Here is a 72,089-nt window from a genome sequence, read left to right on the forward strand (position 1 = left end):
TCACAGTAACCCCGGGTCCAGAGGATGCACTCTACTACCAGCTTTGCTTTCTTGGTGGTATGACTCTCTGCTCAATTCTCTCTTTTATATCTCAAAGGAGATCGACTCAAGACACAACCTCATCTTATAGATTGAGTCCAGCCTCACTATAGTAACTGCCTCTAATCCTGCCTCATTAATATCATAGAGGTAGGATTTACAACACATTGGAGAATCACATCAGATGACAAAATGATGGACAATCGCATAATACAGGGAACCATGGTGTAGCCACGTTGACACATATTTTGGGGGAGCATCACAATCAACATCCATGGAAGCAGCAGTCCAGAAATCAAACGATCAAATGATGCATTGCATTGGGCAAATCTGCTGCAAAAGATCTCTTTAAAGTGCTAAAAAGCAAAGACATCAATCTGAGGGCTAAGGTGTACCTGACCCAAGCCATGGTATTTCAATATATTATCTTACATAACCATCATAAGTACATACTCCATTGTTTGCATTTTGTTGGTAATGTTTTCACATTCTTTTTTGGAATCCCTTTTTTTTGTGTCTGGTCTTCAGCAATGCTTTCTAAGGCATCTAGAATCTTAGCGTAGGATTTCAGACTTGCAGTTGTTGCTACAATATGTGCATTCCAACAAGTATTAGAAAGACGTTTTAATACTCAGCCATTGTCTAAATATGTTTTAAAAACTGTCCATTGGTAAGTAGAGGAGGCAAAAAATATGTAGAGTAACTGAACAGTAGAAAAAACTCAACTATATCTGGACAACAATCTACTGAGCTATGTCCTACAAGATTAAGTGAATGAATAGAATGTGGCTAGAAAATGGCATATTCATTACGTTCTAAAACCTTCTGTTGCATGTCTTTATAATACCCTGACATACTGGCAGAATTGTCATAGGACTGGCCTCTGCACTTAGAAAAACTGATTTTGTAAACTTTGCATACATAGTGAAGTACTTGATTTGCCACTCCTTCACTGGTATGAATTTTTAAGCTAGTAATTGTAACAAATCACTCAATAGGTTTTTCCATCTCTTGTAGATATGTATCTTAAAACAATACTTAGCTGCTCTATATGAGAAAGATCATGAGTGGAATCTACTGATAAACTGAAGGATTGAGCTATACTTATTTTGCTGAAAATAGTTGATCAAACTTTATCACTTTTTACATTTATTAATTTCTCACACATTTTTGTAGACATACGATGGGTTGCTTTCCTGTGTTATTATATTTTGAGATCTGACCTACTAAAAGTGCATCAAACTGAACAACAAGTTCAAGTAAACCCCCAAAATTTCCATTTTGTTGTAACCCAAACACTTCATTTCTTCTTCAAAACGGTAGTCCGAATTCAGCGATTGTTAGAATGACAACAATAATGCATTGCAAAATGAGTTTCCAGTATTGACAATCTTCGTTAATTTATGTTTCTAGTCCATGAGTTAAGCCAAAGCCATGTCTTCAGTTTAAATACGACAACATACAACTTCTGTGCATTGAACTGTTTTCATGTTTATCGATCATATTTGAGTTGTGCCAGTTGCTAAATCCACTCTTAGCAAATCAGGAATTAAATGATTTAGGACTGAATAGTTTGCAAACAAAACAATATGCAGAACCCACTGATGGAGAAGACGGTAGCCACTCCCTCTCATAATTTCCACTACTAGCTTTGCACCCTAGAAATATCTTCTGGCTACAGATATTTGTTTACCACCCAGAAAATTTTGGCATGAATTTTCAAATGGACCACTGTGATGCTGACAATCACTTGGCCTTCTTTCAATCTGATAATTTACATCATTACAAGAAAAGTTATTCCCCAAAGTAGGATCTGTGTTTCTGTTATTTTCGTGGTCTGCAGATGCAACAATTTCAGATGCTAAGATCGTTTCACTTTCTACACCATTATTAATTTTTTACTACCTCAAGGAATGCATGCAGAATTTGGAACAAATTCTGTTACAGTTGTATTGCTATTTGTAATTTCAGAACCATTGGTGCAAGTACAATGATCTGCACCCACTAAACTCAAGTGTTCAAGGAAAGAACTCTCTTCTCCTTCATTATGTTTTAAAAAGGGAGTTAATTCTGGAATTGTCTTTAGGGATTCACAAATTATTTTCTTTTCATCTTCTCAGGTTTTCATTTTTTGCACTCTAGTTAGATGTTGCCATTTCATTTTACATGGTATATCCATATTATGGCGTTTAAAAAAAATTTCTGTTCTGCCACTATTGTTGTTAGGTGCTTTCGAGTAGGTTCTGACTCACAGGAACCCTAAGTACAACAGAACGAAACACTGCCCAGTCCTGTGCCATCCTCACAATAATTGTATACTTGAGCCCATTGTTACAGCCACTGTGTCAGTCCACGCTGTTGAGGGCCTTCCACTTTTTTGCTGACCCTCTACTTTACCAAGCAAGATATGCTTCTCCAGGGACTGATCCCTCCTGATAACATGTCCATAGCCAATACATTTAAATAATGGAAAATAAAGAAAATTTATGAAACCAGTAAAATTTATAAAATAAAATTTACATTCGAATTTGAAAGTTAACACAAAAATTTATGTTTGAAAATGAGTAAGTAAAAAAAGGAATTTTATTTGGACCATGTAATTTCTTCTTCAGTTGTGAGGTAATTAAAAGGAATAGTGTTTACAATGTAGTGAGAAATAATTTTATTAGTTTATCCTATGATGTTTGTCGCCAGGCCCTTCATAGAACACCACGGGTTTCATTTTGAAATACTTAAAAATTTGTGCACTCTCTTTCTGGTCTTTGATGCCATGTCTTCAAAGTTAATTGGACTATTGCCAATATCCGTCAGCAGTGAGAGCAATCTCAAAGACCTTGACACAAATTCAAGGGTATACTCAATATTACGACACATTTTGGCTCGCTTTGCACAGGACCAGACGAGCCACGTCGTGACTCACGGTGAATGTGAGGCTATTTATACCTGACTGATCTGAAATGAAAAGGAAAATATAATTACTATCGTATGCAAGATTTATAAAATGTGTATTTTTTTCTTTGCAAAATTCTTCAACACCCATAATGGATATAGCAATAGCAGCATCTCTCAACTGGAAAGTTTGTTTTGCAAAGTCATAATGATATCAGTTTCTTAAAATAAAGACAGAATATGGGTTTTTGTGTGAGGAACTGATTTGATTTGTAAACTTTCACTCAAAGCACATAAAAATTATTAAAAAAAAAAAAGGTAGAAATAGAACTACCATACGATCCAGCAATCCCACTCCTTGGAATATATCCTAGAGAAATAAGGGCCTTTAAATGAACAGATATATGCAAACCCATGATTATTGCAGCACTGTTTACAATAGCAAAAACATGGAAGCAACTGAGTTGCCCATCAACAGGTGAATGGATAAATAAATTATGGAACATTCACACAATGGAATACTATGCATTGATAAAGAACAGCAAGGAATCTGTGAAACATTTCATCACATGGAGGAAACCGGAAGGCATTATGCTGAGTGAAATTAGTCAGTTGCAAAAGGACAAATATTGTATAAGACCACTATTATAAAAACTTGAGAAACTGTTTGAGCCGAGAAGAAAACATTCTTTTGTTGTTACGAGAGGGGGGAGGGAAAGAGGGTGGGAGAGGGGCATTCACTAACTAGATAGTAGATAGGAACTACTTTAGGTGAAGGGAAAGACAGCACACAATACAGGCGAGGGCAGCACAACTGGACGAAACCAAAAGCAAAGAAGTCTCCTGAATAAACTGAATGCGTCGAAGGCCAGTGTAGCAGGGGCAGGGGTCTGGGGACCATGGTTTCAGGGGACATCTAAGTCAATGGGCATAATAAAACCTATTAAGAAAACATTCTGCATCCCACTTTGAAGGGTGGCATCTGGGGTCTTAAACGCTAGTGAGCAGCCATCTAAGATGCATCAATTGGTCTCAACCCACCTGGATCAAAGGGGAATGAAGAACACCAAGGACACAAAGTAATTACAAGCCCAAGAGACAGAAAGGGTCACATGAACCAGAGACTACATCATCCTGAGACCAGAACTAGATGGTGCCTGGCTACAACCGATGACTGCACTGACAGGGAACACAACAGGGAACCCCTGAGGGAGCAGGAAAGCAGTGGGATGCAGACCCCAAATTCTTATAAGACCAGACTTAATGATATGGTTGAGACTAGAAGATCCCCGGTGGTCATGGCCCCCAGGCCTTCTGTTGGCCCAGGACAGGCACCATTCCTGAAGCCAACTCTTCAGACATGGATTGTACTGGACAGCGGGTTGGAGAGGGATGCTGGTGATGAGTGAGCTTCTTGGATCAGGTGGATACTTGAGACTATGTTAGCATCTCCTACCTGGAAGGGAGATGAGAGGGTGGAGGGGGTTAGAAGCTAGTGAAATGGACATGCAACGAGACAGTGGAGGGAGAGAGTGGGCTATCTCATTAGGGAGAGTAATATGAAGTGTGTAGCAAGGTGTATATGGGTTTTTGTGTGAGAGACTGACTTGATTTGTAAACTTTCCCTTAAAGCACAATAGAAATTATAAAAAAAGGAAAGTCCAGGGGAGCATCTACCACGGCCTCCACCAGATTGAGTCCAGTAAAGCTAGATGGACCCGGCAACCACCACTGACTGCTCTGACGGGGATCACAGTACAGGGGTCCAGGCAGAAATGAAGAAAAATGTAGAACAAAATTCTAATTTGAAAAAAAATCACCAGACTTGCTGGCCTGACAGACTGGAGAAACCCTGAGAGTATGGCTCTCAGACACCCTTTTGGCTCAATAATGAAGTCACTCCTAAGGCTCACCCTTCAGCCAAACATTATACAGAGCCATAAAACAAAATGAGACTGAAGAGGAGCACCAGCCCTGGGGCAGGAAATGGAAGTCAGGAGGGGACAGGAAAGCTGGTAATAGGGGACCCAAGGTTGAGAAGGGAGAGTGTTGACAAGTCATGGGCGTGTTAACCAATGTCATAAAAGAATATGTGCGCTAAATGTTTAAGGAGAAGCTAGTTTGTTCTGTAAGCCTTCATCTGAAGTTTGATAAAAAGAAAATCGCAGCCTTGGAAACACTATGGGGCAGTTCTACCCTGTCCTACACGGTAGCTATGAGTCAGAAAGGACTAGATGGCTGTGGGTTTGGTTTTTTTGTTTGTTTGTTTCTGGCATCTTTCTGGGAAAAAATGTGGGCAGGTAGTGGGGGCAGCCAATGGGAGAGTGAAGCAAGAAAAACAAGGAAGCAAACGCTTCCCATTACAAAAAAGAAAAAGGTTTTGGCCCTTCAATAATCCCGTTGTTCCATTATAACACTAGGTAACAGTTCAGATTTTAATTATGTGCTTGCTTTCCCAAAGGGGACGTAGTTGTTATCTATAATTACACAAGGCTTTTTTTTTCTTATCTTTTATCAGAGGAGGCTGAGTGGTACAAATGATTTGCCATCAGCTGCTAACTTAAAGGAAACTTGGTGGCTCAGTGGGTAAGTGCTACAGCTTCTAACCAAAAGGTTGGTAATTCGAATCCACCAGGCACTCCTTGGAAACTCTATGGGGCAGTTCTACTCTGTCCTATAGGGTTACGATGAGTCAGAATCGACTCAATGGCAACAGGTTTGATTTTTTATTTTTTGGCTAACTTAAAGAGTGGCTATTTGAACTCACCCACAGGTTCTGTGGAAGAAAGGCCTGTGATCTACTTTGGTAAATATTACAGCCAAGAGAAGGCTGTGGAGTAGTTCTACTCTGTAATATATAGGGTCTCCATGAGTCGGGGGATGACTCGACGGCAGCCCACAATGACATCTACATATCTTTTATCTTCGTTCCTTGAATGCTCCTGTTGTTGCTAGCTGCCGTGGAGTTGGCCCCCGACTCACAGGGATCCCAAACACGGCAAAACAAAGCGCTGGCTGGTCCTGTACCAGCCCCATGATGGGTTGCAAATGGAGCTATTGTGATCCACAGGGTTTTCACTGGCTGATTTTTGCATGCAGATTGCCAGGCCTTTCTTCCTAGTCCATCTGGTCTGGAAGCTCCTCAGAAAACTATTCAGCATGACAGCAACACTCAAGCCTCCACTGACAGTCAGGTGGTGTCAGCCTTCCTTGGACACGCAAAGCAAAAGTCGGAACTTGATTTTTGTTAAGTTCTTGTTTTCGATGACAAGGGCAATCAGTGGGGGTCTTTCACAAATAAATGGATGTGACTGTGATACGGCTCCGAGTATCATGCGGCTAGAAACCCTGGTGGCATGGTGGTTAAGTGCTACGGCTGCTAACCAAAGGGTCCACAGTTCTAGCCTCCTGGACTATGACAGCATAAATTTCTCTTCATTAGAGACATTCACTTGTGGTATTTCTGTTGTAGCAGCACTAGATAACTGAGATAGCTGCTAACCAGAAGATTGGTGGTTCAAGTCTACCCAAAGGCACCTAGGAAGAAAGTCTAGTCAATCTACGTCTGAAAGATCAGCTATTGAAAACCATATGGAATGTGGTTCTACTCTGAAACACATGGGGTCACAATGAGTTGGAAATGACTTCGCAGCAACTAGCCCACACACACATACACACACACACACACACACACACCTGTGGGCATCAATTCCGACTTGTAGACCCTATAGGACAGAGTAGAACTGTGTCATAGGGTTTCCAAGTAGCGGCTGATGGATTTGAAGGACCGACCTTTTGGTTAGCAGCCGAGTTCTTAACCACTGGGCCAGTACTTCACAAATTTAGTCTTCTCTGTGTATGCTATGCCTCCCGTTCAGACATAGCATAGTATTCAGACTGAGCACTCTCTGTCCCAGCTTCTAGTCTTGGCTTACTTGTTCTTCTTCTGACGGCATTTCATTCATTGTTCACTGACTTCATGAAACAATGTTTTTCACTGGCCAAATCTTATCATAGCTCTAATGGGCCAGGATACAGGCTTCTCCTGATTCACACAGCTGCAGGGCCTGGCAAACCCAAGGTCGAAAGGCCAGAGAGCAGGGCTCTGGATCACAGGCTGCAGAGGGTGAGGAATGCCAAGATCAGCTGGCAAGACAGCAGGTAAGTTGCTAGCTCAAGTCACAAGAGCCAGAGATCAGACCAACAGGAGGCAGCTGAGGGATTCAGAGTGAGCGAAAACTTTGAGCCTTGCCAGGAAGTCTACCTAGACTGGATGCAGGCCACATTCCCAAGGAAACTCCCTTTCCACTAATCAGCTGCTCACCGCAGATCCCACCATGGAGGTGATCATGTTATATCGAATCTCATCATGGAGGTGATCACATCATCGTACGACTGCCCAACTACGTCATAACTGCCAAACCACTGAAAGTCATGGCCCAGCTAAGGTGACACACAACTTTAACCATCACACTAATAGAGTTGGTAATTACCATCTCTAAAACACTTTTCTGTACTACTTACCCTCATACAGCATCCTTGAATACGCGAACCACCGATAGTTCAATTAAAAATTAATCTACTAAATGACAGAAATTCTTAGATTATCTTTGATATCAAAGCTCATCATGGAGGTGATGACATCATCACTGTTGTTGTTCTGTTATTAGGTGTGGTCGAGTCAGTTCCAACTCACAGCAGCCCTATGCACAACAGAACCAAACACACTGCCTGGTCCTGCACCATCATTAAAATTGTTATTATACTTGAGCCCATTGTTGCAGCCACTGTGTCAATCTACCTCATTGAGGGTCTTCCTCTTTTTTACTGACCCTGTACTTTGCCAAGCGTGATGTCCTTCTTCAGGGATTGATCCCTCCTGATAACAAGTCCAAAGTATGTAAGACGCAGTCTCGCCATCCTTGCTTCTAAGGCGCATTCTGGTTGTACTTCTTACAAGACAGATTTGTTTGTTCTATTGGCAGTCCATGGTATATCCAATATTCTTCTCCAACACCACAGTTCATAGGCTTCAATTCTTCTTTGGTCTTCCTTATTGATTGTCCGGCTTTCACATGCATATGAAATGATCGAAAATACCATGGCTTAGGTCAAACCCACCTTAGTCTTCAAGGTGACATCTTTGCTTTTCAACACTTTAAAGAGGTCTTTTGCTGCAGATTTCCCCAATGCAATGTGTCTTTTGATTTCCTGAGTGTTGTTTCCATGGGTGCTGATTGTGGATCCAAGTAAAATGAAATCCTTGACAACTTCAATCTTTTCTCCGTTTATCATGATGTTGCTTCCTGGTCCACTTGTGAGGATTTTTGTTTTCTTTATGTTGAGGTGCAATGCATACTGAAGGCTGTGGTCTTTGATCTTCATTAGTAAGTGCTTCAAGTCCTCTTCACTTTTAGCAAGGAAGGTTGTATCATCTGCGTATCACAGGTTATAAATGAGTCTTCCTCCAAACCTGATGCCCCGATCTTCTTCATATAGTCCAGCTTCTCGTATTATTTTCTCAGCATACAGATTAAATAGGTATGGTGAAAGAATGCAACCCTGGCACACACCTTTCCTGACTTTAAAATACTCAGTATCCCCTTGTTCTGTCCGAACAACTGCCTCTTCATCTATGTACAGGTTCCTCATGAGCACAATTAACTGTTCTGGAATTTCAATTCTTCGCAATGTTATCCATAATTTGTTCTGATTCTCACAGTTGGATGCCTTTGAATAGTCAATGAAACACAGGAAAACATCCTTCTGGTATTCTCTTCTTTCACCCACGACCCATCTGACAACAGCAGTGATATCCCTGGTTCCACATCCTCTTCTGAATCTGGCCTGAAATTTGGGTAGTAACCTGTCGATATACTGCTGCAGCCACTTTTGGATGATCTTCAGCAAAATTTGTTTGCATGTGATATTAATGATATTGTTCCATAATTTCCACATTTGGTTGGATCATTTTTCTTGGGAATAGGCATAAATATGGATCTCTTCCAGTCAGTTGGCCAGGAAGCTGTCTTCCATATTTCTTGGCATAGACAAGTGAGCACTTCCAGTGCTGCATCTGTTTGTTGAAACGTCTCAATTGATATTCCATCAATTCCTAGTGCCTTCTTTTTTGCCAATGCCTTCAGAGCACTTGGACTTCTTCCTTCAGTACCATTGGTTCCTGATCATATGCTACCTTTTGAAATCATTGAACATCAACTAATTCTTTTTGGTATAATGACTCTATGTATTTCATCCATGTTCTTTTGATGCTTCCTGCGTCATTTAACATTTTCCCCATAGAACCCTTCACTATTGCAACTCGAGGTTTGAATTTTTTCTTCAGTTCTTTCAGCTTGAGAAACGCCAAGTGTGTTCTTCCCTTTTGGTTTTCCATCTCCAGCTCTCCGCACATGTCATTACAATATTTTACTTTGTCTTTTCAAGAGACCCTTTGAAATCGTCTGTTCAGTTCTTTTACTTAATCAATTCTTCCTTTTGCTTTAGCCGATGTTGGAGAGCAAGTTTCATAGTCTCCTCTGACATCCGTCTTGGTCTTTTCTTTCTTTCCTGTCTTTTCAATGACCTCTTGCTTTCTTCATGTCTGATGTCTTTGATGTCATTCCAAACTCATCTGGTCTTCAGTCACTAGTGTTCAGTGAGTCAAATCTATTCTTCAGATAAACTCTAAATTCAGGTGGGATGTGTTCAAGGTCATATTTTGACTCTCGTGTACTTGCTCTGATTTTCTTCAGTTTCAGCTTGAACTTGCACATGAGCAATTGATGGTCTGTTCCATAGTTGGCCCCTGGCCTTGTTCTGACTGACGATATTGAGCTTTTTCATCGCCTCTTTCCACAGATGTAGTCAATTTTATTTGTGTGCATTCCATCTGGCAAGGCCCATGTGTATAAAGAAGGTATTTGCAATCAAGACGTAATTGGTCTTGCAAATTCTAACCCCTATGCTTATAAATGAAATCCCATCTAAGGATAGAGTTTTCTTTGTTATGTGAATAAGGTCATATCAGTGTAGGGTGTGTCTTAAACGAATCACTTCTGAGACATAAAAAGAGCAGATGTGGTACACAAACAAGCAAGCACAGATGAGGAAAGACAGATGTCACGTGGAGATCCCCCAAGGAACCAGGTATAGAAGCTGAAAGAGACAAGGACCTTCCCCAGCACCAGCAGAGAGACAGCCTTCTCCTAGAGGCCGTGCCCTGAATTCAGGCTTCTAGCCTCCCCAACTGTGAGAACACAAATTTCTGTTTGTTAAAGCCTCCCACTTGTGGTATTTTTGTTACAACAGCACACGGAGACTAAGACAAGGGTGAACAGGGAAATAATCCAGCTGCTACAACAATGCGGGGCGAAGCTGTCGTAGACATAAGGGCAGGGAGCATCTGTGGAAGCTTGCAAAGGACGCGCACGCTGGACACAGGCAAGGGAGAAACATCCACACAAGCTCAGGGTGAATGTCAGTTATATGAAGGAAAAAGGGGAGAAGGAGAGCTGTCTCAGGGAGAAGGTGAGAATGTTTGTGTGCTGGGGAACCTCACATGCAAACCCTGAGAAGCAGGATCTTAGGGTACAAGGGGAAGCCCTGGTGGCACAGTGGTTAAGCTGCCAACCAAAAGGTCAGTGGTTCAAATCCACCAGCCACTCCTTGGAAACCCCATGGGGAAGTTCTACTCTGTCCTACAGGGTCACTGTGAGTCAGAATCGACTCAGAATGGGTTTTTTTTTATGGCTGAAAACATGATGTTGAGGGAAGTGAGATGAGCCCCAATGAGGACAAGCTCGTTACAGCCAGACAAGGGATGGTGGATGGGGAACACCAACAGATGTGTCTAAGGGTGTAAACTTTGACTCCTGGAAAAGCAGCTAGAAATACAGCTGTCCAGAGGTAGTCACTGCATGCTCTCTGGGCGAGAGGTGGGGGTGTCTCAGAGTCCCTGAGTTCCTACTGAGATTGTGATGTCGCTAACTGAGCTGAGTAAGCTGTCTTGATGCTCTCCGTGTATCTAGCTGAACATTAGGTGAAAGCTTCATTAGGTGGCGATAATATGATTTTGTTGTTAGTTGCTGCTGAGCTGCCTCCGACTCATGGTGACCCCACATATGACAGAATGAAATGCTGCCCATTCCTGTGCCACCTTCATCATCACTGGTATGTTGGAGTCCAACGTGAAGGCTACTGTGTTACCCCATCTCATGGAGGGGCTCCCTCTTTTTGGCTGACCCTGTACTTTACGAACCAGGATGTTCTTTTCCAGCGACTGGACTTTCCTGATGACGTGTCCAAAGTAAGTGAGCCAAAGTCTCTCCATCTCACTTCCAAGGAGCAGGCTGGTTGGATTTCTTTCTAAGACTGATTTGTTCGTTCATATGGCAGTCCACGGTATGTTCAATATTCTTCATCAACATGACACACAAATGCACCGATTCTTCTTCTGACTTTTTTTTCATTGCCCAGTGTTCGCACACATATGAGGCCATTGAAAAGACCATGGCTTGGGTCAGGCACACCTTAGTCATCAAAGTGACATCTTTGCTTTTTTAAAACTTTAAGACTAGGCAAAACAAATCAGCAGCCCTTGCCAGACCCAAGCTTTAGGCCACACTGAACCTCATTTCTGCAATAAGGAGGCCAGGAGACAAACCAAGAAACCTGTCGCTGTCAAGATGATTCCCATAACAACCCTGTAGGACAGAGTAGAACTGCCCCATAGAGGTTCCAAGACTGTAATAGTTACAGAAGTGGACTGCCACATCTTTCTCCTGCCCAGTGGCTGGTGGTTTCAAACAGCCGAACTTTTAGTTAGCAGCCAAGCATTTAACCACTGTGCCACCAGAGCTCCCTCCAAGTGAAGGGCAGCAAGTTATAATTGTTAACAATGAGAAGGCAGTTACCATGTGCCAGGACTGGTTTGTGTTAGTCAGGCTAGGACAGAGATGGTGCAGTAACAAACAAGCCATCACAACTCAGAAGGGTAGCATGTTGTTATGGATAGAATATGTGTCAACTTGTCTAGGCCGTGATTCCCCAGTATTGTGTGGTTGTCTACCATTTTCTCATCTAATGTGATTTTCCTATGTGTTGTAAATACAACCTCCATGATGTTAATGAGGTGGGGTAGGTGGCAATTATGTTAATGAGGCGGGACTCAATTGCAAGGTTGGATTGTGTCTTGAGACAATCTCTTTTGAGATATAAAAGAGAGAAGTTAGCAGAGAGACATGTAGACCGCATACCACCAAGAAACAAGAGCATGGAGAATAGCACGTCCTTTGGGCCCAGCGTCCCAGTGCTGAGAAGCTCCTAGAGCTGAGGAAGATTGATGACAAAGACCTTTCCCCAGAGCTAACAGAGAGAGAAAGCCTTCCCTTGAAGCTGGTGCCCTGAATTTGGACTTGTAGCCTCTTAGACTGTTAGAAAATAAACTTCTGTTCATTGAAGCCACCTGCTTTTTACAGCGGCACTAAGTGACTAAGACACATGGTAAGTCTGTTCACTTGAACCATCCTCATACTGCAGCCTACAACACGGCGGAGCTCCATTTACTAGTAAATCTTTCCATCTAAGTTGCGATAGCCACCCAAGATAAATTGCATTTCAAGATCTGCATCTTTGGCTTGCATTTAACGCACAATACATGTTGTTATCACTGGGTACCATGGAGTCAATTCCGACTCATAGTGGCCCCGTGTGACAAAATAAGAATTACCCCACAGTGTTTTCCAGGCTATAATCTTCTACAGAAACAGATCGACAAGTCTTTTCTCCAGCAGAGCTGCTGGGGAAGGTCACACTGCTAACCTTTCAGTTAGCAGTCGAGTGCTTAACCGTTGCACCACCAGGTTCCTGCAGAGTGCATAGTACGTCGTTAAAATAAAACATTTTACTCCGAGGGCATTGTCTGAACCTGCGCTGCTGAAGTGAGTCCTAGATAACTACATAATGGACAAACCCAAACATTCAAAAGGAAAGACACTCCCTGATCACACAGTTTTGCCGCCATATGTTTACTTCAGCTATTAGTGCAATTCCTTTGTCTTGGAAATTAATTTATTTGCATTTATTTTTAAATGAGTGTTTCATCCTTCTCTGCAGCTAAGAGTATCTAGATGTTCCAAGTAGCAGGCCAGCCCTGGTGTAACAGCTTTATTTATTCAGGGAGGCTGGTCAACCTGTCCAGTTGTACACGCAAAATACAGGGTATCAGCCTGGAGGAGGCTCAAGAACTAATTTAACCTCAAACTTAATTCTTTTAATAATGTATCAGTCACAGACCCTTAAAGCACCCTCATCAAATGAAAATATACAGCTTTGGCTCAGATTTAATTAATTTACACAGCATTCATTTTACCTTAATGGACGCCCATGGAGGCGGAGTGAGTACTGATGAATATACATAAATTGCACTCCAATTTTCTCTATCACTAAAAAATAAAGCCGTAGGAATGAAAAAAGAAATCACACACTCATTAAATATATGTGGTGTTTTCTTCCTACAATGCAGCAGGGCTTGGGAAGGGGACTGTGGGAAGCAAGAAAAAGGGAGAAGAAAAGAATGTAATATTGCTAAACACCTACGTTTTGGAAATTGGAGTTTGGAAAGAAAGGTGTTGTCTACACAGCTCTGTCTGTTTTTGAATACTTTGTTATGGATTGGATTATGTCCCCCCCCAAAAATATGAAAGCTTGGCTCCTGGACATGTGGATATGATTCTGTTTGGAAATAGCTTATTCCTTTCTTATGTTAATGAGGTCATCCAAGAAGATTGGCCAACTAGCTTGCTAAATTTAGACGCATCATCAAGAGAGATCAATGGCTGAAGGACAGCATTGTGTTTGGTGAAGTAGAGGGCCAGCAAGGGTAAGGGAGACCCTTGGTGAGATGGATTGTCACAACAGAACAAGGATGGACTTGCAAATGCCAGTGATCATGAGGATGACTCAGGACCAGGCAGCATGTTGTTCTGCTGTACATAAGATCTCACTGAGTTGGAGTCAACTCAAGGGCTGCTATCTTTATCTCCTACCTACCTAAATATCCATCCATCCGTCCATCTGTCCATCCGCCCATCCGTCCATCTGTCCATCCACTATCCACCTATCATCCATCCATCATCCATCCATCTATCCTTTCATCTGCCTGTCCATCCATCTATCCATCCATATATCTGTCTAAAATCTGTCTGATCTGTAGTGTTTCCAATGGTTGTGACCTTTCAGAAGCAGATCACCAGGCTTGTCATCTGATGCACCTTGGGTGAGTTTAAATCGCCAGCCTTCCAGCTAGTAGTGGGGTTTAACGATTTGTGCCACCAAGGGACTCCTAATAAGAATACTGGACACGTTCAATCTTAAATATTCGTCTTAAAAGAAATCCTGTAAAACCTTGACCTTTAGCTCCCAGGGGTTAATTTCAAGTGTTTCAAAAATTTATACAAGAAATATCCCCAAGAATAAACAACGAGGCTGTGATTTTGCTAAGTTCTGTATATGCATCCAGGAATAAAGGACCACGGTCCCCCACCACTTCAGTTTGAATGACATCTTCCTCACAAATTCTAATAACCCTTATTTCTAACAGAATTAGCTTTGTAAACCAATTTGTCACCCTGGGCACAAAATATCACCCCTCATTTATAAAAGGATTCTTCCTTGAGGGGACAGTGGTGGTTCGGTGGTAGAATTCCCACCTTCCATGCAGGAGACCTGGGTTTGATTCCCAGACAGTGAACCTCAGGGTAGCCATCACAGGATTTCAAATACCAGTAGGGTCACTTGTGATGGACAGGTTTCAGTGAAGCTTTCAGACTAAGACAGAGTAGGAAGAAAGGCCTGGTGATCTACTGAAAATCAGCCAATGAAAATCCCGTGGATCACAATGATCTGATCCCATTGTACATACAGTGGCCATGAGTCAAGGGCCAACTCAAAGGCAGATAATAACAACAATATTTGAGGAGTCCCAGCTACATTTATGGAGCTTTGGTGGCACACTTATTAAGAGCTACGGCTGCTAACCAAAAGATTGGCAGTTCGAATCCACCAGCTGCTCCTTGGAAACCCTATGGGGCAGTTCTACTTTGTTCTACAAGGTCGCTATGAGTCGGAATCCACTCAACGGCACCTCACAACAAAAAGAAGCTGCTTTTAAAAGATCCTTGTCTTATCTTGAGTCCTTTTCAGATTCATTTCCAACTTTCCGTCCTTTCTCATGTTAGATCTGCTAGAAAATGTGCCTACCTCAGCATTTTCAGATCACTTCTGCACAGTTGTTTTTACTAAGCAGTGTTCTTTGTATGTATTTTTTATACGTTTTTCATAAATATTTAGGCTCCATGTTAGCTCTAAGCATTCTTGACATATCACCACCAAATTTGAAGCCGTCAGATATTCAGTAAATGTTGATGGACATTATATACTTTGGGTGCAGTCTTGATGTTCAGTTTGGGAGAAAGTAAACATCACCTCCCAAATGCATTCTTTTTCTCCAATTTAAGGTCTTAGCAACTGACATGATTAGTGTAGAATAAGTAATTAAGATTGATTGAGTTAGTTAATAGTCATGAAAGCACCAATGTTTTCTGTTAGAAAATTAAGCAATTTAGTTTGCTTTTGATCATCACTGATGACTATAGAAGTGCATATCTCCAAGGGGAAGGGTTCTAAATATTCATCAATGTGCTGAATCATTTAAGCTGGAATTTGGTTTACTGATAAGTGATGCTTAAATAATACAGAAATAAACATGTAGCATTATTAGGAAAATTGAAAGAATGTTTCTGTTGGAGTTACTACATCAAAAGAAAATGTTTTAACTAAAGAAAATGACCAGTCACTGTCTAAATTCCTGAGGCATGTCTAAAAATCCTGCGACAATGAAAACACCGAGTGGTTATTAGGTTTGAGCTGCAGTGGAGTCTGGCATAGAGTCAGGGAAAGAAAACAATACAATTTAAACACTATCGCAAAGCCCTTGCTTGGAATCTATCCTAAGGAAATCATCAGATTTAGAGAAAGATTTATATATGAGCATCTTCATTATAGTTTTATTTATAATAGTGATACTCTGAAACAAGTCCAAGTACCCAACAGCATAAAACAAGTTGAATAAGTTCTAGAGTCATATCCAGCCACTGAAATTCATGCCTATGGTTCACCACTTTGCCACGTACAAGAGGGAGGCCTTGGCCCTAGGCTGGCTCTGTTAGAGCTCCACGACCTCAGGTATTTTCCCCGACCTTTGACCCGTGCCCTCGTGAGTGTGTGATCTCTACTTATAGTTCTCCTCTGACCACTGTGAATCCGCCACCTGAGGATACGTGAGCGTGGAAATCAACATCTATCACTGGTTGCAATGTCACAGGTCACTAGGTGTCTAGGCTCAGGCTGACCTTGGCTGTCTTCTGCCCAGGCCAGGAGCCTAATCCTTCAAAGGCAATGAGGACACTTGGTCACTGGCCGACATCCTTTCTTTCATCCACACAGTGGTCTCGATGAGGGTAAAGAGGCCAGGTAGGTCAGGTGAAGGCTGAGTGTGGGGCTTAAGGTTTTTTTCCTAATCAGCATGGAGACAGCCACCGGAAGGGTGGGCGTAACTTCTGACGGGACGGGTTACAAACACTGAGCCAATAGGAGAGGTCCAGCCTAACCCGCCAGTTCCGCAGAGCCCTCCATTTTACCCATGGATACACAACGGCCCCTTCTGTCTTTGGCCACAAAATCGAGGGCACCCAGGGAATATCTTCACAGTAGGTAACCGTTGATGTGGACAGCTTCGACACACTGGGATAGCAGGGAAGTATCTCTGTTCCACTTATGTTAGAATATCAGTGTTCAAGGCACCCTTCCTCAGCATCTATGGCCCCTCTCTGTATGTGGTCATTCAGAGAAATCTATTCATTCTACCTCTGAGACACATCACAAGTACGAGGGGCCTGAGAGAGAGCCTGGAGATGAAACGGAGGAGGCTTCTGGCTGTACCACTTTCCCATGGGCAGACAATAGCAGGTAGTCTCTCTGGAATGTCTTAGCTCTTGTTGATTGACATGAGGAATAAAGTAGGGTGGACCCTGGCCAGTTGTAGCTTGTGGGCAGATGCAAGCTCTCAGGCGAGGAATAATTCCTCTGCTGCTTTGTATGGTGAAACCGCCCCCCGCAACGGGAAGGGCAGAGAACATTGACCCACACCTGCCAGGGGCCTTTCCTGGGACGAAAGATCCCAACCTAGTCTCAACGTCGTCACCCTCTCAGCACACACCTTTCCTGCACACATAATCCTGCCTTTTCCGTCAGTGCCTCATCCTACTAGGAAAAAAACATTCCGGTCAAAAAGACAATGCCAGAGAAATCGAGGAGACACTGCCATTTTCCAAATTTTTGCTTTCTACCCATCCCCGCCTCCGGTCAAAAGCTGCGTATGTGGCCGGGCTCCGAAGGCAAGGCCGAAATCCTGGCAGCCTGGGCCCCAGCAGTCCAATGGTTTATGGATGTGGGGACACGGATGACCTGTTTGCCACATATAGAAAATGAACATTCAATATAGAACACATAGTATGGAATAGAGAATACAGGAAATATTGAATATAGAAGAATATAGAATATTGAACATGGAATATATACTGTAGAATAAAAAACATAGATTAGGAAATAAAGTATAAATGACGCAGAACATAAAATATATTTTATAGAATATAGAAGACAATAGAATACAGATTGTAAAGTACAGAATTCACAATATAGAGGAAAACAGGATATAGAAGAATATAGAATATAGGACAAATGTAGAATATGGAATACAGAAATATATAGTATATAAAAAGATGGAATATGGAAGAACATAGACTATAGAATAGAGAATATAGATGAATTTAAAATATAGAATGTAGAATATATAATATGTAATACAAAATATGCAATATAGAATATAGAACAATATTGTATGAAGAAAAATATAGAATATAGAACATCAAATATAGAATACAGAGTATGGAATATAGAATATACAAAAATACAGAATGTAGAAAAACATCCAAGAACACAGATCATAGAATACAGAGACTTTAAAATATAGAGTATGATACATAGAACACTGAGTATACAATACAGAATATAAAAGAACTTTGAAAATAGAAGGATATAGTGTATAGAGGATTTGGAATAAAGAAGAGTATAGAATATATGTTATAGAAGAACATAGCATAAAGAATACAGAATATAGAAGAAAATAGAATATAAATTCAGAATATAGAATACAGAAGAATATAAAATGTACAATGTAGAATAGCAATTATAGAATGCAAACTATAGAATGAAGAATATAGGGGAATATAAATTACAGAATATAGACTATAAATTATACAATATACATGATTATTGAAAATACAATGTAGAATGTAAAATGTAGAATATAGGAGAAAATGGAATACAGAATATACAAGAATATGGAATGTTGAATATAGTATCAAGAATATGGAATATAGAATACACAAAAATATAGTATATGTAAAATATAGAAAATAGAAGATTGAATATAGAACACAGAATATAGAAAAATCTAGAATACAGAATCTAGAAGAATACAGAATTTAGAATACAGAATGTAGAATATGGAAGATTTTAGAATATAGAACATAGAATATACAGTATAGAATACAGAATATGGAATATACAACCTAGACTATAGAAAAATATAGAAATAGAATATAAAAGAATATAGAACATAGAAGAATATAGAATGTAGAATAGAGAATACAGAATAGACTATACAAGAGAATATTAGATTATAGAAGAATATAGAGATTAGAAGGCAGAATGTACAATAAAAATATAGAAGATAGAAGAATTCAGAAAAATTTAGAACATAAAATGTAGAATATAGAAGAAAATAGAATATAAAATTTGGAATGGAGAACATGGAATATGGAATAGAGTATATTTAAAATATAGAATGCAGACTGTAGAATATTGAATTTAGAATGTACAATATAGAATATAGCAGATAGAAGAATGTAGATTATAAGTGAAGAATATAGAATAAGAATGTAGAAGAGTATAGAATGCAGAACATAGAAGAATACAGAATGCAGAATGTAGAATATAGAATAAGGAATATAGAATGTAGAATACAGAAGAATATAGTATATAAAAATATAGAATATAGAACACTGAATATGGAATATAAAATATAGAATACAGAGCATGAAACAGAGAAATAGAAAAAACATAGAATAGAGATAAATATAGATTATAGAATAGAGTATGTACAAAGTAGAATTCAGAATATAAAATATAGAACATAGAATATAAAGGAATATAGATTATAGAATATAGAAGATTCTGGAATATAGAATGTAGAATTAAATATAGAATATGCAAGATGGAATATAAGAGAATATAGAATGCAGAATATAGTATACAGAATATGCAATATGGAATATAGAATACAGAAAATTATAAAATATATAGACTATAGAAAAAAATTGAATATAGAATACAGACAATGGAATATAGAAAAATATAGAATATAAAACAGAATAAAAATATACATAATGTATAGAATAAACATTACAGAATATAGAAGATTACGGAATGTAGAACGTAGAATGTAAAATACAGAATATACAATATAGAAGAATATATGATACAGACTATGGAAGAATATAGAATACAGAAAATTATATAGAAAAGTATAGAATACAGAAAAAGAACACTGAATATGCAACACGGAGTATGGAATATAGAATATAGAAGAATATAGAATGTAGAATACAAAATATAGAATATGAAATAAAGCATAAAGAACACAGAATATAGAAGAATATAGATTAAAGAATATAGAAGATAATGGAATATAGAATATAAAATGCAGAATATACAATATAGAAAAATATAGAGTACAGAATATAGACGAATACAGAAGGAAGAATGAAGAATATGGAATATAGAATACAGAAAAATATAGTATGTAGAAAAATATAGAACATAGAAGAATATGGAAGAATATAGAACATAGAATATGGAAGAATTTAAAATATACAATGCAGAGAGTAGAATATGGAATATGAAATGTGCAATATAGAACAGAGGAATATTGTATGTAGAAAAATACAGAATATAGAACATCAAATAGAGTATGGAATATAGAATATAGAAAAATATAGAATACAGAAGAACATAGATTATAGAATGTAAAGAATTTCAAATATAGAATATGGAACATAGAATACTGAAGATAGAATACAGAATATAAAAGAACTTTGAAAATAGAAGAATATAGTGTATAGAGGATTTGGAATAAATAAGGATATAGAATATACATTATAGAAGAATATAGCATAGATAACAGAATATAGAAGAACATAGAATATATGTTTAGAATATAGAATACAGAAGAATATAAAATGTACAATGTGGAATACAGATTACAGAATGCAAAGTATAGAATGAAGAATATAGGAGAATATAGATTATAGAATATAAAAGATTGTAAATTATACAATACAGAAGTTTATGGAATATAGAATGTACAGTGTAAAATATAGAATGTAGGAGAATATGGAATACGGAATATAGAAGAACATAGAATGTTGACTATAGTATCAAGAATATGGAATACAGAATACACAAAAACATAGTATATGTAAAAATATAGAAAATGGAAGATTGAATATAGAACATAGAATATAGAAGAATATAGAATACAGAATGTAGACTATAGAAGATTTTATAATATAGAATGTAGAATATACAATATGGGATATAGAATACAGAAGAATATAGTATAGACAAAAATACAGAATATACAACATAGAACATCGAATATAGAATACAGAGTATGGAATATAGGATATAGGAAAATATAGAAGAACATAGAATTTAGAATGTGGAATATGGAATATAGAAGAATTTGGAATATAGAATATGGAATATACAATACAGGGTATTAATAGAGAATATAGAAAAGTATAGAATACAGATAAATATAGAATATAGAATAGAGTATGTACAAAGTACAATAAAAAAAAAATACAATACAGAATATAAAATATAGAATAAAGAACATAGAATATAGAAGAATATACATTACAGAATATAGAAGATTCTGGAATATAGAATAAAAAAAATTTTTTTAATAGAAGATGGAATATAAGAGAATATAGACTGTAGAATATAGTTTACAGAATATACAATATGGAATATAGAATACTGAAAATTATAAAAAAATATAGACTATAGGAAAAAACATTGAATATAGAATACAGACAATGGAATATAGAAAAATATAGAATTTAGAATATAGAATGTAGAATACAGGATATAAAATATAGAATAAAAAATACATAATATAGAGAATATACATTCTAGAATATAGAAGATTATGGAATATAGAATGTAGAATGTAAAATACAGAATATACAATATAGAACAACATATGGTACAGACTATAGAAGAATATAGAATGTAGAATATAGAATACAGAAAATTATACAGAAAAATATAGAATATAGAAAAAGAACATTGAATATAGAACACACAGTATGGAATATAGAATATAGAAAAAATAGAATATAGAAGAATATACAATGTAGAATACAAAATATAGAATATGAAATAAAGCATAAAGAACACAGAATATAGAAGAATATAGATTATAGAATATAGAATATAGAATATAGAATGTAAAATACAGAATCTACAATATAGAAGAATATAGAATTCAGAATATAGAATAATATAGAATTTAGAAGGAAAAATGTAGAATATGGAATGTAGAATACAGAAAATTATAGTATATAGAAAAATATAGAATATGGAAGAACATAAAGAATTTAGAATGTAGAATACAGAACATAGAATATGGAAGAATTTAAAATATACAATGTAGAATATAGAATATGGAATATAGAAGAATATTGTATGTAGAAAAATATAGAATATAGAATACAGAGTATGGGATATAGAATATACAAAAATATAGTATATAGAAGAACATAGATTATAGAATATAGAGAATTTAAAATATAGAATATGGAACACAGAACACTGAAGATAGAATACAGAATACAAAAGAACTTTGAAAATAGAAGAATATAGTGTATTCTATATTTTACATTCTACATTCCATAATTTTCTATATTTTATAATCTGTATTCTATAGTCTTTATTCTATATTTTATATTCTGTTTTCTGTATTCTACTTTCTGTATTCTAAATTCTGTATTACATGTTCTTGTATAATCTATATTCTGTATTGTATAGTCTTCTACTGTGTATATTCTTCTATAATGTATATTCTATATTCTTCTGTATTCTATATTCTAATTCTTCTATATTCTCTATTCTTCCATATTGTGTATTCTACATTCTACTATATTCTTTTTCTTGTATTTTCTATAGCCTTCTCTATTCTATATTCTTCTATATTCTAAATTTATATTCAATACTCTTCTATATTCTGTATTCTATATTCTTCCGTAATGTATATTCTATAATCTATATTCTTGTTTATATTCTTCTGTATTCCATATTCTTGTATATCCTATATTCTACTATTTTCTATATTCTTTTACATTCTGTATTCTATCTTCTGTGTTCTGTGTTCTATGTTCAGTTTTCTTCTATGTACTGTTTCCTTCTATATTCCATATTCTGTATTCTGAATTTTTCTATATTCTATATTCCAGATTCTAAATTCTATGTTCTTCTATATTCTATATTTTCCTATATCCTATATACCATACTCTCTATTCTCTATTCGATGTTCTATATTTCTCCATACTATATTCTTCTGTATTCTATATTCCATATTGTATAGTCTACATTTTAAAATCTTCTATATTCTACATTCTATATTAAACATTTGAAATTTTTCTATATTCTCTATTTTTTTATATTCAATCTTCTATTTTCTACATATTTACATATACTATATTTTTGTGTATTCTATATTTCATATTCTTTATACTGTATTCAACATTCTATATTCTTGCCTGCGGGACCCTGTTCAGGCCTATTCTTGCCTACAGGGCTCCTCTATTCTGGCCTATTCTTGCCTGTGGGACTCTCTGTTCGGGCCTGTTCTCCCCTGCAGGCCTCTCTCTTAGGGCCTATTCTTGCTTGCGGGGCTCCTCTATTTGGGCCTATTCTTGCATTCGGGAATCTCCGTTCGGGCCTATCCTGGCCTGCGGGACTCTCCCTCCCGGCCTATTCTCGCCTGCGGGACCTTCTGTTAGGGCCCATTCGTGCCTGTGGGACACTCTGTTCGGTCCTATTCTTGCCTGTGGGATCATTCGTTCAGGCCTATTCTTGCCTGCAGGACTCTCCGTTAGGGCCTGTTTTTGCCTGCGAGACTCTCCCTTCCGGCGTATTCTTGCCTGCGGGACTCTCCGTTCCGGCGTATTCTTGCCTGCGGAACCTCCGTTCGGGCCTAATCTTGCCTGCGGGAGCATCCTTTCTCCTCCTCTTGCCTGCGGGGCTCTTCTATTCGGGCCTGCTGTGCCTGCGGAGCTCCGATATTCGTGTGTGTTCTTGTGTGGCGGGTCCCCTATGCGGGCCTGTTCTTGTGTACGGGGCTCCTCTATTCGGGCCTATTCTTGCCTTCCGGATTCTGTTGGGGCCTATTCTTGGCTACAGGGCTCCTCTATTCTGGCCTCTCCTTGCCTGTGGGATTCTCCATTCGGGCCTGTTCTCCCCTGCAGTACTCTGCCTTAGGGCCTATTCTTGCCTGCGGGGCTCCTCTATTCGGGCCTATTCTTGCCTTCCGGATTCTGTTGGGGCCTATTCTTGGCTACAGAAATCTCCGTTCTGGCGTATTCTTGCCTGCAGCACTCTCCGTTTGGGCCTATTCTTTCCTGCGGGACTCTCCGTTCAGGTCTATTTTTGCCTTCGGGACCCTGTTCAGGCCTATTCTTGCCTACAGGGCTCCTCTATTCTGGCCTGTGGGAATCTCTGTTCGGGCCTTTTCTCGGCTGCGGGACTCTCCTTTCGGGCCTGTTCTCGCCTGCGGGACTCTCCGTTCGGGCCTGTTCTCGACTCCAGGCTTCTCTATTCGGGCGTATTCTTGCCTGTGGAACTCTGTTCGGGCCTATTCTTGCCTGCGGGGCTCCTCTCTTCAGGCCTATTCTTGCCCGCGGGACTGTGTAAGGGCCTTTTCTTGCCTGCCGGGCTCCAATTCGGGCCTATTCTTGCCTGCGTGAGTCCCAGTTTGGGACTATTCTTGCCTGCGGGACTCTCCTTTCAGGCTTCCTCTTGTCTGCAGGGCTCCTCTATTCGGGCCTCTTAGTGCCTGTGGAGCTCCGTTATTCAGGCCTTTTTCTGCGTGCGGGGCTCCGCTATTTGGGCCTGTTCTTGCCTGTGGGGCTTCTCTATTAGGGGATATTCTTGCCTGCGGGACTCTCCGTTAGGGCCTATTCTTGCCTGCGGGACTCTCCATTTGGGCGCATACTTGCCTGCAGAACTCTCCATTCGGGCCTATTCTTCCCTGCAGGACTCTCTGTTCGGGCCTGTTCATGCCTGCGGGGCTCTCCTTTCCAGACTATTGTTGCCTGAGGGACTCTCCTTTCAGGCTTCGCCTTACCTGCAGGGCTTCGCCATACCTGCGGGGCTCTGCTATTCGGGCCTGTTCGTGCATGCGGGCTACCCTACAGGACTATACGATACAGAATATAGATTATAGAAGAACATAGAATACAGAATTTGGAATATAGAAAATAGAATGTAGAATACAGAATATAAAATATAAAATGAAGAGTATTGGTTATGGATTATAGAATATAGAAAATTATGAAATGTAGAATGTAAAATATAGAAGAATATAGAATGCATACTATAGAAGAATACAGAATGTAGAATATAGGATATAGAATATAGAATATGGAACATAGGATATACCATACAGAAAAACAGTATATAGAAAGATAAACAATATAGAACATAGAACTTTAAATATACAATATAAAATACAGAGAATGGAATATAGAACCTAGATTATGGAAGAATATAGAAATAGAATATAAAAGAATTTAGAATGTAGAGTATAAAATATAGAATATAGAAGAATTTAGAACGTAGAATATAGAATATGGACTATAGAATATAGAGGAATATAGTATACAGAAGAACATAGAAGATACAATACAGAACATAGAAGAAAAAAGAATATAGAAAAATATAGAGTATAGAAGAATAAGGAATATGGAAAATAGGAGAATGTAAAATATAATTATAGAAGAATGTAGAATATTGAAAAATATAGAATACAGAATATAGGAAAACATAGAGCATAAATTTAGAAGATAGAGGATATAGAATGCAGAATATAGAAGAATAAAGAATATAGATGACAGACTACAGAATATAGACGATAGAATGTAGAAGAAAATAGAATATTGACAAACGGAATATAGGGTATAGGATATACAGTATTGAAGAATAGAGAATAAAGTAGAAAAATACAGATGACAAAATATAGAAGAATATAGAATGTAGAATAGAGAATACAAGAGAATAGATTACAGAAGAATATAGAGATTAGAAGGTAGAATATACATAAAAAATATAGAATTCAGAAAAAAATTAGAATACAAAATGTAGAATATAGAATATGGAAGAAAATGGAATGGAGAATGGAGAACATAGAATATGGGATAGGGAATAGAGAAGAATAAAGCATATTGAAAAATTTAGAATATAGAATGTAGACTAGAATATTGAATATAGAATTTAGGATGTACAATATGGAATATAGCAGGTATAAGAAATTTTTTTAAGAATATAGATTACAATAGAAGAATATAGAATGTAGAAGAGTATAGAATACAGAACATAGAAGAATATAAAATGCAGAATGTAGAATATAGCATATGGAATATAGAATGCAGAATACAGAAGAATATAAGATACAAAAAATATAGAATATAGAACATCGAATATGGAATCTAGAATACAGAGTATGGAATAGAGAATATAGAATAGACTTAAATATAGAATGTAGAATAGAGTACGTACAAAGTAGAATAACATAGAATACAGAAGAATATAGAATATAGAATGTTCTCGAATATAGAATTAAATATAGAATATAGAAGATGGAATATAAGAAAATATAGAATGTAGAATATGATTTACAGAATATGCAATATGGAATATAGAATATAGAAAATTATAAAAAATATAGAAAACAACATTGAATATAGACAATGGAATATAGAAAAATATAGAATTTAGAATACGGAATGTAGAATACAGAATATAGAATATAAAATATAGAAAAAAATACATAATATGGAGAATATACATTATACAATATAGAAGATTATGGAATATAGAATGTAGAATGTAAAATACACAATTTACAATATAGAAAAATATGATACAGACTATAGAAGAATATAGAGTAAAGCATGAAGAATATAGAATACAGAAAATTGTATAGAAAAATATAGAAAAAGAACATTGAATATAGAACACAGTATGGAATATGTAATATAGAAAATATAGAGTATAGAAAAATATAGAATGTAGAATACAGAATATAAAACAAAGGGTAAAGAACACAGACTATAGAAGAATATAGATTATAGAAGATAATAGAATATAGAATTTAAAATACAGAATATACAATATAGAATATAGAATACAGAACATAGTAGAATATAGAATATAGAAGGAAGAATATGGAATAGAGAATACAGAAAAATGTAGTATATAGAAAAATATAGACTAGAAGTATATGGAAGAATATAGAATTTAGAATGTAGAATATAGAACACAGCATAGAATATGGAAGAATTTAAAATATACAATGCAGAATGTAGAATATGGAATATGAAATATAGAATATAGAAGAATAGTGTATGTGGCAAAACAATATAGAACATCAAATATAGAATACAGAGTATGGAATATAGAATATACAAAAATATAGAATATAGAAGAACATAGATTGCAGAATATAATTTAAAATATAGAATATGGAACATAGAACACTGAAGATAGAATACAGAATATAAAAGAACTTTGTAAACAGAACAATATAGTGTATAGAGGATTTGGAATAAAGAAGAATATAGAATATACATTATAGAAGAATATAGCATAAAGAATACAGGATATAAAAGAAAATAGAATATAAATTTAGAATATAGAATGCAGAAGAATATAAAATGTACAATGTAGAATACAGATTATACAATGCAAAGTATACAATGAAGAATACAGGAAAGTATAGAATATAGAAGATTATAAATCATACAATATAGAAAATAATGGAATATAGAATGTACAATGTAAAATATAGAATATAGAAGAACATAGAATACGGAATATAGAAGAATATAGAATATACAAGGGTAGGGAAAATACAAGAAAAAGAATATAGTAGAATGTAGAATACAGAATATTGAAGAATACAGAATATGGAATAGAGAATATAGAAGAATTAGGATATAGAATACAGAAGAATACAGAATATACATTATAGAAGAATGTACACAGTAGAAGACTATAACGAAAGAATATAGATTACTGAAGAACATAGAATACAGAATATAGAATGTAGACTACAGAATATAAAATATAGAATAAAGACTATAGAATATAGAATACAGATTGTAGAATACAGAGAATTATGGAATGTAGAATGTAAAATTTAAAAGAATACAGAATTTAAAAGAATACAGAATGTAGAATATGGAACATAGAATATACCACGCAGAAAAATATAGTATATATAAAAATAAAGAATATAGAACATAGAACTTTGAATATACAATATAGAATACAGAGTATGGAATATAGAACCTAGAATATGTAAAAATATAGAAAGAGAATATAAAAGAATATAGAACATTGGAGAATATAGAATTTAGAATGTAGAATATAAAATACAGAATATAGAATATAGAAGAATTTAGAACGTAGAACATAGAATATAGAGGAATATAGTATATAGAAGAACATAGGACATAGAAAATACAATGCAGAATATAAAAGAACATAGAGTATAGAAGAATATGGAATATGGACAATAGAAGAATGTAGAGTATAATTATAGAAGAATATAGAAAACTGAAAAACAGAATATGGAATATAGGAAAATATAGAGCAAAAATTTAGAATATAGAAGATATAGGCTATAGAATGCAGAATATAGAAGAATACAGAATATAGATGACAGACTACAGAAGATAGAAGATAGAACGTAGAAGAAAATAGAATATGGACAAATATGGAATATAAGGTATCGGATATACACTGTTGAAGAATATAGAAGAAAGAAAGTAGAAGAATATAGATTACAGACTATAGAAGAATATAGAATGTAGAATAGAGAATACAAGAGAATATTAGATTACAGAAGAATATAGAATATAGAGATTAGAAGGTAGAATAAACACTAAAAAATATAGAATATAGAAGAATACAGAATTCAGAAAAATTTAGAATAGAACATGTAGAATATAGAAGAAAATGGAATATAGAATGTAGAATAGAGAACATAGCATGTGGAATAGAGTATAGAGAAGAATAAAGAATATTACAAAATTTAGAATATAGAATGTAGACTGTAGAATATTTAATATACAATTTAGAATGTACAATATAGAATATAGCAGAAGAATATAGATTATAAGAGAATATAGAATGTAGAATAAGAATGTAGAAGAGTATAGAATACAGAACATAGAAGACTAGAATATAGAATGCAGAATGTAGAATATAGAATATGGAGTATAGAATATAGAATACAGAAGAATATAGTATATAAAATATTGAATATAGAACATAGAATATAGAACACAGAATATAGAATGTGTGATATAGAATACAGGGTATGGAATAGAGAATATAGAAAAATATAAAATAGAGATAAATATAGAATAGAGTATGTACAAAGTAGAATACAAAATATAGAATATAAAATATAGAATAAAGAACATAGAATATAGAAGAATATAGATTATAGAATATTGAAGATTCTGGAATACAGAATGTAGAATTAAATATAGAAGATAGACTATAAGAGAATATAGAATGTAGAATAGAGTATACAGAATATGCAATATGGAATATAGAATACAGAAAATTATTAAAAAATATAGACTATAGAGAAAAATGAATATAGAATACAATCAATGGAATATAGAAAATACAGAATTTAGAAAATAGAATGTAGAATACAGAATATAAAATATAGAATAAAAATACATAATATAGAGAATATACATTATACAATATAGAAGATTATGGAATATAGAATGTAGAATGCAAAATACAGAATATACAATATAGAACAATATATGATACAGACTATAGAAGAATATAGAATGTAGAATATAGAATACAGAAAATTATAGAATATAGAAAAAGAACATTGAATACAGAACACAGGATGGAATATAGAATATAGAAAATATAGAATATAGAAGAATATAGAATGTAGAATACAAAATATAGAATATAAATAAAGCATAAAGAACACAGAATATAGAAGAATATAGATTATAGAAGTTAATGGAATAAGAATATAGAGTGTAAAACAAAATATACACTATAGAAGAATATAGAATACAGTATATAGAAGAATGTAGACTATAGAAGGAAGAATGTAGACTATGGAATATAGAATACAGAAAAATACAGTATATAGAATATAGAAGAATATGGAAGAACATAGAATAAAGAATTTAGAATGTAGAATACAGAATATAGAGCATAGAATATGGAAGAATTTAAAATATACAATGTAGAATATGGAATATGAAATATAGAATATAGAAGAATATTGTATGTAGAAAAATATAGAATGTAGAACATCAAATATAGAATGCAGAGTATGGAATATAGAATATACAAAAATATAGAATATAGAAGAACATAGATTATAGAAAATAGAGAATTTGAAACATAGAATATGGAAAATAGAATACTGAAGATAGAATACAGAATATAAAAGAACTTTGAAAATAGAATATAGTGTATTCTTCTATATTTTACATTCTACATTCCATAATTTTCTATATTTTATGATCTGTATTCTATAGTCTTTATTCTACATTTTATATTGTGTATTCTACATTCTACTTTCTATATTCTAAATTCTGTATTATATGCTCTTGTATAATCTATATTCTGTATTGTATAGTCTACTGTGTATATTCTTCTATAATGTATATTGTATATTCTTCTGTATTCTATATTCTAATTCTAAACATCCCCACATAACCCTGCTCACCTGGAACCATTGATGAGAGTTTCCAGACAACTCATCTGGGGACCAACAACCCAGATACCCCAAACCCAACCACCCTGCAATCAGCAGAGCACACACACAGCACCCAACCCCAAAACTAGGAAGATCACCCACTGCACCCACAGCCAGGGTCCAGCTGGACAGACAAACACACCACCTCAACAGAAACACCACCTGTATCCTCAACAGCCCCACGAGAGACCCACACTCACACATGCAGTCATTCCTCCACCAACCCTGAGAAAGGTAGTGAGAGCATCAAAATGGCAAAATTAGAGACCGGAGCAAAACACAGGCCCAGCCTACTTGGATATATCAAAACAAAACAAAATTTCAGGGTTCAACAAACACACAGTAAATAAATAGATATAATAATTTCTTGATGCTTCGGAAACAACAGACAATATCAAATCACAAAAAGAAGCAGGACAAGATGGAGTCAGCAAGTGACTGAAATAACAAAAAAACTGCCGGGGGTAAGAAACAGCCTGTGAAAACACAGGCAAAACCAAGAAAAATATAGACAAAATCAAGGAAGGCACTGACAAAATGAAAGAAAGCAACAAACAAACAAAAAACCCACTGTTGTCAAGTTGTTTACAACTCATAAAAGAAGCGATAAAGAATTCAGGAAAACAATATAAAAACGAAACAACTAGAAACCATACAAAAACATCAACTAGAAAGCCAAAAGATTAAAAATAAAATTTCAGAAACAGACAACTCAAAAGAAAGATATAGGACCAGAATTGAAGCAATGGAAGACAGATTAGTGAAATTAAAGAAAAGTCCCTTGATACCAATTTGTTTGAGGAAAAATCAGAAAAAAGAATGAAGAAATCCTAATAATCATGTGGGACACTATCAAGAGGAAAAACTTGCATATGATAAGAGATCCAATGGATGGGGCAGGGGTGCAATGCAAAACACAGAGACAATTGTCAAATAATCCTGGCAGGAAACTTCGCTATCTATCATTATGAAAGATAAGAAGATACCCATCCAAGAAGCGCAATGAACCCCATACAGGATACAGCCCAGAGAAAGTCACCAAGACTTATAAACAAATGTGCAAAAAAAAAAAGGACCAAAGACAAACAAAGAATCCTGAGATCAGCTAAGGAAAAATAAAGTCACCTATCTGCAAAGGGGAACCAATAAAACTAATCTCCAACTATGTAGCTAAAACCACGTAGGCAAGAAGACAGTGGGAAGACCTATATAAAAGGTCGAAAGTAAAAAAAAAAACCAAAAAAACTCAGCAATTCTATATTAAGTAAAAATGTCTCTCAAATACAATGGCAACATTAGAATATTTCCAGATAAGCAGAAATTAAGGGAATTTGTAAAAACCAGACCAAACTTACAAGAAATATTAAAGAGAGTCCTTCGAATAGAGAACCAAAAACATTAAACAATAATCTGATATTTGGACACAGGACAGACCACCCAGATACCAACCCAAATAAAGAATTTTAAAAATAAAACAAAGCTAAAAGGCTAAAAACAGGGAACCAAAGACATCAATATGTAAACGATGACATCAGAACAAAAAAGACGGAATGAATGGTGTAGTTATAGAACTTTCATATGGAGAGGAAGCCAAAGCGATATCAATAAATAAAAGACTGTTTTAAACTTAGGAAGATAAGAGTAAATTTCAAGGTAATGACATAGAGGAGGACTGGTGGTGCATTGGTTAAGTGCTCAGCTGCTAACCAAAATGTCATTGCACTGGAAGTCTTACCTAAAGAAATATGGAAAAAGAAAGAAACAAAGGACCTCCAAATTGGAAGGAAGAAGCAAAATTTTCCCTATACACAGATGAAATGAACCTATACGTAGAAAACTCCAAGGATTCCACAAAAAAACTACAGGAACTAGTAGAAGGATTCAGCAAAGTAGCAGGGTACAATATCAACATATAAAAAATCAGTTGGACTCCTCTACATCAACAAAGAGAACTTCAAAAAGTAAATCACAAAAAGAATGCCATTTATAATAGCCCCCCAAATGATAAAATACTTGGGAATAAATCTAACCAAGGATATAAAAGACGTATACAAAGAAAACTACAAAATGCTACTGCAAGAAACCAAGAGACCTATATAATTGGAAGAAAAAAAAATGCTCATGGATAGGAAGACTCAACACCATAAAAATGTCAATACTACCTGAAGTGATCTACGAATATAATGCAAGACCGATCCAAATTGCAACAGCATTCTTTAATGAGATGGAAACACTAATCACCAAGCCAATGTGAAAAGGAAAGAGGCCTTGGATAAGTGCTACTAAAGAAGAACAAGGTAGAAAGAAGGCCTCGCACTACTGAATCTCAGAACCTACTGTACAGGCATGGCAATCAAAACAGACTGGTATTTGTACAATGACAAACACATAGACCGATGGAAGAGAACTTAGAACACAGATGTAAATCCGTCCAGCTATGGGCCGCTGATTTTTGACAAAGGGCCGAATTTTGTTAAATTGGGAAAAGACAGTCTCTAACAAATGGCACTGGCAAAACTGAATGTCCATCTGTAGAAAAAATGAATCAGGACCCATACTTCACATCATAAACAAAAACTAACTCAAAATGGATCAAAGACCTAAATATAAAACTTAAAACAATAAGGATTTCATTTTACTTGTTTCAGCAATCAACTTCCATGGAAGCAGCAGTGGGCAAATCTGCTACAAAAGACCTCCTTAAAGTGTTAAAAAGCAAGGATGTCACCTTGAAGACTAAGGTGCCCCTGACCCAAGCAATGAAAGCTGGATGATGAGTAAGGAAGACTGAAGAAAAATTGGCATCTGTTGGTGAAGAATATTGAATATATCATGATGTGCCAAAATAAGGAACAAATCTGCCTTGGAAGAAGTACAGCCAGAATGCTCCTTAGAAGCAAGGATGGTGAGACTTCATCTCATATACTTTGGGCATGTTGTCAGGAAGGATCAGTCTCTGGAGAAGGACATCATCCTTGGTAAAGAATAGGGTCAGTGAAAAAGAGGAAGGCCCTCAACAAGATGGACTGACATGGTGATGGACTGACATGGTGGCTGCAACAATGGGCTCACGTATAGCAATGATCGTGAGGATGGCACAGGATCGGGCAGTGTTTCCTTTTGTTGTGCATAGGGTGGCTATGAGTCAGAAATGACTCGAGGGCACCTAGCAAAAACAACAACAACAATAAGGAGATAGAAATTATAACGAAGTACCGAATACAAATTAACATTAATCTTTCCCAAACTCTTGCAAAAGAAAATAGTAGGGAACACTTTGTAACTGGTTCTATGAGGACATAATCACCCTGATACCAAAGCCAAAAAAACCCACAATATCCCTTATGAATATGAATGCAAATCTTCAACAGAGTACTAACAAACCAAATCCAGCAGCAAAATACTAGCAAACCAAACATAGCAGCATATTGAAAAGACTATAAACCACATCCCAGTGGGACTTATCCCACAAATGCAAGAGTTGTTAAGCATAAACATCAATTAATTAAGAAAACGAAGGAAAAATGAATTGGTTAATGAATGCAGAAACATCATTTGACAAAATCCAAGACCCTTTCGTAATAAAATCATTCAACAAACTAGAAATGTAAGGAAACTACATGTATCTGATAAAGGACACTTATGAAATACCCACAGTTAACATCACACGCATTGGTGAAAGACTACAAGTTTTCCCCTAACATCAGGAACAAGACAAGGATGCCTGATTTCATAACTCTTATTCTACATTTTTCTGGAAATACTAGACAGAAAAGTTAGGCTAAAATTTTTTTTTAAAGGCATTTGAATTTGGAAAGAAGTAAAATTTTTCCTATTCAAGATGACAAGATCTTATACATAGAATATCCTAAGGAATTCTCTCTCTTTCTCTCTCTCTCTCACATACACACACCCACAAATATACAATACAAATAAAAAACAAAAAGAAGCTATTAGATTTAATATACAAATTCAACAGAATGGCAGGATATCAGATCAACACACAAAAATACAGTTCTGGAAAGCCAAATTGTTATTATTTATCTGTTTATTTATCTATTTATCCATCTATTTAGTGATTTGTTGATATAGCTATCTCTTTAACTACTTATTCATCTATTCATTCATTCATATGTCTGTCTTTCTGTATGCCTGTCCATCCACCCATCCATCCACCCATCCATCCATCCATCCATCCATCCATCCATCCATCCATCCATCCATCCATCCATCCATCCATCCATCCATCCATCCATCCATCCATCCATCCATCCATCCATCCATCCATCCATCCATCCATCCATCCATCCACCCATCCATCCATCCACCCACCCATCCATCCACCCATCCACCCATCCACCCACCCATCCATCCACCCATCCATCCACCCATCCATCCACCCATCCATCCACCCATCTACCCATCCACCCATCCATGCATGTGTTCATTCATTTATTTATCTCTCTCTCTCTGTTTACTTATTACCCTTTTGAGCTTCACATTTCTTCAACACCAAACTTCAAATTGACCTGGATTTTAAGGGAAAAAAGATGTCAATGACTTCTTAATTATGCCTATGGGAAAAACTGATTCACTTGATTAGTTTTCTTCATGACACGTTTGCTTTAAATCTGCTTTAAATTACTTCTCATTAAGCTTGATCCAAAAAAATTGGATGATCTTTTCTTTCTTTTTTTTCCTTATTTGTATGAATTTAAAGAGCTTAAATTTGGAGGAAAAGAGACTTAATGATTCTCTCTTGGTTCACTATTTGGGCCCAAGCACCCATGTGTATAGACTCAGTGCTTCTCAGGTGGTGGCAAAAACATTCATTTGCCCTGTGTTGGCTATTAGGTAGGAAGGCTGCCCCTGGCTGGAAGGAGGTCAGCCCTCAACAGTGATCATGTTGTTGGGAGAGTCTTTGAACCTGAGCAGAGAGAGCAACTATATAGAGAGAGTTTATTCAAGTAATTCTCAGTGCAGAGAGTTTGTTCTATTTTTGTTTGTTGAGTTTTTAGTAGAACCATGTAACACAGGGGTGTAGAAAGCTGTTAAAAGGATTTGTGCCTGTGTTTGAGAAAAGCAGTGCAGGCAATGCTTCCATCCCTGAATCTTTGTTTATGTAAAATAATAATCAAAAAAGCAGTAAAAACAGCAGCATCAATAATAATCATCATTAAAGCTGTTTGTTGAGTGTTCGCAGCATGCTGGACAATGTTGTAAGTTGTTTGCATGTGTTAACTAATTTACTTTTTAATAAACAATATTAGTGGTAGATGCTATTACCAGTAACACTTGAAAGTTAATAATTAATATCTGAATCAAAAGAGCAAATACCTTCTTACCTGTCCAGGACCCTTCCAAGATCATATTGATTTTGTATTTGCATTTTTGTTTTCTGGTTCTAAAATCAAGTGCCAAAAACTGTACAAGTTTCACATTATTCAAAATTTATAAATGTCACCTTGATATTGTAGGTATATTTCCAGCAGTAAACAAAAGTGAGGCAAGTGTTGACCATTCCTAGGACTCAATTCTTCAGTTAAACTCTGAGATTGGTTTCCAGGATGCTTATGTTTTATCCTATGACTGACTCAATGGTTGTTTGATGACTGGAGTTTCTTTGTAAGGTGTTTTAGAGAATAAGATAAAATATTTCAAATTAAGGAATAATTATGTTATAATTATTATAAATTATAATTTATAAATTATAAAATAACATAATTGAGGAAAAATGAAGATAAGAGCTTACTGATGTGACTTAATCTCTGTCTGTGTGTGATAGAGTTAACCCATGTATTTTCTCTCTAAACTCTGACCTACATCACCTTTCTTCTTAAGTTATTGCACATTTCTTTTTCCTACTTGAGCACAGCAGCTGTCTTATGTCATCCCATGGAATTAGATAAGAGAATTGGCTGGTTAAAATCCCACTTCGCTTTAATTTTTCCAGATTAAATGTATCTCATTCAAATAGAACAAATTTAAGTGGGCATCATGCCAAAATCTAAATTCCTGTCTATGAACTTGGAGACATTTACACCTTAGGGGCTGAAACATTTATATTGGATCTGTGGACTTCCAGAAAGCTGAGTCTCTTACTTCTATGGTCAAGCCAACTTGTTTATTTTGAGAATAAAATTATTGCAGTATTTAACATAATATCTCCTACATTATATAATTCTCAGTATTGCATTGAAAAAATAAATAAATAATATCTCCTACATTATATAATTCTCAGTATTGCATGCATATTTTGTACAGAAAAAAATCAAAGTAAATATTAGCTGATCACTAATTATGTGGAGTCTAAATCTACACGCATATTTTAAAGGTAAGATAGAGTTAACTGGTTTTTCTTTTTTTAACATTCAGTTAAGATCAGTTATTTGATTTGTTTTTCACTTGAACAAATACATTTTGAGCCTTGACCCTTTGTTCTTTTTTTTTTTCTCCCAGGAATGTAGACACCAGGCCTCATAAAATATCACCCACAATTTCTACAATGTGCTTAATTGTGGGCTAGAGACCTAGTTTCCCCAGAAGGCCTCTGAGAAACAAAATATGAATTCCACCATGATTAGGCAGTCAGCCCATTTCTATCAAGAGGTTGAAAGCCTCATATAAGGATGAGAAAATGAGTTTGAACATTTCTTTTTTTATTAAAATTTTTCATGGTAAATGACTGAAGGCTTATTGTCTGAAGCAAAAAAAAAAAAAAACAAAGGCAATCTTGCATACTCGTAGTGTGGTAACGGTTCCTGAAATGTGTTTCAGATTAGAGGTTTCTACGGTTTTGGATTCCTTTTCAAATCTATTTCTCTGCCACCCCGTAGAGGTGCCAAATAAAGTAGCTTGATTATTCATAATATATGCAGTTTGTCTCTGTGACTCTTTGATATATATAACCAACAAACAATATAATTTAACTTAAAACTTTGTGAAAGACGGACTTGCTGTGAGTATGTAACACTATCCCCAAGTGGGGTGACAGGGAAATCTATTTAATTTTGCAGACCCCTTCCCCAGCTTCTGACCTAATGTTTTATTTCAAATAAAATTTCCTGGGAAAATGAAACATATCTCTATATGAGACACTATATATCTCAACGGAAATAAGTTTTAAAATTAATTACTTTATATCTGGAAAAGAATGTGGATGTCTACACATCTAATGAAGAAGAATGTGCTTTTCAATGCAGTAGCTTGTTCTTCAGTTTTAAAAACATGACCCGCTGGATGTGAGCAGTCTCCTTCATAACAACAACCATTCAAATCTCAAATAGCTGTTTTAGGCCACTAATTACTCTGAATTTAACCTAAAATATTACAATACCTTGGAGACTTTACTACAATTCATATCAAAAAGATCAATATACAACTAATCTCAGGGACACTATTTAAAGGAATGTGTTTTATTTGATAAATTATGTAGAATGGATTGTATTTTTTTTTTTTTTTTTTGCACATTCATTTCCTTGATTTGCGTGATATCTGGGCTGCCCAAATTATTCAGATTACATTTGAACGATTTCTGCAAAAATGAGTATCAAGGTAAGTTACGTGAGATTGATTTGACCATACATTGAATTGAAATTTTCTTGGGGCGGCAATCACAAAGGAGCAAGGTGAGAGACATTTCTTGGTAAGGTGAGATAAGGGTTAGGGTTTGAAGGTCCAATGCAACCCCTACTGGGCAGCAAGGCCCTGCAGCTATCACTCATAGTCTTGATTGGGGTAGTAAAAACATTTCTTTCTTATTTTTGCCTTACCACTTTGCATTATGCTTAGGACATAGTCATGTTCAGGAATATTATTAGAAAGGTGAAAGGTTGTAAACTATGTAAAGTATTTCAAGCAATACAAACACCTGTTGAGAAACTTATGCAGTGGTATTAAAATATTTTGTAAATTGTTTTATTTTTAGTGAAATATATATGCTTATATGCATATGTATATATGTGTGTATATAATGTGTAACTGTCTAGTTTTCATAACCGATTTTGAATACATGCACATTATCTCAACAAGTTGATGTTTTTAGTTCCTTTCTCCATTTTCATCATGTGCCCTTCATTTCAAATTTCTCCTGTATGTTTAGTGTATTTCTATAAATTACACAAGAAAAATTCCTAATATGAATCTGTTAGTTAAAAAAAAAAAGCGGCTTCCATCAAGTCTATTCTGACTCAAAGCCACCCTGTAGGACAGAGTAGAACTGCCCAGTATGGTTTCCAAGGAGCCGCTGGTGGAATCGAGCTGCAAACCTTTTGGTAAGCGGCCCTAACTCAACGACTGCGACAGGTATGAAAATGATCAAAGGTCATGAGAAATGATTAGCAAGTTTTGAAAAGATCTACCGTGTTTTACCAAAACTATGCTACTGCATATCTGATAACGTTGCTCACAACATTTTTGGCCTAATAATTTAATAAAGTTGTTTTGTTTAACTAGGTTTTAATATTTTTGGATTATTTCTTTATTTTAAGCCTTCTATTTCATTTTTGATGTATCACTTATTTGTATATTTTTTTCTTCTTAGTCGGCTCTTTTCATTTTTATTATTAATTTTTGGTAAATTGGATTTTATTTGTGATATTAAAATTTTTTATTTGTTCTAAGAATTCAATTTGGGTTCTTGTTTAGATTTATAATACTTTACATGAAATTTTGGGGGGTAAAAACTACAAAATCAAAATAACGACCCCCACCTGGTGAAATGAGCATTCCAATAGATTGGAAATTGTTGCCAGTGTTCCCGTTTTCTTTTTTTAAAATAAATTTTTCCTTCCATATATATGTTTATATTACTTTGTCATTCAAAAATTTATACACAATTTTTTTCATGGCATTGGCTGCAATCCCTGTTGTGTCAGCACTCTCCCCCTTTCCACCCCACATTCCCACATTCCATTTGTCCAGTTTTCCTGTCCCTTCCTGCCTTCTCGTCTCTGTTTTTTGGCAGGTGTAGCCCATTTGATGTCATATACTGTTCGTTTTATAGGCCTGTCTTACTTTGGCTGAAAGGTAAACTTCGGGGGTGGCTTCAGTTCTGAGTTAGAAGGATCTCCAGGGGCCATAGTCTCCAGGGTTCTCTGCTCTGACTGGGATTACAACAGAGAGTCCTGGACAGAGTGGGAGAAAATGTAGAACAGACGATCAAATTCACAAAAAGAACAGACTTCCCTACATATTTTATTGAAGGAGCCCTGGCTGTACAGTGGTTAAGCACTGGGTTTTAACCCAAAGGTCAGGGGTTGGAACCTACCAGGAACTTCAAGGGAGAAAGATGTGGCAGCCTGTTTCCATAAAGATTAACCCACTGCCATCCAGTAGATTCCAACTCATAGTGACCGTATAGGACAAAGTAGGTTTCAAAGGCAGTAAATCTTTACAGGAGCAGACTGCCACATCTTTCTCCCTCAAAGCACCTAGTAGGATCACACCACCAACTCTTCTGTTATCAGCCAAACACATAACCACAGCACAAACAGGGCTCCTTCTGTACCGATTGTAGCTTTAGAAACCCTATGGTGCAGTTCTGTTCTGCCCGGGGGTCACTATGAATTGGAATTGACTCCAAGGCAATGGGCAGAGTATATAATTTATTGATGATATATAATAACTTCTATAAAGCCACTGCCATGGAGTCAATTGCAACTCATAGTGACCTTATAGGACAGAGTAGAACTGCCCCACAGGGTTTCCAAGGCTGTAAATCTTTACAGGAGCAGACTGGCACATCTTTCTCCTCCTGTTCAGCAGCTGGTGGGTTCCAACTACCGCCTGCCTTTCAGTTACCAGCTCAGTGCTAAAATCACTACACAGAATCAAGACTCCTTATAACTTCTACAGCTATTGTATTCTTACTTTCCTGCTTTTCTATCACGCCCAATTATCATGCTATTTTATCACGTTTATATCCATAAAATTTTACATGTTGTATTTCCTCCTCTTCATTCTCTTATCGACATTTTATTTTTATTTTTAACTTGATCATTTTCTTTCAGATTTTTATTAAAAAATTGCTTCATGGTCTGAAATATATAACCTATCTTGAAATCTAGATTGTATTTACATCAATTGGTTTACAGTGAACTAGCTTGCAATGACATTTATTTTGTCCTTTCAGTTACGTGTGTTTGCATTTGATATTTTTAAAACATAAACCGTTTTTTCGATAACCATATTTAAATAATATTTTATTGTCATTGAGTATTGTTATACTAAGGTGAAAAATTTTAAGAATATTAAAAATATAATGTATTAGAACGTTGCTAACTGTAAATTATAATTTATACCATTTATCGAACACTTTTAGCAAGTTAAGTGTTTTTCATTTATTAGGTTTTCAAAAACAGTAAAGCTTTTAAATAGAAAAAATTTTTTTCTTTTTTGGTTGTTATTTTTATTTGTCATATTCTATTTCATGGGTTAGAACATTCAAAAAAATAATGTTGTTAGAATAAGTCTTTGTTTTTTTCTGAATTATACAAACATCCATCATTATTTTATATCACTGTGTTTGCTGTTTTTTAGAGAAAAGCACTGTTCTTTGAGAAAGGCCTATAATGAAGAATGACGGTTCAATAGGATCAAAGCTTTTTAGAATATATGAAATGTGTGTAGTATCTTTCCTATATAACTTAGTGATATGATTATTTATAGTCAAATGTGCCTCAGTTTATACCAACTTGGCTGACTATAGATAATGTTAAAAACAAAATTTCTACAAGATTAGATTTGTATATGAACCCATAAGTTTAACTTGCAATTTATGAATGGGAAGTTTCAGACAAGAGCTTTCTAATTCATGAATAGCAACTACAGGTTCTGAGTTCTTATACAAATTTAATTTTGTAAAAATTTTGTTTTTAACAGTTCTGGTGATGGGGATGGGATTAATGGAACGTTTTGAACCAGGTTAAACTCAGCAGGCAAGTTTTAATTGGTTAACTCACATTTTGGCTTCTGGGAAGTCAGGCATTTGCAGAAACTAGACTTAGGTTTGGTTTGCTGATGTGGGGCTTAGCCTAAGTGACTGCACCTTGGACCAAGTATAGTCAGGTCAACAATGAATAAAACTTTATGATAGATCATTGAATTCTATATGCTAGAATTGTATTTATATTTGCATGTATGTGTAATCAACAGTTGGTATTGTCAATTTTCTTATTTGTCACACTTTGTATTAAAGCTGACTAGTTTTTACTGAAGATAATTTTAATTTCTCAACTTTGTTGAGCAATATTTGTAATAACAATTATCTAAAACTTTCAAATTTTAATGGGGCATCAATACCTTTTGACTCCTTATCTCAACTGAGGAGCAAGTAATAACATTTTACTAACCGACATTTCGTCCAAGTGCAGTTTAAATGTAAATTTCCCCTATTAATATAAAAGGACCAAGTCAAATTCAAAATGCCATTCTTGACATGTTCCTTGAGTTAAACTTAGATTAATAATTGCTAATATAACATTTTAATGTTTCTTTCTCCAGCCCTTCTTAAAGGTCTTGCATATTTGTTTTTTGCCTGGGCAACAAATTTCCACATACAATTACAGACATTATAGAAATAACCACCAATTCATTTGTAAGAGTTGTAGTATTCCTGACATACAAATGGTAACATAACATTTATTACAACCTATAGCCAATATAATTTCAAAATTGAGAAATGGAGAAAGAAATGCTTTTTGTAAGAATATTATATCATATTTGAACATCACTGTCCTGTTTAATTATTTAAATGAATGGAGTGAAAGATTTTTTTTTCTCATACCAAGTAAGCACATCTCCAGTCTCTCATCTTGAAGATATTAAAAGGGGAGAAAAAACTCATGTTGGCAAATCATCTAAATGTTTATTTCCAGATAATATTTTTATTCTGTAAGAAGTAAAAAAAAAAAAAATTATCATTTTTTTTTTTTCAAATTGGCCATTGCTCAACAGACACAGATTCAGTGTATAGAAACGGGGAGAAATAGTCACCTAAAGTGATTCAAGGAAATTCTACTGCATTCAATAATCATTTTGTTTTCTTCTGAAGGACATTCAATGTTGTTTACATTGAATTTTCAGATATTGTCTGCTTTATTTTTATCTAAGCCATGAAGACAGAAAATCAAACTTTTGGAGCAGAATTTATACTTCTTGGCTTTTTCCGATATGGCCAAATGAACACTGTCCTCTTTGTTACCATTGTGGGCCTCTTCTCAGTGAATTTGATGGGGAATATCATACTGATCCACCTCATCTGACTGGACACTCCGCTCCACACTCCCATGTACTTCCTCCTCAGTCAGCTCTCCTTCATTGACATGATGTACATCTCCACCACGGTACCCAAGATGGCAGCAAACTTCCTGTCAAATGATAAGACTGTTACTTCTTTAGACTGTAAGATTCAAACCTTTGTGGTTTTGACTCTTGGTGGAACTGAAGCTCTTCGTCTTGGTTTCATGTCTTATGATAGATATGTAGCGATCTGTCACCCTTTATATTATCCTGTGCTCATGAGCAAGACGATCTGTTTGTCCATGGTCACATGTGCATGGGCCAGTAGTTCTATCAATGCTTTAATACATATATTGCATGTATTTCAACTTCCATTCTGTACATCTCGGATCATTAACCACTTTTTCTGTGAAGTTCCATCTCTAATGCCTTTGGTGTGTCAGGACACCTCCCAGTATGAGTATACTGTCCTCTTTAGTGGCCTTATCGTTCTGCTACTACCATTCATGGCCATTCTGGCTTCCTATGCCTGAGTGCTTATTGTGGTGTACCAGATGAGCTCAGGTAAAGGGCAGACAAAAGCCATCTCCACGTGTTCCTCTCATCTGATTGTGGCAAGCCTATTCTATGGGGCTACTCTCTCCACCTATACAAGACCACACACCTTGCATTACCCTGAGGAAGATAAAGTGGTGGCAGTATTTTACAGTATCATTACACCTCTTCTGAACCCATTTATCTACAGTCTGAGGAATAAGGAGGTCATGGGGGCTAGGAAAGGAGTTTTGGGAAAATAGACATTTGTACAGAAAATATGACTTTAGGAACCCTTTATAGTTTGAGACTGAACAACATGATTTGATTAGCCTACTGTCTAGAGAGATGTAAGCTCAAAGAAATGTTTACAAAATAAATAATTAGACAAATGCCTTCATTTCTCCTCTTTTCAGAAATAACTAAATCATTACTATTGGAACTGGATTGATTTACAATGTATAAGCAAGAGAATGGTTGCCATTATCTATGTCGTTTATCTTCTAAAGCAGTAGATTTAGGACCCATAAACACAATACTCCTATGTCACAGCAAATATTTTTTCTTCTTTAATTTGCTGAAATAAAATGCATAGAAAATATAATTTATTACAAAATGCATAATATCTAGATAATATATATGATGACCAAACTGTAGTATAGAGCAGATTTCATATATCCACTCATTCTTTCATTCATTGAGCAAAAGTTTTAATGCTTTAACTTTGTATGTGATGCAATTATAGGCACTGGTGATATGGGATTGAGCAATATAAAACTGACATAAATGTCTGCTCTCTTAAAGTTTACATTTCATTGTGAGGAGAAAGACAATATATAAAATTAATGCATAAATTGTACAGTATATCAAAAAGTATTAATTGCCATGAAGAAAAACTAGGTGGAAAATTGGAATAGGGAAACTAAAAGATGTTTGCAATTATAAGTAAAATAGAGAAGGGAGAAACAAGAATGTGACAGTTTATCAGACTAAAAGGAGTTAAGGAAGAGAATCAAGTGGACATCTGAGGAAGAGTGTTCTGGGAAGAGCAAAGAGCAAGTGAGAACTTCCTGTGATGGGAACATGTCCTTCATAGTCACAAAAGATCAAGGAGTAAATTGGTGAGACTTAGGCAATAGGTAGATTTAATGGGGACAGAACATGTAGTATAAATTAGATCAGTATGAGGATTCTGGATTTTAACCCAAAATGCTGGGCAACCATTGCTGAGTTGTGAGTATAGAATTGATGTGAACACGAGGAGGCCATTGCAGTAGCCCAGTTGTGACAAAATATGGCCTTGGATTGAAGTGATATTAGTGGAGGAGCAAAAGCTGGCCAGATTCAGGAGACTGGGAGAAAGCAGATATTTGAGTTTTGTGGACACATTGGAATATGAAACGCTTCAGAATTGGGCTAAGACTTGGACTAAATAATTGGAAGTATGGAGTTGTCATGATTACAGTTTGGGGGAAGCCACAGGTGGAGCGTTTTCATCATTCAGCATCTCTTGTGCTACTTTTACGTTGACCTCTTGGCCCCACAAACGCAGTCATTATTCTGACTTCTATCACCATTAAATAGAAGCTCTTATTTCTCATCACCATTGGGTAGAAACTTTGGCATCAGAAAAAAAAAAGTTCTCTTTGATATCTGGCTTCTTTTAGTCAACATATTTAAAAGATTTAACCATATTTTTGTGTGTCTCTGTAACTCCATCATTTATATTACAAAGCTACATTCCATTATATGGCTCCTGAGCAATTGTTTCCATTCTGATGCAGGAAATGTTTGGCTATCATGAATAAAACTGCCATAAAACTTCCTGCACAAATGCTTTTTGAGAACATATTAACTGAATTATCTTGTATATACATCAAAGATTGAAATCGCTTGGTCATATTTTAAGTACATGTACAGCTATGAATGTGTTATTGCAATGTGGGTTTAACCATTTGTATTCCATTCAGCAATACAAGAGAAATTCTTAGAGTCTAAGATTGTTGATAATAAATAATGCAGTGACTTGCTAAACTACCTGGCACTAAATATAAAATTGGATATAAGCCATGACGATAAAATCCAACCAGTGCTAAAACAGTGCATGAATAATGGTATTGGAAGAAAGTATACATTTTCTGTGAAGTATTTAAGATAATTACTGACATGATTGTTTTTAATCCATTGTCAATAATTTTAATAATTATGGTTTGTAATTCACAATGTTCAGTTTTTCACAACAGCAACAACAAAATATTAGGCATGCAAATAAACAGGAGCACATGGCTCATTCACAGGAAAAAATAAATAAATTTGAAACAATCCCTGAGTCAACTCAGATACTGGAATTACTAGAGAAATAATATAAATAAACTGTATTAAATATGTTCAAGGTGCTAACGGATACCATGTACAAAGGACTAAATGTAACCAGTGAAATAATGTCTTAACAAATAGAGACTGCCAGTAAGGAGATAGAAATTATAAAAAGATACCAGATAGAAATTAACAATAATCTTTCTCAAACTCTTCCAAAAAATAGAAGGCAACTCATTCTAGAATGACATTATCACCCTGATACCAAAACAAAAAAAAAATAAATAAATCACAATATACCTTATGAATATGGAAGCAAATCTTCTATAAAATCCTAACAAACCAAATTCAGCAGCAAATTGCAACAAAATACTAGCAAACCAAATAGGGCAGCATATTGGAAGGACTATACACCACGACCCAGTGAAACTTATCCCACAAATGCAGGAGTGGTTAAACATAAATATCAATTAATTAAGAAAATGAACAAAAATGATTATATTAATTGATGCAGAAAAATCATTTGACACACTCCAGTACCCTTTCATAATAAAATCACCCAACAAACTAGAAATGTAAGGAAACTGCTTGTATCTGATTAAGGACAGTTATGAAATGCCCACGGCTCACATCACTCACATTGGTGAAAAACTGAAAGTTTTTCCTTAACATCAGGAACAAAACAAGGATGCTTGACTTCACAACTCTTATTCCATATTATTACATAAATACTAGCCAGAAAAGTTAGGAAAAAAAAAATAGGAAATGGCATTCAAATTTGAAAAGAAGTAAATTTGTTCCTATTCAAATGACATGATCTTATATACAGAATATCCTAAGAAATACTCTGGGCTCAAGCATAACAATGATTGTGAGGATGGCACAGGACAGAGCAGTGTTTCCTTCTGGTGTACACAGGAGTCGCTATGAGTCAGAACAAACTTGGCACCACCTAACAACAACAACAGAGAATACACACACTCACATACAACAAACCAACAAAAACAAAAATAAACTATTAGATTTAATATACAAATCCAACAAAATTGTAGGATGTCAGGGGAACACACAAAAATCAGGTTTTGACTAGAGCTCTGGAGAACCAAACTTGATATCTCTGCCTATTTGTTTATTCATTCATTCATTTATCTCTCTCTGTTTATTTACTGATTACTCTCTTATACTTCAGATTTCTTCAATACCAAACTTTAGGTCTTTGAACCTTATCAGAGAGAGTGACTGTATGTACAGCGCTTATTTTAAGTAATTCTCCCTGTAGATAGTTTGTTCTAGTTTTGTTTCTTTTTCTCTTGAAACTTTAGTAGAACCATGTCACACTGGGATGGGGAAAGCTTTTAGAAGGATTTGTGTCCACATTTGAGCAAAGCAGTGGAGGAGATGCTTCCATCCTTGAATCTATCTTAGTTTATGTAAAATAATAATCCAAAAAGGCAGTAAAAACACCATCATCATTAATAATCATCATTAAGCTAATATTTATTAAGGGCTTGCAGCATGCTGGACAACATTGTAAGTTGTTTGCACGTGTTAACTAATTTAATTTTTAATAAACAATATTAGCGGTAGATGCTATTATTAGATAATCTATGAATCAAGAGAGCAAGTAATATATTCCTGCTTCTGCAATTCAGACAGAGTGAGTCACCCCCATCCTACCTTCCACCATCACGCTCCACTTTTACTCCCTGATTTAATATATGGGCCCCTGAGAGATATTTCTCTTTTTATGCCTCAGGAAGAGTTCTAGGTTTTCATGTTCTCATACCCATCCAAAGTAGCTGACAACTGTCTGTGTATAATACACAAATATTTTTCTCATGCAATATCAGGTGATAATAATAATAAAACAATAACAACAAGCACCACTTAAAGGTATCAAACCTAACTTCAGAGGTAGGTTTTCATTGAAACACAAGAAACTTGAACTGCAGATCCTCTCACCTGTGTAGGCCTCTTCCACAGTCATATCAATTTTATATTTGTATTTTTGCTCTCTTGTTCTTAAAGAAAATGCCAGCAACTGTACAAGTTTCACAGTATTCAAAACTTACAAATATCACTTCAATGTTCTAGAAATCCTTCCACAAGTGACTGAATGTGAGGCAAATGTTGACTATTCATAGGACTCAATCATTCAGTAAAAATCTGAGATTAGGGTTCCTAAACACCTGTGTTTCATCCTAAAACTGACTCAGTGATTGTTTGGCCCCTGGAGTTTTCTCTGGAAGGTGATTTAGAGAATAATGAGACAAAATATTTCAAATTAAGGAATAATTATTGTAAATAATAATTTATGAATTATAAAATAACATATATATTATAATTGGAGAAAAATGAAGATAAGATCTACGATGTGACTTACATCCCTGTCTGTACATGAGAGAATAAACCTGTGTATTTTCTTCCCAAAATCTAACCCACATCGAGTTTCTTCTTAAGTTATTGCACTTTTCTTTTCCCATTCTTGAGCACAGCAGCTATTTCATGTCATCCCATAGAATCAGGTAAGGGAATTGACTGGGCAAAATTTCAGCTCACTTCAATTTTTCCAGATTAAATACATCTCATCGAAATAGAACAACATTATTGAGCACCATGCCAAAATCTAAATTCTACTCTACACGTGGGCATTTTAACCCTTAGGGATCACAGCATTTGTATTTGATCTGTGGACTTTCAGAAATCGGAGTCCCTTACTTCCACGGCCAAGCCAACCTTCCTATTTTGGGAATAAAATTATTGCAAAATTTAGCACATTAATAATATCACCTATATTAGATAACTCCTCAGTATTTCGTGCATATTTTGTATAGAAAAAAAAAATCAAACTGTATATTAGCTGATTACTAACTATACGGAGTCAAAATCTACATACATATTTTAAAGGTAAAATAGTTAACTTTAAAAAAAAATTTTTTTAAAGCAATCAGCTAATATCAATTATTTGATTTTTTTTTCACTTGAACAAATATATTTTGAGGCTTGACCCTTTGTTCATTTCCCTCCCTCCCCCCAGGAATGCAGACACCAGGACTAATAAAATATCACTTGTAATTTGTACAATGTGCTTAATCACGGACTAGAGGCCTAGTTTTCCCAGAAGGTCTCTGAGAAACAAAGTATGAATTCCACCCTGATCAGGCAGCCAGCCTGTGTCCACCGAGAGGTTTAAAGTCTTATATAAGGACGAGAAAATGAGTTTGAACATTTGATTCTTTTTTCCACTAAATTTTTTCATGGTAAATGATTGAAGACTTATTTGCTGAGGCAAAAAAAAAAAAAAAAAAAGCAATCCTGCAAGTTCATAGAATGGTAACACTTCCTAAAATGTGTTTCAAATTAGGGATTTCACAGTTTTGGATTTCTTTGTGAATTTATTTTTCTGCCACCCTGTACAAGTGTCAAGTAGCTTGATTTTCCTAATACATGCAGTTTTGTCTGTGACTTTTTAATATATATGACAAACAAATAATATAATTTAACTGAAAAATTTTTGAAAGACAGACTTGCTGTGCCTCTCTAATGCTGTGCCCAAGTGGGGTGACAGGAAAATCGTCTATGTAATTTTGCAGATCCATTTCCCAACTCCCTGTTTAATGATTTATTTCAAAAAATCTTCTAGGAGATTGAAACATTATCTCTATAAAAGACAATATATCTCAATTAAAAATTTTTTTTCAACTATTTTTATATATGTAAAATAATCTATATGTCTAAATACCTAATGAAAAAGAATATGCTTTTCAACACAGTGGCTTGTTTTTCAGTTTTAAAAACGTGGTCTGCTGGAGGTAAAGCAGTCTTGTTCATAATAACAACCATTCAGATTTCAAATAGCTCTTTTGGGCCATTAATTACTCTGAATTTAACCTAAAATATTATAATACCTTAAATACTTCGCTACAATTCGTGTCAAAAAGATCAATATATGACTAATCTCAGGGACACTATTTAAAGGAATGTGTTTTATTTGATAAATTATGTAGAGTGAATAGTATTTTTCTTGGATGCCCATTTCCTTTGATTTGGGCGATTTCTGGGCTGGCTAGATTATCCACATTACATTTGGATGATTACTGCAAAAATTGAATATCTAGATATGTTATCTGAGATTAATTTGGCCATATATTGATTTTAAATTTTCTTAGGACAGCAATCACAAAAGAGCAAGGTGAGAGATGTGTCTTTGTAAAGCGAGAAAAGGGTAGGGTTTGAAGGTCCAGTGCAACCCCTACTGGGCAGCATGGTCCTGGAGGCATCACTTGTAGTCTTGACTGGGGTAGAAAAAAATGTTTCTTATTTTTGCCTTGCCACTTTGTATTATGCTCAAGGCGTAGTCATATTCAACAATATTACTGGAGTGGTGAAAGGCTGTAAACTGTTTCAAGCAATACAAACTCGTGGTGAGAGTCTTTGCAGTTGAATTAAAATATTTCGTAAATTGTTTTATTTCAAGTGAAATATATATGCATACATGCATATGCATATATTTTTCTATATATAATGTGTAACTGTCTAGCTTTCATAACTGATTTTGAATACATGCACATTATCTCACCAAGCTGATTTTTTTAGTTCCCTTATCTGTTTTTATCATGTACTCATCATTCTAAAATGCTTCCGTAAAGCATATGACATTTATTATACTTCTACAAATTATTTACACAATGAAAATTCCTAATATGATATTGTTAGTTAAAAAAAAACAAAGTATGCCTCAGTTTATACGAACTTGGTTGACTATAGATAATGTAAAAAATAAAATTTCTACTAGAGTAAATTTGCATATGAATTTATAAGCTTTATTTGCAATTCATGAATAGGAAGTTTCAGACAATAGCTTCCCAATTCATGAATAGCAGATATAGTTTATGAGCTCATATACTAACTTGTTCATTCACATTTAGGCTTCTGAGGTCAGGCATTTACAGAACAAAGACTTACATTTTGGTTTGCTCATGTGACTGCATCTTGGACCAAGTATAGTCAAGTTAATAGTAAATACAACTGATGATGAGTCATTGAATTTTTTTTTTATTAACTTTTATTGAGCTTCAAGTGAACGTTTACAAATCAAGTCAGTCTGTCACATATAAGTTTATGTACATCTTACTCTGTACTCCCACTTGCTCTCCCCCTAATGAGTCAGCCCTTCCAGTCTCTCCTTTCTGACAATTTTGCCAGCTTCCAACTCTCTCTATCCTCCCATTCCCCCTCCAGACAGGAGATGCCTACACAGTCTCAAGTGTCCACCTGATATAATTAGCTCACTCTTCATCAGCATCTCTCTCCTACCCACTGTCCAGTCCCTTTCATGTCTGATGAGTTGTCTTCGGGGATGGTTCCTGTCCTGTGCCAACAGAAGGTTTGGGGACCATGACCGCCGGGATTCCTCTAGTCTCAGTCAGACCATTAAGTATGGTCTTTTTAGAGTCATTGAATTTTATATGCCAGAATTGTATTAGTATTTGCACGTGTATAATCAACAATTGTTATTGTCAGTTAATTTTGTGCTTTGCTGCTAACCACAGGGTTGGTAGTTCGAGCCTACCAGACACTCCTTGGAAACCCTATGGAGCAATTTTACTCTGTCCTATAGGGTCTTTGTGAATTGGAATCAACTCAACAACAAGGGGTTTTATATTAAAGTTGGCTAGTTTTTAATTGAAAATATTTTCTATTTCTTAACGTTGTTCTGCAATAAGAATTATCCAAAACTTTTGAATTTTAAAAAAGCCATCAGTAGTCTTTTGATTTCATATCCCAATTGAGGAGCAAGTGATAAACTTTTACTAATTGCCACTTCTTCCAAGTGCAGTTTAAATGTAAATTTCCCCAATTAATATAACAGGACTAAGTAAAATTAAAAATGCCATTCTTGACATGCTTCTTGAGTTAAATTTAGATGAATAATTGTTAACTTCTATTTTAATGATTCATTCTCCAACCATCCCTTAGGTCTGGCATATAGATAGATAGACAGACAGATAGATAGATAGATGATAGATAGATAGACAGATGATAGATAGATAGATGAAAGAAAGACAGATAGATGATAGATAGATAGATAGATGATAGATAGATAATAGGTAGATAGGTTTTAGGTAGGTAGACAGATAGATGATAGATGATAGATAGATAGATGAAAGAAAGATAGATGATAGATAGATAGACAGGTAGGTAGATAGATGATAGGTAGGTAGGTAGGTGGGTAGGTAGGTGGGTAGACAGGTAGGTAGATAGGTAGGTAGATGATAGGTAGGTAGGTAGGTAGGTAGATCGATCGATTTTTTTTTTGGAGGGCTTTGTCAATGAATTCCTATTTACACTTACAGATGTTATCTACATAACCACCAATTCATTTAGAAGAGCTAAAATATTCCGGACCCACAAATGTTAATATAATTTTTATTACAATGTATAGCCAATACAAATTCAAAATTGAAAAATGGAGTCGAGAAGTTTTTTTTAAAGAATATTATACCAAGTTTAACCAACAGTGCAATTCTAAACTATATATATGAAGGAATTGAGTGAAAGATTTTTCACAACATGTGAACATGTCTCTAGTCTATCATCATGAAGATATTTACAAGGGGAGTAATAACTCACGTTGGCAAATCATCTAAATGTTTTATCCCCATATTATATTTTTATTCTGTGATCAATTTTAAAGAAACGTTATTTTTATTTTATTTTTCAAAATGCCCATTGCTCAATAGACACAGATTCAGTGCATAAAAACCCAAAACCAAACCCGTTGCTGTTGAATTGATTCTGACTCATAGTACCCTATAGGACAGGGAAGAACTGCCCCATAGAGTTTCCAAGGAGTGCCTGGAGGATTCAAACTGCTGACCTTTTGGTTAGCAGCCATAGCACTTAACTACTACACTACCAGGGTTTCCTATATAAAAACAGGGAGAGACATAGTCACCTAAGCTGTTTAAGGGAATCCTACTGCATTTAATAATCATTTTGTTTTCTCTCAAAGGTCAATCAATGTTGTTAATGGAATTTTCAGATATGGTCTGCTTTGTTTTGATTTAAGCCATGAAGACAGAAAATCAAACTTTTGGAGCAGAGTTTATACTTCTTGGCCTTTTCCAATATGGCCAAATGAACAAGATATTCTTTGTTGCCATTACTGTCATCTTCTCAGTGGCTTTGATGGGAAATATCATACTGATCCACCTCATCTGATTGGACACTCTGCTCCACACTCGCATGTACTTCCTCCTCAGTCAGCTCTCCTTCATTGACATGATGTACATCTCCACCACGGTACCCAAGATGGCAGCAAACTTCCTGTCAAATAGTAAGACCATTACTTTTTTCGGTTGTGAGATTCAAACCTTTCTGTTTTTGACTCTTGGTGGAACTGAAGCTCTTCTTGGTTTCATGTCTTATGATAGACACGTAGCGATCTGTCACCCTTCACATTATCCTGTGCTCATGAGCAAGACGATCTGTTTGTCCATGGTCACATGTGCATGGGCCAGTAGTTCTATCAATGCTTTAATACATACACTGTATGTATTTCAACTTCCATTCTGTACATCTCAGATCATTAACCACTTTTTCCGTGAAGTTCCATCTCTAATGCCTTTGGTGTGTCAGGACACCTCCCAGTATGAGTATACTGTCCTCTTTAGTGGCCTTGTCATTCTGTTACTACCATTCATGGCCATTCTGGCTTCCTATGCCCAGGTGCTTATTGTGGTGTACCAGATGAGCTCAGGTAAAGGGCAGACAAAAGCCATCTCCACGTGTTCCTCTCATCTGATTGTGGCAAGCCTATTCTATGGGACTACTCTCTCCACCTATACAAGGCCACATTCCTTGCATTACCCTGAGGAAGATAAAGTGGTGGCGGTGTTTTACAGTATCATTACACCTCTTCTGAACCCATTTATCTACAGTGTGAGGAATAAGGAGGTCATGGGGGCCATGAGAAGAGTGCTGGGAAAATAGACATTTGTACAGAAAATATGACTTTAGGAACCCTTTATAGTTTGAGACTGAACAACATGATTTGATTAGCCTACTGTCTAGAGAGAAGTAAGCTCAAAGAAATGTTTACAAAATAAATAAATGTAACAATGCCTTGGTTTCTACACTTCTCAGAAATAACTAAAGCTTTGTTATTGGAACTGGGTGGATTTGCTGTGTAAAAGCAAGAGAATGGTTGCCATTTTCAACTTTATCTTCTAAAGCAATAGATTTAATCCCTGTCAACACAATGCTCCCGTGTCATAACAAATTTTTAGTACCTTTTTAATATTCTGAAATAAAATGCACATGAAATATAATTTACCATACAATACATAATATCAGGAAAATACATATGATGACCAAACTATAATATAGAGCAAAATGCGTACATCCACTTATTTATTTATTTATTCATTTATTGAACAAGGGCTTTAATGCTTTAACTCTGTATGTGACACTGTTATTGGCACTGGTGAAATGGGATTAAACAAGAAAAAACTGACATAAGTCTCTGCTCTCATGAAGTTTACATTTTATCGTGGGGAGAAAGACAGTATATAAAATTAACTGGTAAAGCGACCTTATATGAGTCGGAATCAACTCGACAGCACTGGGTTTGGGTAAATTTCAGAGTATACCAAAAAGTATTAATCACCATGAAGAAGAACTAAGTGGAAAATTGGAATCAGGAAAACGGAGGATATTTGCAATATTAAGTCAAATAGTCAGAGAAGGGAGAATCAAGAATATGACTTTTGTCAAAAACTAAAAGGAGTCGAGGAAGAGAGACAAGTGGATATTTGTGGATAAATGTTCTGGGAAGAGCAAAGAACAAGTGAGAACTCCCTGAGGTGGGGACATGCCCAGCGTAGTCACAAAAGATCAAGGAGTAAATTGGTGAGACACAGGAAATAAGTATAAGTTTTGGGGCCGGGTCTTACAGTGTAAATTAGATCAATGTGAGGATTGTGGCTTTGAACCTAAAACAATGGGCTACCTTTGCAGAGTTGTGGTAGAGAACTGATGTGGGCAGGAGAAAGCCATTGCAGTAGTCCAGCTGTGACAAGATATTACCTTGGACCAAGGTGATATTAGTGGAGAGGCAAAGACTGGGCAGATTCAGGAGACTGGGAGAAAGCAGACATTTGAGTTTTGTGGACACATGGGATGGGAAATACTATGAAATAAGAAGCTTTCAGAATTGGGCTAAAACTTGAAATTAACACCTGGAAGTGTGGAACTGTCATCGTTACAGCTTGAGGGAAACCACAGGTGGAGCATTTCATCATTCGTCATCTCTTATGCTACTTTCATGTTAATGCCTTAGGCCCACAATTACAATCATTATTCTGGCTTCTATCGCCATTAAATAGAAGCTCTTATTTCTCATCACCATTGAGTCGAAACTTTTAAATCAGAAAATAAGTTCTCTTTGATGTCTGGCTTCTTTTCCTAAACATGTTTAAAAGGTTCAACCATATTTTTGAGTGTCTCCATCATTTTTATTACAAAGCTGAATTCCATCATATGGCTTAGAATAATTATTTCCATTCTGATGTCAGAAATGTTTGACTATAATGAATAAAACTACCATAAAGCTTCCTGTACAAGTGTTTTTTGAGAACACGTGAACTCAATTCTCTTGTACATATACCTAAATTGAAATTGCTTAGTCATAAATTAGGCACATGTTTAGCTCTAATAAAAAAAAAAAAAAATTTTTTTTTTTAGCGTTATCCAAAGTGGATTTAATCATTTATTTTCCAATCAGTAATATATGAAAACTTCTTAGAGTCTGAGTGTTGATAATAAATAATGCAGTGGGTTGCTAAACTACTTGCTGCTAAATATAAAGTGGAATATAAACCATGAGAGCAAAATACAACCAGTGTGCCATCAGTGCATGAACAATGGTATTGGAAGAAAGTGTATATTTCTGTGAAATATTTTAGAGATTCACTGACAAGATTTTTTTGGATCCATTGTCAATAATTTTAATAATCATTATATGTAATGGCCTTTAGGAACACTCATTTCTGGTTCAAGACAAAATGTGTTTATTGGTCTATGAATGCCTTACTTCAGTCAGTTTGTTTATAATAGAATGTATACCTGTAAGTTCACCACCCAACCCAACAACTAAAATAGTAAATTTATCTTTAGTGCTCCTCCAACTCTTGGCGACCCCATATGTGTCAGAGTAGAACTGTTCTTGGTAGGGTTTTCAACGGCTTATTTTTCTAATGTGGATCACCAATCCGTTCTCCTGAGGTGCCTCTGGGTAGACTCGAACCACCAAGCTTTCAGTTAGCAGTGACTGTGTTAACTGTTCGCACCATCCAGGGACTCTTCATATCCTCCTATACCTCTGGGTAGACTCGAACCACCAAGGTTTCATTTAGCAGTGACTATGTTAACTGTTCGCACTATCCAGGGACTCCTCATATCCTCCTATACCTCCACCATCATTCTGAATTTTTGTTTTTTTAATTCTCTTGCTATAATTATAATATAGAATTCATAGGGTATTAGAAAATATTTTTAGATGCTGTAGAACTTAATAAAGGGGCCTTAAGTTGTAGATAATCTTTTTGAAAATTGTTTTTTTGGTTGACATTACTAACGCTCCAGGTTGAATGAAATGACAGCCCATTCTATTTTATTATTGAATGGCATTCTATTTTAAGACTATACTACACATTTATCCATTTTTTGTTGTTGGTGTTGTTGCTGATAGATGCTTGTTTTATTTCTAGTTGTCTACTATTATATACAATGCACTTATAAACATTGTTGCATTTGTCTCCTGTCTCCCATAAACAAGAGTTTGTATTTTGTATATATCTACGAATGGAATTGGTGGTGAAATTACCTAAGTGTGTAAACCATTTGTGTTTTACATAAAGTTTGAAATTCTAATTTATACTTACTATCAAAAATGAAAATAATAAATCCATATTTTAATAAATGTACATTCAAATTTAATGAATTTTAACATATTTAAATATTTTTCACACAGACAGATTGCATGAAAGTTCACATCTGCAGACCACATCAGTCAGTGAAGTATATGGTTGCATGTCCAGTTGCTAGCTTCAAGTTTCAGGTAATCTCCACCCCAGCTTCTTGATCTTGGCCTTAGAGTTTTATACATCCTTGATCTTTTATTATTGTAATTAATTTTTGTAGTATTTTTGACCATTTTCATGCTTTTGAGTTCCAATAGAGCCTAAACCTGACTAAACACGATGCCTAAACTTCAATAGCTATAGCTAACAAACACTTTTTAAGTAAATAGCAATTTGAAGGATGATTTGTGTAAGTTATACAGAATAAAGAAATCCATATACAGTACATTCACAACTAATCAGATAGATTATCGCAAATTGAACAAACCTATATGAAAGTAGTAACATATTATTAGCACTTGAGAAGATTCCTCATGCCTCCCCCTAGCTGCTACCCATACTTACTTGTAATGAAACAATCATATTTAAGTGCATTATCCATGAATTATACTGAACAATGAAAAAATAAATCATTTCAATTATTACATAAATTCAATATAATCCCCATTAGAATCCCATCAGTGTGTGCATGTGTGTGTGTTTAATTTACAAGTTGGCTATAGAATTTATATAAAATGATGCAAAAAACAGTAATAGCTCAAAGGGAATTTTAAAAATAATAAAATGAGATGCATCATTCTATGTGATATTAAAAAATTGTATTGATATAATTATAGACCAATGGAAGAGAATACATAATTCAGATGCACACATATGTGTACAATGATGAGTCACATATGTCAGGTGCTTGTATGGGGAATGATAAAAGGATACACATTTCAGTGAAAGTTATTGGATCAATTGTATATCCGTGTATATTTTAAAAAAATGAGATGTGGATAATGTCAGTGAAAATGACCAAGTTGATAGCCTCAGATAGCTTCTGTGGAGGGCCTGTTCCTGCACAGAAAAACGACAAAGCAAAAAGTGTTAGAATCAACTTTTTTAGAAATTTAGAAAGTTTTAAAATATTTACAGCAACCAAGCAAATACTGAAATAAGAGAAAACCAGAAAACCAAACCCACTCCCGTCAAGTCAATTGTGACTCATAGCGACCCTATAGGACAGAGTAGAGCTGCACTATAGAGTTTCCGAGGAGCGTCTGGTGGATTCGAACTGCTGACCTCTTGGTTAGCAGCCATAGCATTTAACCACTATGCCACCAGTGTTTCTGAAATAAGAGAAAGGCCACTTAAAAACATCAGGAGAGGGGATGTTACAGAAAACGGTGTGTTAAGAAGGTATAGGATTCGTTCCCTCCACTGAAGCAATGAAAAAAACCAAAAACCAAACCCAATGCCGTCGAGTCCACTCCCACTCATAGCGACCCTATAGAACAGAGTAGAACTGCCCCATAGAGTTTCCAAGGAGCGCCTGGAGACTTTGAACTGCCGACCCTTTGGTTAGCAGCCATAGCACTTAACCACTAGGCCACCAGGGTTTCCCTGAAGCAATGAATAAGTGGGAAAAAAAAACTGACAGAATAAACATTAAGTGCTTCATGAGAAAAGATGCTGTTGAATTTTGATGAAAAATGGTGGCATTTTTGTTTATTCACCTACTATCCCCCATTCTCCACTTGGCAGCTGCCATGAAGACAGCAGCCCACATTCCTGGTGTGGCTTGCTGGTGCCAGGGTGTGGACAAGACAGATCTTTTTTCTAAAAATGTTGTTGTTGTTTATTTTGACCAATCTGGTAGTTCCAGAGATACCTGCTCTGAGATAGGCCTTGGCTTTACTCCTCTCAGACATGAGTGGCTCCCAGGTGGTATCTGTCTGTCAAAAGCCTTAAAGACATATAATGCCATAACCAGCTTAGGTAAGTAATGGAGAACAGGGAAAGAAGCAGACAAACCTGATAGCCTGGAAAAGAAGAGGCTGACGAGGCAGATGCATGGGAGAATAAACTGTTTGTAGAGATACTGAATGTACTGAAGGATCAGAGATCCAATGTACATACCCAGGTTGAATGCATGCTCAGACAAGACCTGAGAGGACCCTAGGTTTGAGCCTCTGGCAGATCTTTGGGCTCTGCACAAACGGAGGTGTAGACTAAGGCCCAGTTGTAGGTGGCCTGGCTAAGCATTGAAAGAGTACCTAATTCAGAGGCAATCTTCAATGACCAGGAAAGGGTTTTTAGTTTTCTTTTTCTTCTCTTTTTGACTCCAAAAAAGGTCTCTATCAGGTCACTGGTTGGCCACTAAAATAACTGAAGATAGACTTCAGTGACCACACATGGCAAAGAAAACAGTCTATGCAAAATAATAAATACATACAAACAAATAAATAGTTTGGACATGTCACTAAACAGATGACCGCAGCCCTCAACAATAACAGCAAGCACTAGGTAGGCTGGAGAATCTGCTTTTCAGAGTTAACACATAAAATTCACAAAGCCCAGTGTTTGGTAAAAATACTAGGCATGCCAAGAAACAGGAAGTACAACCAATTCACAGGAAAAAAAAAAAAAATCGGTGAAAGCAGTCCCTGAAGAACCAATGACATAGAATTGCTAGGCAAATCGCTTAAATCTACTGTGTTAAACATGGTCAAAGACCTAAAGGAAAACAGGAGAATGTCTCAACGAATAGAGAATATCAATAATGACAAAGAAATTATAAAGAAGGCATCAAATAGAAATTAACATCAATCTTTCTCAAACTTTTCCAAAAACTAAAAGGAAGGAATAATTTGTAACTCAATCCATGATGCTATCAGCATCCTGATATTTAGCCAGACAAAGCCATCAGAAGAAAATATTGCATAGAAATATCTATGGAAATCCTCAACAAAACGGTAAAACTCCAATCCAGCAGCATATTAAAAGGACCATATGCCGTAACCCTGTGTGCTTTATCCCACAAGTGCAGGAGTAGTAGCTCAACATATAAAAGTCAATCAGTGTAATGCAACACATTAATAGAATGTAGGGAGAGGGGGATGATCTATCAACTGATGCAGAAAAAAGCGTTTAACAAAAAAACACTCAAAAATCAGGAATAAAAGGGAACTTCCTATTGTGTGAGAGTCAAAAATGGCCTCTGTGTATTAGCCCCAAGTTATTTACTTCTTCAAGTAAGCTGAGGCGTATTATATGGAAAAAAAAAAAAAAACTGGCATGAAACTCAAACTTGTACATGTCCAACTGATTTAAAAATAGCCCAAATAAGCAGATTTTTAGCCACTTAGGACCTGCCTGTTTTACATACCCTGCAAAACTGGACTCAACTTCTGCTAGTCCTAAAAAAAAAAAAAAAGATAAATTCGTGTAGTTATAAAGACCCTAAGATGCCGCTGCTTTTAGAGCTCTCTGACCCAGAGACTTTTCGCCTGGCTGCAGGAGGATATCGCTTCTCACCCCTGGGAGCTTTCTTGCTCTCTTCTCCTTCTGATGCTACCTGTGACTCTAGCCTCTGGAAGACCTTCTGCTACAGGGACCACCCCCTTGCATGTGACTTTCAATGTGTTGGCCCCATTAAATAGCTTGTTGTGCAATACTGTCATATAGCTCTGAATTTCCTTCACCTCAGTACACTTCCTTAAAATGATAAAGGACAGTTGTGAAAAACCAACACTTAACATTATACTCAATGGTGAAAGACTGAAAGATTTTGCCATAAAATCAGGAACACGGCAAGGATATCTCTTTTCCCTACTTCTATTGAACACTGTGGTCTTTTTGTTCGCCTCTGTGAATGTGAAAACTGGACAATGAAAAAAGAAGGCAGAAGAAGTACTGATGCGTGGAGGTGTGGTGTTGGTGAAGAATATTGAATGTACCATGGATTAACAAAAGAACAAAAAAATCAGTCTTACAATAAAACAGTGAAAAGTTCCTTAGGAATGAGGATGGCAAGACTTCATCTTACTTACTTTGGACACACTATCTGGAAAGACCGATCACTAGGAAAAGAAGTCCTGTTAGGTGAAGTAGAAGATCACAAAAATAAAGGAAAACCCTCAAAAAGATGGATTGACCCAATAACAACAACAATGGACTCAAACATACCAACAATCATTAGGATGGCATGGGACCAGGGAAAATTTCTTTCTCTTATATATTAGGTTACTTTGAGTAGAAGCCAACAAAATAGCAACTGCTCTCAACAACATTCAGCGCAAGACATCAACAACAACATAGCTACAGCTATATCTTCATATAAAACAAAACCACCACCAGTTGCAGTAGAATCAAACGCAACTCACAGTGACCCGTTGGGTGTCGGAGTAGAACCGGGCTCCGTCAGTAGGCTGCACTGTGTGTCTGTACCATAATTTGTTTCCCATTCGTCTGTTGATGAGCATTTAGGTTGTTTACATCTTTTTGCTGTTGTGAATGGTGCTCCCATGAACATGATATGCATATGTCTATTCCTGCGACTGCTCTTACTTCTCTTGGGTATATTCCTATGAGTGGGATTGCTGGATCTTATGGAATTTCTACTTCTAGCTTTTTAAGGAAGCACCAGATTGTTTCCCAAAGTGATTGTATCATTTTACATTCTCACCAGCAGTGCATGAGAGTCCAATCTCTCCACAACCTCTCCAACATTTTTATTCTGTGTTTTATGGATTAACCAAACCCATCGCCATTGAGTCATTTCTGACTCATAGAGACCCTATAGGACAGAGTAGAACTGCCTTGTGGAGTTTCCAAGGAGCGCCTGGTGGATTCCAACTGCCGACCTTTTGGTTAACAGCATTTAACCACTACACCACCAGGGTTTCCTTTTTTTGGATTAGTGCCAGTGTTATTGGGGTGATAAGACATCTCTTTGTTGTTTTAATTTGCATTTCTCTGGTGGCTAATGATCATGAGCATTTCCTCATGTGTACATTAGCCACCTGAATATCTTTTTTGGTGCAGTGTCTGTTCATATGCTTTGCCCATTTTTAATTTTTTTTGTCTTTTTGTAGTTGAGGTGTTGCTGTACTTTGTAGATTTTAATGATTAGACCCTTACCAGATATGTCATAGTTAAAAATTTCTTCCCTATCTGTAGGTTCTGTTTTTACTCTTTTCATGAGCATAACTGATTTTTAGCAGACCCCAGTTATCTAGTTTCTGATGTTTCTGCATTGTTGGTTATGGTTTGTATTCTGTTTATGTCGTGTATCAGGCCTCCTAGCATTGTCCCTATTTTTTCTTCCGTGATCTTTATCATTTTAGGTTTTATATTTAGGTCTTTGATCATTTTGGGTTAGTTTCTGTGCATGATGTGAGGTATGGGTCCTGTTTCATTTTTTTGCAGACAGATATCCAGTTATGCCAGCACCACTTGTTAAAAAGACTGTCTTTTCCCCCATTTAATGGACTTCGGGCCTTTGTCAACTATCAGCTGCTCATAAAAAAAAAAAAAAAAGGTGCATGGATTTACGTCTGGGTTCTCAATTTTGTTATATTGGTCTATGTGTCTGTTGTACCAGTACCAGGCTGTTTTGACTATCATGGTGGTATAACAGGTTCTAACATCAGGTAGTGTGAGGCCTCCCACTTTGTTCTTCTGCAGTAATTCTTTACATATTTGGCACTTCTTCCTTTTCCATATGAAGTTTGTGATTTGTTTCTCCAACATGCTAAAAGTTGTCATTGGAATTTGGATTGAGATTGCATTGTATCTGTAGATCACTTTGGGAAGAACTGACATTTTCATAATGTTGAGTCTTCCTGTCTATCAGCATGGTATGTTTTTCCACTTATTTAGGTCTTTTTTGATTTCTTGTAATAGTGTCTTGTAGTTTTCTTTGTGTAGGTTTTTTACATCTCTGTTTAAATTTATTCCTAAATACTTTATCTTCTTGGGGGCTATTATAATGGTATTAATTTGGTGATTTCCTCTTGGAAGTTCTCTCTTTTGGTGCAGAGGAATCTGACTGACTTATGTATGTTTATCTTATATCCTGATACTTTGCAAAATCTTCTATTTTAGTTGTGGTAGTTTTCTTGTGGATTTTGGGGGGTTTTCCATGTATAAAACCATATCATCTGCAAATAGGGATACTTTTACTTCTTCGTTACCAATTTGGATGCACTCTATTTCTTTTTCTTGCCTTATTGATCTGGCTAGGGCCTCCAGTACAATGTTGAATATGAGTGGTGACAAAGGGCATCCATGTCTGGTTCCCCTTCTCAAGGGGAATGCTTTAAGACTCTTCATTTAGGATGATGCTGGTTCTTGGCTTTGTATAAATGGCCTTTATTATGTCCAGGAATTTTCCTTCTATTCCTATTTCACTGAGAGTTTTTATCAAGAACGGGTTTTGGACTTTTTAAAATACCTTTTCTGCATCAGTTGATAAGATCATGTGGTTCTTGTCTTTTGTTTTATTTATGTGATGGATTACGTTATTGTTTTTCTAATGTTGAACCATCCCTGCATACCTGGTATGAATCTCATGTGGTCATGGTGAATTATTTTTTGATATGTTGTTGAATTCTATTGGCTAGAATTTTGTTGAGGATTTTTGGGTCTATATTCATGAGGGATATTGGTCTGTAATTTTCTTTTTTTTGTGGATCTTTACCTGACTTTTCTATCATGGTTATGCTGGCTTCATAGAATGAGTTTGCGAGTATTTCATCCTTTTCTATGCCTGAAATGCCTTTGGTAGTAATGGTGTTAACTCTTCCCTGAAAGTTTGGTAGAATTCTCCAGTGAAGCCGTCTGGGCCAGGGCTTTTTTGTTGGTGGTGGTTTTTATTTTTTTAATTATCTCTTCAATCTCTTCTTTTGTTGTGGGTTTATTTAATTTTTCTACCTCAATTTGTGTTAGTTTAGGTAAGTAGTGTGTTCCTAGAAATTTGTCCATTTCTTCTAGATTTTCAAATTTGTTAGAGTACAATTTTTCATAGTATTCTGTTATGATCCTTTTTATTTCCATTGGGTCTGTTGTGATATCACCCATTCCATTTCTTATTTAGGTTATTTGCTTCCTCTCCTGTTTTTTCTTTTGTCAATTTGACCAATGGTTTATTGATTCTGTTGATCTTTTCAAAAAACCGTCTTTTAGTATTGTCTACTCTTTCAATTGTTTTCTTATTCTCTGTCTCATTCATTACTGCTCTAACCTTTATTATTTCCTTTCTTCTGGTGCCTGAGGGCTACTTTTGTTTCTCTCTATTTGTTCAAGTTGTAGGGTTAATGTTTTGATTTTGGCACTTTCTTCTTTTTGAATGTGTGCATTTATTGTTGTAAATTGACCTCTAAGCATTGCTTTTGCTGTTTTCCAAAGGTTCTGGTAAGACATGTTTTCATTCTTCATTTAATTCTATGAATTTATTTTTTCCATCCTTGATTTCTTCTATAATCCAGTAGTTTTTAAGCAAGGTGTTGTTCTGTTTCCACGTATTTGATTTTTTTTCCTTGCTGTTTCTGTTATTGATTTCTAATTTTATGTCATTATAATCACAGGATACTCTTTCTTAAGGTCAGCTGATTAACAATTTTAATTCCATGTACAATCTTAATTCTCCTTTGCCATGTAACTTAACATATTCACAGATTCCAGGGATTGAGACAAGGACACCTTTGGAGAATCTTTTTCCTATCTTCCGTATGGATATTTTGTAAAACCATGTCTGTTCAACAGGCAGACATCAAGGCCAGCTCCTGGCAATACAAAAACCTAATTGATAGTGCCAGGTCAGCTCCCAGATGTCAAAAAATATTCTACTTCTTCTTCTAGGATATTTGTACTCAGTTCTCTTCCCTTTGAGTTAATTCATCTCACTGTACTACTATGACTTTTTGTTTAACTGTATCTGTTTACAAACTTCAATAAAATTAAAAATATCTCTACTGCAGTAAAAAATGTATTAAAATAATTAATTAAACAAGTACAAATTTGCAATGACTATAGTGGCTATTGTGCCAGTCTGCCTCAACAAAGGTCTCCCTTACCCTCTCTGGCCCGGTATTTCCCCAAGCATGAGGTCCTGCATTAGATTGATCCCTCCTAATGGTTTGTCCAAAGGAAGTGAGTGAGACAGTGTTCTGTTGTGATCCGTAAGTTTTACATTGGCTAATTATTGGAAGTAGACCACCAGACCATTTTCCTAGTCTAATCTTTTTAAGGTTTTAACCTTGGGCAGTAACTTAACTTTACTAAGATCCAGTTTCATCAAAAGTCAGTGGGAGCTAAAAATAACATTATCTTCATGAATCTGCTTCGATGAAATCATGCAAAATAGACTGTTAGGAACGATATAGCTCACTCAGTAATTTCTCAATAAATATTTTTTTTATAATTTTTATTGTGCTTTAAGTGAAAGTTTACAAATCAAATCAGTCTCTCACACAAAAACTTATATACACCTTGCTACATACTCCCAATTGCTATCCCCCTAATGAGACTGCCCGCTCTCTCCCTCCACTCTCTCTTGTCGTGTCCATTTCACCAGCTTCTAACCCCCTCCACCCTCTCATTTCCCATCCAGGCAGGAGATGCCAACATAGTCTTAAGTGTCCACCTGATCCAAGAAGCTCACTCCTCACCAGCATCCCTCTCCAACCTATTTTCCAGTCCAATCCATGTCTGAAGAGTTGGTTTCAGGAAAGGTTCCTGTCCTGGGCCAACAGAAGGTCTGGGGGCCATGACCACCAGGGTCCTTCTAATCTCAGTCAGACCATTAAGTCTGGTCTTTCTATGAGAATTTGGGGTCTGCATCCCACTGCTCTCCTGCTCCCTCAGGGGTTCTCTGTTGTATTCCCCGTCAGGGCAGTCATCGGTGGTAGCCGAGCACCATCTAGTTCTTCTGGTCTCAGGATGATGTAGTCACTGGTTCATGTGGCCCTTTCTGTCTCTTGGGCTCGTAATCACCTTGTGTCCTTGGTGTTCTTCATTCTCCTTTGATCCAGGTGGGTTGAGACCAATCGATGCATCTTATATGGCTGCTTGCTAGCGTTTAAGACCCCAGATGCCACTCTTCGAAGTGGGATACAGAATGTTTTCTTAATAGATTTTATTGTACCAATTGACTTAGATGTCGCCTGAAACCATGGTCCCCAGACCCCTGCCCCTGCTACGCTGGCCTTTGAAGTATTCAGTTTATTCAGGAAACTTCTTTGCTTTTGGTTTAGTCCAATTGTGCTGACCTCCCCTGTATTGTGTGCTGTCTTTCCCTTCACCTAAAATAGTTCCTATTACTATCTAAACCCCTTTCCCGCCCTCCCTCGCTCCCCCCTCTGGTAATGACAAAAGAATGTTTTCTTCTCAGTTTAAACTATTTCTCAAGTTCTTAGGGCGCCTTGGTTGCTTCCATCTTTTTGCTATTGTAAACAGTGCTGCATAAACATGGGTGTGCATATACCTGTTTGTGTAAAGGCTCTTATTCTTCTAGGATATATTCCAAGGAATGGGATTGCTGGATCCTATGGTAGTTCTATTTCTAGATTTTTAAGGAAGACCCAAATTGATTTCCAAAGTGCTTGTACCATTTTACATTCCCACCAGCAGTGTATAAGTGTTCCAATCTCTCCACAGCCTCTCCAACATTTACTATTTTGTGTTTTTTGGATTAACGCCAGCCTTGTTGGAATGAGATGAAGTCTCATTGTAGTTTCTGTCTGCATGTCTTTAATGGCTGATAATCGTGAACATTTCCTCATGTATCTGTTAGCTACCTGAATGTCTTCTTTAGTGATGTGTCTATTCATATCTTTTGCCCATTTTTAAATTGGGTTATTTGTCTTTTTGTAGTTGAGTTTTTGCAGTATCATGTAGATTTTAGAGATCAGGCGCTGATTGGAAATGTCATAGTTGAAAACTTTTTCCCATTCTGTAAGTAGTCTTTTTACTCTTTTGGTGAAGTCTTTGGATGAGCATAGGTTTTTGATTTTTAGGAGCTCCCAGTTATCTAGTTTTTGTTTTGTATTTTTAATAATGTTTTCTATACTATTTATGCCATGTATTAGGGCTCCGAACAGTGTCCCTATTTTTTCTTCCATGATCTTTACCTTTTTTTTAGATTTTATATTTAGGTGTTTGATACATTTTGAGCTCATTTTTTTGCATGGAGTGAGGTATGGGTCTTGTTTCACTTGTTTGCAGATGGATATCCAGTTATGCCAGCACTATTTGTTAAAAAAAACTGTCTTCTCCCCCCATTTAACTGTTTTGGGGCCTTTGTCAAAAATCAACTGCTCATATGTGGATGGATTTATATCTGGATTCTCAATTCTGTTCCATTGGTCCATGTATCTGTTGTTGTCCCAGTACCAGGCTGTTTTGACTACTGTGGTGGTATTAAAAAAAAAAAAAAAAAAATTCTAAAATCAGGGAAAGTAAGGCCTCCCACTTTGTTTTTATTTTTCAGTAATACCTTATTTATCTGGGGCTTCTTTCCCTTCCATATGAAGTTGGTGATTTGTTTCTCCATCTCATCAAGAATGCCGTTAGGATTTGGACCGGAATTGCATTAAATGTATAGATCCCTTTTGGCAGAATAGACATTTTTATAATGTTAAGTCTTCCTATCGATGAGCAAGGTATGTTTTTCCACTTATGTAAGTCTCTTTTGGTTTCTTGCAGAAGTGTTTTGCAGTTTTTTTGTATAAGTCTTTTACATCTTTGGTAAGATTTATTCCTAATTATTTTATCTTCTTGGGGGCTACTGTAAATGGCATTGATTTGGTGATTTCCTCTTCAATGTTCTTTTTGTTGGTGTAGAGGAATCCAACTGATTTTTGTATGCTTATCTCGTATCCTGATACTCTGCTGAACTCTTCTATTAGTTTCAGTAGTTTTCTGAAGGATTCCTTAGGGTTTTCTGTGTATAAGATCATGTCACCTGCAAATGGAGATACTTTTACTTCTTCCTTGCCAATCTAGATGCCCTTTATTTCTTTATCTAGCCTAATTTCTCTGGCTAGGACCTCCAACACAATGTTGAGTAAGAGCGGTGATAAAGGGCATCCTTGTCTGGTTCCCAGTCTCAGTGGGAATGCTTTCAGGCTCTCTCCATTTAGGGTGATGTTTGCTGTTGGCTTTATATAAATGCCCTTTATTATGTTGAGAAATTTTCCTTCTATTCCTGTTTTGCTCAAGTTTTTATCATGAATAAGTGTTGGACTTTGTCAAATGCCTTTTCTGCATCAATTGATAAAATCATGTGATTCTTGTCTTTTGTTTTATTTATGTCATGGATTACATTAATTGTTTTTCTAATGTTGAAGCATCCCTGCATACCTGGTATGAATCCCACTTGGTCATGGTGAATTATTTTTTTGATATGTTGTTGAATTCTATTGGCGAGAATTTTGTTGAGGATTTTTGTATCTAAGTTCCTGAGGGATATAGGTCTATAATTTTCTTTTCTTGTGGTGTCTTTATGTGGTTTTGGTATGAGGGATATGGTGGCTTCATAGAATGAGTTTGGTAGTATTCTGTCCTTTTTATGCTCTGAAGTACCTTTAGTAGTAGTGGTGTTAACTCTTCTCTGAAAGTTTGGTAGAACTCTGCAGTGAAGCTGTCCGGACCAGGGCTTTTTTGGGGTGGGGGGGGGGTTTGATTGCCTTTTCCATCTCTTCTTTTGTTATGGGTCTATTTAGCTGTTTTACCTCTTTTTGTGTTAGTTTAGGTAGGCAGTGTGTTTCTAGGAATTCACCCATTTCTTCTAGGTTTTCACATTTGTCAGAGTACAATTTTTCACAGAAATCTGATATGATTCTTTTAATTTTAGTTGGGTATGTTGTAATATCGCCCATCTCATTTCTTATTCAGGTTATTTGGTTCCTCTCCTGTTTTTCTTTTGTCAGTTTGGCTAGTGGTTTATCAATTTTGTTAGTTTTTTCAAAAAAAACAGCTTTTGGTCTTGTTAATTCTTTTCATTGTTTTCTATTTCTTTTAGTTCAGCTCTAATTTTTAGTATTTGTTTTTTTTTTTTTCTGGTGCCTGTGAGTTTCTTTTGTTGCTCTCTTTCTATTTGTTCAAGTTGTGGGGATAATTCTTTGATTTTGGCCCCTTCCTCGTTTTGGATGTGTGCATTTATTGATATAAATTGACTTCTGAGCATTTCTTTCACTGTATCCCAGCGTTTTTACAGGAAGTGTTTTCATTCTCATTGGAATTTCTTTGTTCCATCCTTAATGCCTTCTATAATCCAGTCTTTTGTTTTGTTCAGTTTCCAAGTGTCTGATTTCTTTTCCCTGCTTTTCCTGTTATTGATTTCCATCTTCATGCCCTTATGGTCAGAGAAGATGCTTTGTAATATTTGAATGTTTTGGATTCTGCTAAGGCTTACTTTATGCCGTAATATGTGGTCTTCTACAGAATGTCCATGTGCACTAGAAAAGAAAGTATACTTGGCTGCTGTCGGGCGGAGTGTTCTGTATATGCCTATGAGGTCAAGTTGGTTGATTGTGGCATTTAGGTCTTCCGTATCTTTATTGAGCTTCTTTCTGGATGTCCTGTCCTTCACCAAAAGTGGTGTGTTGAAGTCTCCTACTATTATTGTTTTGTCAGAAATTAATAACTCAATAAATATTAACTGTCCTGATTTTTGTTATTGATTTTAATATTATTATTTTCTCTTTTAATTAATTTATTCAGGGTTACCAGAATTTGACTTATATTTCTACTTTCACTTTCTTTTTTCTCATATTATTGACTATATCCATAGATATATGCCTGTTGGGAAATAAAATTCAAATATCCCTTCATAGATTGGTTTGACAATCCTAGTATAATTATATAATTGTGTGGTTTGTCTATCTAACCACATTGCACATGCAAACAGGATGTGCCTCAAACTACCAGACAACTAGGAATGAGGCATGTACAACCACTGGCATCAACCATTCCATGAGTGCTACGGCCATCTGTGATCAAGACATTTACACAATATTGGCAAAGTGAAAGCCACTATTATTATTTCTAGAAAGCAAACAGTAAACAGTAAAACAAATTCTCAAAGCAGATCTGCTTATTCTTCTCCAAACTACTCATATTCTTTCTAATATCACTGTACTGGCACATTGTGTTTCTGGTCAAATGTTGTCTTCATGTCACCACTGCCTCTGGCTGCCACCATGTTAGCCGGGACACCTGCATGGCTTCCGAGGCTTCTGCTCTGCCCCTGGGCCTCACTGGGCCTTGCTTCACTAATGGAAAGACCCCTGCACAGGATCTCCTGAGTCTCTGCCACTGGGCCCTTTTTGACCTATGCTGCTGCCTCCTACCATGCTACCCAGGCCAGAGTGGTTCTCTGTCTTGCTGCCGTGATACCAAGGCCTACCCTGCATGAGGGAATTATTGTTCCCACCACGATGCCCAAAGGGGGAAGGAAGCAAATTACACCAGCCACACTCAGGTCTCTGTCCCGCAGGTACAACTGTTGCAGTACTTTAGTAGGAGGCACAACCCTGCACAAAGACACTCAGTTCTCTCTCTATGGACCAGCAAGCCCACCATCCCTGTCTTCACTGTTACAACTCTCTCTTCTTAATATAGGGAGTTCTCAATGCAGGGACCCTGGGTCCAAAGGATGCACTCCACTCTACGCTCTTTTTGATGGTAGTGAGGGGCCCCAGAACCTCTGTGGATTTGGCCCTTATATAAGCCTAACAGAATAGGAACAGCAACCAATCTCCTAGTTGGACCACAAAGGGCACAATCCCATTAAGTGAATTTTCAATCCACTAGTTTTGTAGTAAATTTACTAATACCTTGCAAAATTTTGGCCCAGAAAATCATTTTGTGAAATTACAAGACCAGGGCTAGAAAAGCCATATAAAAGTGATTCATTGCACGGCAATAATTCAGCCCCTTTTCTTAACCCTTAACCAGTTCATAAGCAGAGCTGTAACAAATCAATTAGTTAATGCTTATTATATTTTGATTATGTAGCACAGCATCGTATAACCTCCCATATTGGAGCTCCTGAGTGGTGCAAATAGTTATACTGTATAATCTCCTGGAGCAGAGCCCCTGGGTGGTACAGTTAACATGTTCAGATGCTAACTGAAAAGACGGAGGTTCAAGTCCACCCAAAGGCACCTCGGAAGAAAGACCTGGTGATCTACTTCTGAAAAATCACCCATTAAAAACTCTACAGAGCACAGTTCCACTCTGACACACACAGGGTTGCCATGAGTCAGACGTAACTCAATGGCAACTGATTTTTACTGTTTTCTGTTGCAAGATAAAGACATTAAAAAAAAAAACTCTCATTACTGTACGTCAGTTCATAAGTCAACATATTCAGCTAAAGCAGAGAAGAAAGGAGATAATGAAATTATACTTATTTGATAGATCTGGTTCTTTATATTTATTCCATACCCAAAACCAAAACCAAACCCATTGTCATCAAGTCTATTCCAACTCATAGCGACCCAATAGGACAGAGTAGAACTGCCCCATGGAGTTTCCAAGGAGCTTCTGGTGAATTTGAACTGCTGGCGTTTTGGTCAGCAGCTGAACTCTTAACGACTGCACTACCAGGGCTCCTTATTCTATACAGTAGCCCCTAAAAATAATCCTATGGAAGAGGCATTATTATGCCCCTTTTACAGATGATTAAACTGATGCTCAGAGAGGTTATATAACAGGCCCAAAATATATAACTAGAAAGTTTCAAGACTGGAAAAGTTCAATTCGGTCATGGCCTTTTGTTGGGTAAGACATGTCTAGAAGTCCACTCTATTCCCCACATCATTACCAGCTCTTTCTTGACACATTAGTTATTGTGAAAGTTTAGGTTAACAGGATTGTGGACTAAGTATATTTTCTAGGTATGAGTTAAGTGCTTTATGTATCGTATCTCATTTAATACTAATAATATTATAAGGCAAGCATCATATTCAAAATAATCACATCCTGACTTTAGCATGTTGATAAAACAGGTCATTATCTTCAGAGATCAAATATCCTGAAATTTTAAAATAATCCTGTATGGAGGTGATAAATGAGGAGAGCATGTGGTCATCTGTATTCTTCCGAATGCTTTCCCACGAGCGTTTCTGCAGCCTGAAGCTCAGGAATCCCTAAGGCTTTAGCCAGGTGCCTTGTATTTTATACCGGCAACAGAGGCATTGGTGGGGATCCGAACGGTGATCTGGGAACCAGAGGCTTAGAGTATTCCGCACCTCCTGCACAGTGGCTCCTCTGATGCAGGTTAGTGCTACGACTCCTAGACTGAGTGCTTACAACCGGGGATGGTACGCGCTATTGTGGCCCGCTTAATTTCTGTAATTTAAAAAACTATATCACAATCATACTATTTGGAAAGCACAGAAATTAAAGCACCTGGATTGCACTTGATAACATCATAACTATTCCTTTTATATTCTTCCATATACATTTTTTACAATTTGAAAAATATTGTTTATACGATTAGCATGATATCTAAGAGTGTTCCAGCTGTTATATTGTGTTCCATGGGAAATTTATTAGTTCTACAATAGTTCAGGATGCACATTGTGGAAAACCTTGCAAAATAAGCCCTTTGTGTTTACAGGGTCTCCTCCCAGCCCTTCTTTTTTAGTCATATTTTAGAACGATATCCACAAGGTATGGCAATACTTCAAGGGACAAGACTAGCTCTCTGGCTCTCACTCCATATTGGCAAATTGACTAATAAAGGATTTTTCACTTTTACCCTGAGATTAATCTTCATTGCATTCCTACCGGTAATGAATATCATAAAGAGACATTGAGTGTATAATGTTTGAATGCATAGAAATTATAAAAATTTCGTTTAAACTATG

Source organism: Loxodonta africana, unplaced genomic scaffold (genome assembly GCF_030014295.1).
Source record: "Loxodonta africana isolate mLoxAfr1 unplaced genomic scaffold, mLoxAfr1.hap2 scaffold_113, whole genome shotgun sequence".
Lineage (NCBI taxonomy): Eukaryota > Metazoa > Chordata > Mammalia > Proboscidea > Elephantidae > Loxodonta > Loxodonta africana.